The following is a 70,612-nucleotide window of genomic DNA, read 5'->3' on the forward strand; positions in this document are numbered from 1 at the left end:
AGCCAGACATCCTCCAAGGGGAAGGCAGCTTCAGAGAGCACAGCACTCTTCATGCGGACCTGTGCCCTGGGGAGGCTGGTTACCCTGTGGGTTCCCTACAGTCAAGTAAGACCGTAAGTGCCTGGTGTGCTGTTTTATGGGGTGTGAGCACTAGCCAAGTCTCTCCTTCCTACACCGCTACGTGAAACTCATGAACCTTGATGCCTCTGAGACCTCTCTCTTTCTTTCCAGTCTGGCTGAAATTAAACAGGGTTAAAAGATGCAGGAGAGGAGACTGAAAAGTCGATATAACAGAAGAAGACTAATTGCATCATGCTTATTCTGCAGGACACCAGACTAAAAACCCTTGCAATGAGCTATCACCCACGCCTCAGAGGCTGTGAGAGAGGATTTGGGTCCTGCTGGAAAACCTGACCCTGCAGCTGGCCTGGCATGCCGGTGGCCGATACACCCAGCTGTCTGCAGTCCAGCTGTGCTTTGGGAACGTCCCCGGGGGAAGCAGAAAGTGAAATCCCTGGGGGCAGTGACCCAGCAAACGGGCAGTGCCTGGCCCAGCTCCAGCTCACCGGGCAGGGGCGGTGCGGTGGGGCCATGACTGCACCGTAACCTCATAGCCAGGAATACCCAACACGTGCCACGCCTGGCCCCCCCCGTCTGTTCTTGCTCTCCGCTGAGTCTCTTCTGAAGCCCCCGCTGACGCTGCCCCTCAACCTCACCTCATGGCCCGGAAAAACCTGGTGGAAAGGGGAAACTCACAGAGCTCACACTTGAGCCCATAGGACTTCCCAATCTTGTTGACTCGGACCATTGGGGTGCAGCCAATTTTCTTCAGGATGTTGGGCAAGATCTTTGTTTCTTCTGACCTGTATGAAAGGAGAAACAAAAAAAGTCAAATCAGAGCAACTTTTATGCAACATGAACCAAGATAAAACCTGAGTAAGGTTACAGCAAGACCACCAAGAGACTCCTTTTTTCAAGAGAAAAGGTCTCCATTGACAGGTAATGGAGGCAAAAGGAGTTGGTTGTGGTCTTCCATCACCCTTACCATCAGTTATTTATTCCTTTAAGTAAAAAATAATGTAGTTAGTTTTCAGGGCTGTTCTGAAATGCCTTGTTCTACAAGGCCTGAGGCCAGATGTATAATTAAGTGAAGTGAGAACGGCAAACAAGCCTCAGGATCTTACATAGTTGATGAGAAAGCCAGAAGACCATGCACAATACATGCCTCTTCTTTCCTCCATCCAACGCAACACAGCCTGTGCTGTTCATATTTTCATCCAACTCTAAACCAACTTTTTCTTGCCCAGCCAGGAGCTACTTCCCTGCTTGCAAGGATGGCTCCAAGCCATCAGAAAGGCCCAAGCCACTTCAGTGCTCCAAGGCCGTTAGTCACTGACTGACAAGCAAGGGCCTCTCTCAGCAAGGTCTGTTCACCAGCATCAACTGATTGCTGGATTTCAGAGCGTGAATCACCTGGTCTGGCGTTCTGTGCCCTGGAGAAGATACTTGTGATGAATCCTGCCTGAATTTCATGCATGAACCCGGCAACTTTTTCAGCCAAGGACTTGTCACACTCTCGGTGTTTGCCAGCGTGTGCCCACAATACAGAAATGAAACACCAGTCTGGATGCTCGTTTTTGCAGATCTGTGGAACCCAGCTGTGCTCATCCAGGAACTATGTCCGAGGGGACACATCTCAGCTTCACCCGGGGCAAGTTAGCAGTGCGCCTTTGTTTCCAGTGCAGCCTTGTTACACAGCCCAGAGCTTTGCCCCACTCCCATAGGCTGAGTTGTTAATTCTGCCATGAAGCAGAGGACTCTGGATTTTTTTGGCAAATAATTAAACTGAGTTCTTGGATCAGGGCAATTCAGCCTCGTGGTTTTGTTAGTCTCTGTCAGACGCCAGCAGAAGCCAAGAAACACGTCACAGCGATTGCAACTAGAACGAAAAAGACTTGTTTGCCCAACACATGGCTGAACGCATCTTGCCACGCAGACAGGGAACTGGTGTCCTTGAACTTTTTAAAAGAAGGAGGAAGAAGCTTGATGAGGGCCGTGTTTATTGGGGCCACAAATGTATTGCCCCTGGTTGATAGTCAGCATGTCTCTCTCCGAGTGGGGTGACAAACCCCCACCCCCTCGCTGCTCAGCTCCCCTTTGCACGGCTCTCACCCACTATCATCCCTTGAACCTTGAACCCAAGTTATCCTGGTCTGCTATCGCAGCCAAGCAGATGGCTGTCTGCTGACAGAAAGGCCATGTGATGCAGGGGTGCCATGCTGATTTACTTAAAGACACACACACACACCTCCCCTCCGGGTTTTGCGAGAATGGTATAGACACTTCTTGCCCTGCACGAGTACAGGGTGGTGTTTTAGTGCAGATGTTTACTGCCAAAAGGAGCCACTCCTTACATCTCGCGCCCAGAAATGATGGTATATTGCACGTGTGCTCTTACCTCTCCCTCCGTGGAAAGCATTACCGCGCGCATTACAACCTCTACTGAACGCTGGTAAATGCGAGGCAGTAACTCAATAAATGAGCTTTCCCCACAGCTGAGCCATTTTCCATCTGCTCTAAAAGCGGCTGAAATGCTCAGTGGTTTCAGTGGGGCTGAGCCATGGCATGAGGAGACTCGAGCTCCTTCAGGTAGCCTTTAGTTAGGGCCTGCCTTTCAAGAGAGCAACCTGAGCACTACATTAGACATCTAGATTGCAGGAAATCATCTCGAGAGAAGAAAGCAAGGGCATTTATTTACCGTCAGCCAGTAATTGTGGTAAAAGAAATGCCCCTGTGCTGTTTGAACCCCAGCAAGGCATGTTGCATCACAGCGAGGTGCTGCGAGGCTCAGTGATGGAGCATGGTGAAGGGGAGCCAGAAACAGGACTGGTCTTTTGCATTGCTGCCAACCACAGCGAGCACTCCCCCAAAAGAACAGCCTTTCTCTCGCTCCAGGGACAGGCACCAAAATTTCTGCAGTTTCTATCAGATTTCTTTCCTAGTGACTACCATATCTTACTACAAAAATAATGCTAGCGCAGTCAGCTTCATTCCCCAGCTATGTGAACGCTGTGTGGTGAAGGTAGCAGCTCTTTGGATATCAGGATCTGTGGAAAATGGCTTTGGTGCTCCTAAAGGATATGATGGGGATACTCCTGTCTTAAAATGGTTGTTATCAGTTCAGGATAGCAGTGGACAAGAATGTTGTGTTTTTTTTTTCTCTCCAGTGTTTCTGCTTTTACATGTGGCATGTTATTCCATAAGATGTCCAGAGGAAAAGCAGTCCTGGCAAAAAAACATGTAAGTGATCCTTTCTGAGGCTGTAGCAGGTCAGAATTGGTCAAGGACTATCAGAACCACTCTACCTCTGTATCTCTCAGAAAACTTAAATAATTAATGTCCTTAAATAAGATACCACCTTGCCTTCTTTTCCTGGTACTATCCCCTTTTACCTCAAAAAATCAGGTTTCATATGTGAATTGCAGAAAGTAAAAAAAAAAAAAAAAAAGAGAGATTTTTGCCTTATCAGCTGCCATCTATAGTTCACCCAGAGCAGGAAAAACAAACAGTTCCCCTTCCACATGTTTCTGCAAAGTGAAATGGTGATGTCCCAGTGCTGCATGATTCATGTCTATTTTTATCAGTGCAGCAGACTACATTTCAGTCCCTGCCCCAGTGATGCCACATGGGCCCCCTCGGCCTGTTCCCATCCCCAGGGGACAGTCCTGATATCCCCAGTGCCCTGCTGCTGGAGATGCGCTGGTATGGGACCTGCCCTGCTGCACCTCTGGCACCCCGATGCTGAATTACTAAAAACTGCTAAATAACAATGTTATCCTGCTCAGCATGGTAACAGAGAAGAAAAGAGAGTTTGGCTGACCCTGTCCTTAGGTGCTATCTGCAGGGTTTGCCCTGGGTGAGTGACTGGGTGCATGTTTGCTGGGTTAGCGCTGAGCCTGTGGAGCCCACTCCTCCTTCATGGGCCAGACCTGGGGGCTTCTGAGCTTCACAAGTGCTGGTGGGCCATGCTCCAGCTGTGTCCCACCTTGCACGTGGGACAAAACTCCCCACGCCGGCTCGCAACTGGCAGGCATTTACGCAGAGCAGTGCTGCACCTCCACAGTTCCTCGCGTACTGGAGCTGAATTTGTGCTTTACGTCTTTGGCACAGCAGGGACGTGTCCGCAGTTCCCCTGACATTTATAGGACAGCCTTATCTTTAATAGCCTGTCTGCGTTTGGTTTGCAGGGCCATTAAAGCACCTCTTGTCTAGTCGGGGCACTTTGTCAGGCTTGCCTCACCCTGGGAGGAAATCTGCTGCTGTGAGGACAAGAATGGGCTCAGAGCAGCCACCTCGCCTGCACTGCACTCTTGGGTCACTTACACAGTGTGGGCAACCTCTGAGTGTGACATTTCCTCATTACTTGAAAGCCCAGGCCCTGGTAATCAGTTTTTATGAAAGTCTCTGGCCATCGATAAAGACATTGCTAATATTTTGAAATCTTTCTACACGCTGCGTCAGACTGTTTGAATGAACGAGTGTATCTGAACAGCAGGCCTTTGACTGATGATTGTATAGCTGTCACTGACTGTGTTGTACAAAGGAATGGGTGCAACAGCTTTGAGTTGTAAGCATGCAAGGACATTACAGCTGGGAGAGCCATTACCACATCGCCACGCATGCCTAGCAGCTGGGAGCACCTTCACTTCTGCTGTTGAACACCAGATTTCACAGAGTCCATTTTGCAGAAGTGTACAAGTCCGTGGTTGAAATCTACCTCTGAAATATGTTCATCTTAATTCTTCTAAAGCAAGATGCCCCAAACTAGCAGATGCTTTCAAAGGTCTGCTGGAAAACACAGAGTGTAACAATAGTGCTTCATCTTCAGAAGTTGACGTTGAGCTTCCTGCACTCTAAAATAACCGGCATGAAAGAATTACTTACAAGGGTATACAGGAGTGTGGAGACTTGTTGGCAGGCGTTGCAGCTGTCCACGTGCACTTACTGGGCAAGTTGGGAAGAATCCATGAGCTGTCAGCTTTGCTTTCCTGACTTCCCATACAGCTGCCGTTCATGAGCAGGCAGGCCTTGGTCATCTCCTGTGTAGTGGAAATAGAGCCCCACAGTCACCTGGGAGGAAAAGCTTGGTAGGCAGGCACCTGTATAATAATTCCTGTGTAATAATTGTCAAAGGCAAGAAAAGACTTCCACGTTTGGGTGTGAAAACAGGATGGAGAGCCTGCTTGGGGCATCCCTACTGGCTGTTCAAAAACCCAGTTCTACAGATGAATTAAATGGTGGAAATTGCCCTTTTGTCACATGTCCAGCTTTGGTGTACTAAACCTCATATGTAGTAAAACATCTCCTAACCACCATCTCCAGTAAATCATCCCCTGTTCAAATGTACATTGAATCACAGAATCACAGAATGGCTTGGGTTGGAAGTGACCTTAAAGACCATCTGGATCCGACCCCCTGCCATGGGCAGCGATGCCTCCCACCAGACCAGGTTGCCCAAAGCCCCATCCAGCCTGGCCTTGAACACCTCCAGGGATGGGGCACCCACAGCTTCTCTGGGCAGCCTGTGCCAGTGCTTTCCAGTACATTGAAGCACCTCTCCTCCACCACTAGAAAATGTGGTGCTCTGTATTTTGTCATTTGGTCAAGAGCAGGTTTTTTGTTGTTGTTGTTGTGGTTGTTGTTTGTTTGTTTTCATTTTAGCAGTGAAGAAACCATAAATAAGTTGAGAATACTTGTACTGTGGTGTTGGGCCTCAAAGAGACAAAAAGACCCCTCTACTCTGGCATCCAAGAATATTAAAAGTTAAAATGAAAAAAAAAAAAAAGAAAAAAAAAGAATAAATAGAAACAAAAAGTCAAGGAAGGACAACAAAGGTGCTCGGAGGTATAGAACAATTTCCATATGAAAATGGCTTAAAGAGAGCAGGATTCTTCAGACTAGAAGTGAGACAGGTGGCTGTGGTGAGATCAGGCTGTAAATCCTGGTGGATGTGGGGAAGATGACTGAAAAACACTTTCCTGCTTCTCAGCATTGAATAATAGGCAAAAGGAACAGCTATAGGAGCAAAACAGGTAAAAGCGGAAACAGAAAAGGGTTCACAAAGGTGAAGTTCATTAGTGGCTCTTAAACACACTGGCTTTAACGCTACCTGTGCTCTGGGAACACTATATGCAGAGGAAAGGACGAGTCTGGTTTATTCTCAGTGGCTGCTATAGTTTCTGGTATTGTGATCAGTACCAGTAACAGGATAAAGGGTTACGTGGAGCTTTGATGTGACCCTTTATGATGTGAGCTTCTATGGAGCGACCATCTATGCATTTAATCAGCCACCTTCTTTTGCTAAAGAAACTAGCCACATGGAGAAAAGAAACATTTTGGGTAATTCGAACTTTCTTTTCTGGCTTGTCCACAGAACGAATTGGCCCTGATTCAGCTTTCGCTGAATAAAGGGACCTTACAGCTAGGTAGGGTCATGTTTGGAGACTTGCACCCAGGCTGACTGCTGCGCCTACAAAGCCCTGCTGGCTCACAACAGCCAGGCAAGGAGCCAGCACACTGTTATGGCTGGCTCCTGATTATCTAATTAATTTGTAGCTTGACATGTGAGCCCAAGGGCAGCCTTAATTACCATTTCTGCCATCCTCCTGTGCGTGCTTGCTTGCTTCACCCGATTGCAGTCACTTCTTCGAAGTATCCCAGCGGGATTATTTGAGGTCAGAGCTGTGCTTTCCCAGCTGCTTCTCCACCAGCCAGGAGGGTGGGGCTGGGGTTCACTTTTTGTTGGGGTGTCCCTGAAACACAGAAATATAACATTTCAACCAAAGGCGCTAGAACTTCCCTGAAGATAGAGGTTAATAAATGTGTGGTGTTACCTGGCCAAGCCACCCCAGCATGAAAAACAGCACCAGGCATGGTGACACTGACAGTAAAAACAAACTATGGGGCCTGGCAGTAGTGAGGGCCCAGCTTCATACCCTAGGTGTGCCCCTGTGCCTCAGACAATGAGCACTTTGGAGCACTTGAGAGTCCACACGGTCAGTCCGATATGACCCAAGGCCCGAAGCAGGCCTGTCACCTCCTGGTGGGGCAGGCAGACATTGTGCCACCTCGTGTGGAACCAAGTCAGCCAGTTGCAATGCACTGGATATAGACACATGGAGAAAATCTGGGTACAAAGAGCTCACCCTGAGCTGATTTATCCTCTTTTCTCAGAAGAAAAGGCCCCTGGAAGGACCTAGCACCCTGAAGCCATTTCTATTCCTCAGGCAGACAGCTGGCACCTGCTCCAGCCCCACAAGGCAGCAAGGCCCCAGGTGCGCAGGGCAGTCAGGTCAAAATGGCTTGGACCCTGCAGCGGGTCTGATAAAAACAGTCCCTGCAAACTTTGCCTCTCCATGTTGTACCCAACCACCACCAAACCTGTTGCTTCTTGGGAGGGATTAAAGGGGAAAAAAGAAAAAAAAAAAAAGTCGATTTCCTTGCAAGCCAGGATTTGTGTCAGCCTTGAGAATGTCTCCCCAAGCAAATCCTTATTTACCTAATGCATTAACTGGGAAGGAGCAAAAGTCACTTGTGGGTAAAGAAGAGATAAACTGCAATTTATCAGGGGGAGTTGGCATGTTTTCACAACTGAGGCCACTGTTTACCAACTAAAATGTTGGAAATAAGATTTTATTATTATTATTATTATTTACTGAGGACCGAGTATGCCCATCTTCATCTTGTGGTAGGGTCGAAACACGGGAGAGGCTGAAACTTTTAGGTGCTGCAGAACAGCACAAGGTCTGTTTTTTGGATCCTTCCCCTCTTTGTGGGTGCTGATCTCCCTGCCCTGGTGGGTGCTGTCCCCCAGGAGGCTGGGCAGTGGCTGCTGGGCACAATGCAAGCCCCTCTCCCCTCCAACAGGCCCTGAGGCAGGGCCCGGCTGTGCCCTCCTCTCATCAGGCCAAGGCCAGGAGATTTTAGGGTGATGTGTTTATGGGAAGAGCTGGTGGCCATCACTAAGCACTGTCTATGACTCCTGCATCCATTTTCTGGAGCTGGGAGGTCTCCTGGACGTGGCACTGGTGCAAAGCCTCAGCCAGCAGCTGGCGTGTCCTAGCTCTGCATGCCCACTGCTTACACCCCCATCTTTCTCCATGGGACACCTCAGTGCAGCTTTGTGGATGACATGGAGCTGTAGGGATCACTGGAGAGGACCTGGTATCACTGACCCCCTCCATGCAGGGGAATAATCCACGTTTGCACATCCAGTTTAGGTTGGTGGTCCCAGAGACTTCGTGTTTCAGCTGAGCATGTGGGGAGCCACCACTACCCATTTGGCTGTGGGGACAGCAACCTGCTGAGACCCAGGTGAAAGTGGGCAACCTCCCCAGGTGGTCTGCCACCCCCTTGGACCCCAGATTGGGACCTGTAACCTCCAAACACCTTGCCACCATCAAGAAGTGCTGTAAGTCCCAGGGTCACCCCTACCAAGAGCAGCCAAGTCTGCCCTCGAATAGAGTATCAGGGACGGCATGCCATGGTGAGACAGCAAGTGCAAGACTACTGCATGGAGGGAATGGCATTATTGGTTTTCCACTTTTTAAAATAAGATCACATTCTACTCGTTATGTCCAGATCCCTTGCCATCTGATACATGAAAACAGAAAGAACAGGATTTTTCTTTTATTCAGTCACCTGGAGTAGATTCAGACATAGTTTCTAGATGTCCAGAGAACAAAGAAGCAAGACCTGCCCCTTGACTATGTCAGTGTCTACATTCCTTACTGACAGAGGATTTTTCATTTATCTTCTCAAAGTCCGGTTAATTCCCTGTGCAGTGCTGTAGGACTCAACAGATACCCTACCAACCTTGAATCATTCTAAAATCTCTGCACAGCCATGCCCAGGGTCTGGATTTGTATTTAAGATAAGATACATTTAAAGCCACTGCAGTTCTGAAGCAAAACTTAAAAATTGAAGCCTGAGCACAGGAACGCCCAGAAAGTCTATACAAGATTGCAGACAACCTGAAACCATACCAAGAGATCAGCAGAGCCTGACCTTCCCTGTATCTTTCTGAGGCCTTGACACAACACCAGTGAGCCACTCCTCTGCTGATAGATTCAGCGGCCTCATCCTGCTACCATGCTTGCTTGGTGAGAAGCACAGGCAGGAAGGGGGATGGGATCACTGTGGAAAGTCTGACTGCAGCTGGGGGTTGCTGAAAAGAGCAATGTCTAACGCAAACATCTCCCCACACTGCTTCCACTGCAGTTTCAGGTCACCTTACATCACAAAGCAAAGGTATGTCCTCTCCTGATTACCAGAATTCTTACCGATGTCCCAACAGTCCTTCTAACCCCTGCCTGAAGCTTCAGCTATTATTTGATCAGTTGTCAAATACGTCTGACCTGTTGTAGGTATCTTGTAATGGCCCCGTAAGTCTCTTCAGAGTGCAGGACTTCCAATTAGAGAAGCCTGAGACAAGACAGAATGGGGAAAAGATAATGGAAATATCCACTGGAACTGGGAGGCAGTCCAAGAGGCAGGGCATGGTTACATGCAGCTCTGCAGCTGCTGCCACTTACGGAAATTACACGACAAAGAGCACAAGCTAATATTTATGGAGTACTTCACAGATAAGAGATTGTGATTATTAGGTTATCAGACTGTGCTGATAACTTCAATAGGAAGAATGAGACACTTCAAAGCAGGCTAAAGGAAAATAACTGAGCAGAGAGAGAGTTCATGGAAACTTACTCCATTCAAAGCAAAATGCAATTTTCTTGCTTTATTTTAAAGAAATGGTATTGCTCTCACTGAGCGAGACAAATGCAGCATCAGTTCAACAGAATCACAGAGGCACCTTGGGAGGTCCCCGGCCCTGCTCAAAGCTGGGTCAGCGCTGGGCACAGACTCAGCACTTTGTCCTCTTTGGACCTCTTGCAGGCCTCCAGGGATGGAGACTGCACAGGCTCCCCAGACAACCTGGTCCCCTGCCTGACTGACCATGTAGCATAAAGCCAGGCCCTCCCTGGCTTTTAGACTTATTCAGATCTTGCACAGATTCCCTGGATCAGTCAACCTCTGAACAGGCTGAGAAGCAGATGCTACCAGAATCCTCTTCTCAAGCCTTCCTGTGATAACAACGTTACCTGGTTAGTAGGCACGGCTCCCATGTACTTTGCTATTATAAAAGAAGCACGTTCAGTAGTAGATAAGCCATACTCACCGCCTTCAGTGTATTGGCTGAGTGCTTTCGCTGTGCTTCAGCTGTGAGTTTATATGTGCCCTGTGATAGCAAACGCCAATGAGCGGCAGTAGAGCGCTCTGTGGAGATGATGCTGATTGGGTCCTGCCCCGCACCTAATTACACCCAGCATCTGATTGCTCTCTGAGCGTAAATGATTGGGACATTAAACAGATAAGCAATTTATTGTATTTTAATTTATACTTACCTTCAGAAGTGCTCTCAGCCCATCCCCCAGCAATTTTGTGATCGTTTCAGAATGTGGTTTCTGCAATCTCGTTTCGTGCCTCAAACTGTTCAGCTCTAGCCTATACCAGTATGTGCTTTGCTGAATCAGGCATAAGCAATGACAGAAACGACAATCCATGTTAGGTGCTGTCTGATATAGACTCCTCGCGTCCTCCAGGAGCCTGGGGTTAGTCTCCATATAGCCTCCGGACCTAAACCTCTCTTTCTCACCCTAGCTCCAGCTTCTCACCCAACTGCTTTACTCTTAAGTCAGCTGAGAGCAGCAAATGTCTTCCACTCTATGGTGATTCTCAAACACTGTCTGGAGCAATCATGACATTATTTGGGTGCAGAGTTCCTGGAAAAGGGAGAGCCCACAGGAATCCAGGTCCCTCCTCTCCTCTCTCCTGCCCACCGCTGGGCCCTGCTCCCCCTCAACACAGTTGTGAAGGAAGCCTCGCTGCTATTCAGACAGGCGAGCAAGAACAATATTTATTGGAACGTTTATTCTGGAATCAAACCTTTCAAAGAGATGACTATTGTAGGCATTAGCACAAGAATGACATTACCTTTGGTCTTTTTGCAATAAATGAAATCTCTGGAAAACATTGCCAGAGGTAATCCATTGTAGAAAAATCTTGTGGGCTATCTGATGTGACGCAGATCATGCAGATATCTCATAAAGAAGCTGCAAATAACCCTAACCCTGGTAAGAGCTGTGTTTTCTGGGCACTGCAGTTACAGAATAACCCAGCCACCTCTCCCTGGCTACCTCCTGAAGCAGTATATGCTTGAAGTGAAGCCACATTAAAAAATAAAGTTCTTCTCTTTAGTGACCAAACTGAAATAAATGGAGATCTTTCCAGACTAAATTGAAGCAGAGATTTGGATGGGTGTTTGGAGGAAGAGAAGCTAATTTTGAAATAAAATATTTTGCTCGGAGATTTCTTTTTCAATTAAACATTTTCTTCGGAAAAGGTCTAAATGGCAAGTTTGGGGGTTTTGAAAAATCACACACACACACCATCCCCTCCGTATTTTTTTATTTTATTTTATTTTTTTATGTTAAAAGCTATTAGTTAAATCTGATGAGAACTCTCAACTTCACCACCACCATCCCCAGAACTATCGTTTGGACCGACTCCGGTTTTCAGAAAGTCACCTATCTCCAGCCTCCATGTCTGGGTAGGGCATTGGCTCTTCAGCAAACTCCAGGCACATGGCTGGTAGAGCAGGCATGCACCCAGCCCGTTTTGCCCAAGGGAAATTGAGGATGGCAGGTGTTTTGACATGTTTTTAATGCTTTGTCTGCACCTGAGTTAAGAACAGAGGAGGAACTTGTCTACAGAAGGCTGGCTGGGGTCTGCACTGATGTCCCTGTCGTGCTTGCACACTACACAGACAGGCCAGGAACTTGACAGAGTGCACACACAATAAAAAGGTGGCTCGTGGGTATTTAATCTTACCTCGCCGTTCTGTGGTGTTTGTGTTTAAGCATTATCAACTTGAAAAAACGCAAGAGTGCATCACAAACCTGAAGCTGTTTGTGCTACACCAACTTGCACTGCCCTGTGTTTCATCTGAATGGTCACACTGCAGCTTTTGCCCTGCAGGATCCCACTGTCTGGGTACAGAGGAGGGGGGGGGTCTCTGTTTTCAAAGGACCGTCCTCAAGGCTCTTTGCAGAGGTAGTTTCATGGCACTCACCTCAGCAGGGGTGGAAGGGACATCGCACTCAGGTTTTATTTTTGGGTGTTTGGGAGCAGAGAGCTTTTGTGGTCCCAGAGCCTTCCCCCCTGTGGATTTTCTCCTAGAGGAGATGATCTATTTTAAAAGCTTTCCTCATTCTGCTATACTAAGCAGGAAGAAATCCATGTTTTTCCCCATATGTTTTTCCCTCCCAAGTAATATAATAATCAAAATGGCTTTTTCACAGCAGCTAAAGCGCCATGGTGGAGTTTGATATAATGTCAGGAGAAGAAGGGTTAGCAATGTTTTGGGAAGGCCCAGCAGTTAATTCTGGCAGAGGAGCCTTTCCTCCACTCTTGGCTTTCCTTTGGTAGTCAGAGTAAGCCATCCTGCTGTGAGAACATGGGGTCAAAACCACCGCTGGTCAAGCTGAATGGGACTGTGAGGTGGAATACTGCTCATGATAACTGGTATTGACTTATGTAGGTAAACTGAAAAAAAAAAGGAAGATGTTATTTAGTGTTAAATGTATTGCTTACTTGTTAATACGTTTGGTGTAAAAAATCATATTTTAGCACAAAGCAATTCCAACTGAAACATGGCATGTGCCATCTGTCCAGAATACAGATTTTGTGGGGAAAAAAAAATAATCCTCCCTATAACTTATAAGGTATCTTCATCGTGGAGTGGGACACTGGCTGTGAGGTGCACTAGCACGAGCCAGTTGCGGCCAGAAAGGGCTTAGAAAAGTCACACGTGTGTTACTGTGCTGAAGAAGCCATTCCCACCCACCTACTGCGTGAGTTCAGTATGTGCTTCTACAATGCCCACCGGTTTTTAATGCATCTAATGCGTGCCCTTTGCTGGTCCTTCTCCTGCTGGTGGCCATAGGGAGAGCTATGCTCCAGAAACAGGTGGGGGAAGGAGCCGTGCAGTTAGCATGTCTTAGGAGGAGACTGGGGGAAATCACCGGCACAAGCAACTCTAAACGCAGCGGGTGTCCCACCTTTCGCAGGCCATACCACTGTGCTTGCCCACAGGGCCTGATCAGAGCATTCTCAAATACTGATGTGTCCAAAAGGCATCGGTCTTGCTACGAATAGGCATATTGCCTTCGCTTCATTTTCCCCATGGATATGAAGTGCCTGTCCCATGTTACACCATGCATGGACTACCGAGACACAGTACGCACACACACAGGGCCATTTGCCCTGTTTGTTTGGGGGTACGGATCCAGCTGGTTGCCACTAAAAGCGGAGGCTGCTTTCCAAAACCTGAGAGTTGGCAGGTGTGAAAGAAGAACACGCATCTGTTTGCTGAAAGAAGCCGTGAAGTATTGCTAGTTACTGAAAGAGCAGTGCACCCTCCAGCATACACAGCACTTAGCTTTGCTCCTAAATACATGGATTTTTCTTCAGGATAACATGGGTGCACAGGTCACAGCAGGTGAGTCGGCTGCTCTCCTCACGGCCATACCACTGCTCAGGTCCTGCAGACTCCTCTCTCTCACCTCTTACCCTCCCTTACCTCTTCCCCTCCAGCTCCACCACCGAGTGAGTTGAGTACCACGGTGTTAGGCCCTGAGCAGCATGGTGGCCAGACTTGGCCATGACACGTGGCTCTCCTCCCACATCTCCTCCCGACCCTGCTTTGCAGGAGCCACAGTCTGAGCTGGCCCCGAGCCCGGCAGCCAGCCCACAGGCTCTGGGGAGGTACTCAGGCCTGGCACAAAGACAGCCGAATCCCAGGTTATCCCTGAAATGTGACTCGGCCACCTTGCACCGAGAGCCCTGGCTCTGGAGTCACTTATCCAGGGGCTGTAAAATAAAGGCCTCTGTGAACTTGAATTCTCTGTGTTGTTTTGGATCCTGTTATGAAAACTTGACCAGAGGGTGCTTCAGGCTAAAAGCTGTTCCCAGGTCACGGCTGGAGCCTCCTTCGTGCTAACCTTGCTGCTAACACAGCTAGCACAATTTCATGCCTTGAAGCAAGGCCCCTTGCCCTGTGCTGCCCATGCTCCCTGGGGACAGGGCACGGCCTGCATGGCACAGCTGCGGGCGGCACCGGGACCTGTGCCTCTATGTCCTCTTGCCCTTCCCTTGGAAGCAGATGAAGCAGAGAAAGCCTGCCCACGACCTCCCTGTCAGGAGGAACTGGGCTCTCTGGGCTCTGCATCCAGGCACAGCATCCCCAGGTCACCGGGCCAGGTGGCTGCAAGGCGGCAGCACCCTCCTGCAGGCCAGGCTCCTTGCTCACTGGCAGGGGTTTGCTCCTTTGTGCCAAGATCCTCCCCTCCCAAATTTTCTTCATGGCCATCCTGACCCTGTCCTGCTCCTTCTACATGGCCTTGGAACAAGGCCTTGGCACCATCTTCCCTTCACCATCTTCCCTTCCATGTCCTCCATCCCCTCCCTGGCCTCGGAGGGGACAACCTGGGGCAAACAGCTGGGGACAGCAGCACCAGGGGACACTGAGAGCCTGAAGCCTTCTCGCACCTACAGCTTCACCGGCCCTGCAGCATCGGCTGGCTGAGCTAATAACCGACCCCACAGGGCCAGGGCAGCTCCCCGATTCACCCCAGGAGAAGCCCACCTCCTGCTTCCAGCAGAAACGCTGCCCCAGCGCTAACCAGCCTGGCTCCGTTTCGTTATCACTTTGTTTCTCTGGGGAAGGCCAGGAAAAAAAAAGCCTGGAAATCCTCCCACAGCCCTTTTACAGCCACCTCCCTCTCCAACGGCACGCTTCTGGTAAATCATTATAAATACAGAGTGCTCTCAGGAATATTTCATGATCAAAGCTCAGGTGGATCTGGTTTTACCTTGCACTGGCAAAAGGTAGTGGCACCCCCATCAGCAACGCGTATTTTTTTTTTTTTCCCCAAAGGTAATTTATTGCTTTCATAAGGTAGCTTTCTGGACTGAAGTCCTCCGGTTATCTCCAGAGCCAGAACAGCAGATTGTACCCAGTAATTTTCCCTGCATCTGTAATCCATGAGGAGGGGCATCTCAGCAGCTGGGGACGGTTCGCTGCTGGCAGTGCCATTCAGCAGCGCCCCAGCCATCAGGAGATGAGTTCAAAACGCGGGTGTGCACAGTTCCCTTTTGCCTAGCCCTGGCTGTTTCTCTCCAAAACCACACTGCCTCAAACACCTGACCACCTCGAATTTTTCACCTGGCTCAGCTCCCTGCTGGGGGCTGTGGCTGGAGCCGCAGCCCAGAGTGGGGCAGGAATGCCTTTAGCCTACTCCCGAGGTGGAACTTGATCCCGCGAGCTGCTGGCTGCTCTCCGTGCCCCGTTAGCCTTTGGCCTTTCTGCTGGAACGACGCGCCGTGTCTCGCAAAGGTGAGCCTGGGAGCAACGTTGGCCCTGTGCATATCAGACTGCGATATCACAACCCGCTGTGCTCCTCTGTAGACTGCTGAAAGGTGAAGGTAAGGCAACGATCCGCAATCGGTGCGGACAAGGACAGCATTTCGACTAATCATACGAAAGGGATGTGTAAGGAAAGTTTCCTGCATCAGTCACCTGCTGGGTCAGTCACCCCATGCTGCTGGATCAGGAGCAGGAAGATATAGCCAGACATAAAGCACCCTCTGCATGGGAGGAGGCAGATTAACAGTGCCCCCTTAGGAAAACCCATGAGCTAGCGTGGACTTCATCCTGCACTGCCCCAGCACCTGAGGCAGGCCGAGGAGGTCCTCCCTGCCCCTCTCCATCCCTGCCCCTGCAGGTGATGGAATAAGGTGCCAGCAAGACAGGCTGGCTGGGCCCTGAAGCTATTTGTAAGGGACTGAGCAGGGACTGGCCCCACAAGGCAATGGGGACTGCAAACCAAGGCCTAAGAGGTGTACTTGCTTGCCTGACAGCTATAGTGTGCCTTCACCCTGCTTTAACTTGAGCAGTTGCCAAGAGGGAGTGGAGCTGAGCAGCAGCATGCAGACACAGCTCTGAAACAGCCTCGTCAGCCCCACCATTTCCTGTCACAGAGCAACTCCTGCGTGTCACTCGTGTTCATGCACCTATTAACTTTCTAACCTCGCTTCAATTCTCTTCATGTTGCCTTCTCACAGATGCAGGCGAGCCCATAACCCTTTGTATTCATTCGCAGATATCAGTCCAACTGACCGCACAGGCAGCTGCTCCTGTAGAAACTTCAGCGGTGGCATTTCAGATCTACCTCTTCATCTTTCTTATATGATACAGAAAAACCAGGATTGTAATAGAGCCAGCCCTGAGAAGCAGCCCATGGCCTGGCTCACTGAGAGTCCTGCCATACCTGCAGCTCCCTGGGGACAGAAGAAGAGAGCTGCAGTGCTGCAGTCCGTACACGAAGTGGGAGATCATCTGCAGCCGACAGAAACTTCTTCCAGTCTACAGTCTAATATAGCTTCAGCTTGAGCTGCCATTAAAAATAAACTCAGAGTCATTCTGCAATCAGCTTTTATTGGATTCTTTATATTGTATTGTGAACGTTTGTGCAATAAATACAGCACATAGTATTGATTTCTCCCAGCTCCTAAAAGCATAAAAAGACTTCCCTTTGTCACTGTAGCGTGTTGACACTACGCAGTAAGAAGGGCTGCTGTACGATGGCGGCAATGCTTGGCAGCTCCTAACAGTGAGCATGCGGTGTGAAATCCACACCAAAGTTTCCAGAAACCATTTATTGATGAGCTTGGTTGGCAGATGAGACTGGTCTGTCTGCTTAGAGGAACCTCAGCTATACAGTGTTCTGGAGTCAGCCATAGCTTGTGGAAAAAGTGGGAAGTAATATTGGTCATTACAACTTCAAAGTGATCCTTATGTTGTTGCCTGATAACTTCTTGCAAAATATACAGTTTTTACTGGATAATTGACTTCAGGTGAGGAAACAACAGGATTTTCACAGAGCCAACGTTAAAGCAGGAGGACTGATATTCTCTTACAGTGACACACAAACACAGCATAAATTGTTTATATAAATAACCATGTGCAAAATAGTTTTCAGGCTTACGGTCAGCATTTGCTTAACCAGTACAGGTAAACAGAAGATGCAGGCTCCCACTTCAGGAAAAAATAATTTAAAAAAAATGTTCTGTTCAAGCTTTGGACTTGTACTTTGGGTTAAAGACCAAACAAGCAAACACATCTTTCTTGGTCCTCACGGTATTTGAAACAGATGAGCCAAGCATTAATACAGCCCTACAACTCCTCGCTAGGATCAACGTGACAGAACACTTCCAAGTATGCAGAAAAGGATTACACTCGTGAACTTTTGCATCACAGCCCCCTTCTCCTTGCTGTCATCATTCCTACTACAGGCAAGAGCTCTGGAAAGTTTTTCAGTCATTCAGTGACTCCAGCTCTTTCCCCAGTTCCTCTGATCAAACAGCGTTGCTGCTCTCAGTAAGAGCAGCTGGTGACCACCATCTTCTTGGGCCAGTTTAGAATGGGAAACAGCTCCTGCTCCTAACAAAGTACACACGCAGAGCAGTGCAGCGCAGCTGGATTACTTCAGGTTACTCACTTGGATTGCTCTAGTGTCACATCCCTGCTTCCCTGCCGGCTCCAACCAACCCTTCTTTCTTAGGCAGCAATACTACCTGTTTTTCATGACATAGCAGAGATCAATTTATGAACAGTAAACTAAAATAGCAAGCTAAAATTGTCACACTTTTCTGTGTCAAAGGTGAAGCTACCCATTAATCTTCTGCTTCCTCAACCCTGACTTAGTAATCTTACTTCTTGAACTGCTCTTCTGAAAAGAATTTTAGGAATCTCCTTCTACCCTTCTCATATTCCTTGCAATTCAGTTAGGCTGGGACATGGAGTTTTGATAGGGACAAAAAGAAAAGGAAAAAAAAAAAAAGAAGTGTCCCCCTCCCCACAGCCAACATCAGGTGGAAAAATGGGTGGAAAAAATCAGATAAAATGCAAAGCCAACTTTTAAGAGCAACAGTAATGGCAAAATTTAGCAGCAGTGACAGCTAACAACTGTAGCAAACACTTCAGTTAGCAGCATCTAGTGAAGGCAGAATATGTATGAAAATATACCTGACAACAGTATTTGAAATAATTGGGAAAGGAGTTCAGAAGTTTGGCTGAAATAGTAATACCTACAGGGATACAACTGACCATTACACACTGTCTATGCTAAGCAGCAGATGATTCAAGAACTGCTAAAAGCAAGAGCCATGCCCTTAACTGTGCTAAATTATTTATTACCCCTTGGGGAGTAAGCTCAAAAATACAGTTTGAAAGATGACTTCTTACAGCCGTCACTGACAGAGTCTAAGGCAGAGCTGTTCAGCCTGGAAAAGCTAATCCAGATTTGAAAGAAGTATCTTTAACACACACCTAACTGGTACTCACACCAGTTCAGCTTTCCCCAGGCAGAGCACTGAAGCTGGGGTTGCTACTACAGTGAGGAAGAAATTACCACAAAGCATGAGGCTAAAGAAAAAATTCAACCATCCTCTAGAACCAACCATTATTGAGGTGGCACATCTATATATATATTTTAAATGTTACGGCAGTTTATTCCAGAGCCCTAAGAAAAGTTGTCTTAAATCCCAAAGTAGTACATGAATTTAATGGTTAAACCATTGTGTAAGGTAAGTATCTCCTGGTGTAATCCAACCCTTTCCTACAACTGGTGTTCAAGATGAGTCATTTTTGGAAGGTGCCTCCTCTCCCCAGCGAGTCACATTGTTGACTCTTGCTGTATAGCTTCTACAATGAGAATTTGAGAATATTAATCCAGACCCTGACAAAGTCTCAGAAGGTGGAACTAAACCGTTATTTGTTCTTCCTCAGATTCAGCAGCAGCCTGTAGTATTTACTCATGAGGGATAAAGCATCAACCTGTAGGTGCTGGAATTAAAATTGCAAGGGTCATCTGCTTCCATCCAAGCCACAGGCACGAGATGCCTTTGGTGACTCTGCTGCTTCCTTTCTCCCCTCACCTGACAGCAACACAAGACCTCCAATTCCCAAGCGTTTGTTTAGTCTGCCAGTCTCCACCACTCACATCACTTACTTGGGAAAGCAAGTGCTTTTTTAGGAGAGACTGTAGGTCGTGTTACGTCATTACCTACCCTAATCAGAAGGGACAGCCAATGTTTAAGAAAGTAAACTGAATAAGTACAGAATAAATTTAGCATCCATCGACACCGCTTTAAAGAGTTAACAGAAATCAATCTGAGACTTTATTACAAAACTTGTTAACATTCACAAAAGAAAAGCAGCAGCTAGAAGGCCAAACAGCCTGTCACACTCTTGGCAGGCAGACAACACCACTGGTGTCGCCTCTTTGTCTTTGAGCTCTTGTTTCCCTTCGTTTTTCTGCTCTCCTCAAGGCCTGAATCACCCAACATGGAACCACAAAAGGTCGGATTTATGTTTTTGCTCAGCAGTGATGTGGGACAGGGCTCTCTAATGGGAGACAGAGGACACCTCTCTGAGCACGCAGTTCCAACATGTAAAGCAAATTCCATTGCCAAAGGGAGGCCAGGGAGTAGAAAGAAATCAATATATAGCAGGTGGAATGTAGTAAGTGTGATTGTTTTTTTTATTTTGTTTTTAAATAACACCTTTGTTTTCTCTTATCTGATTCATTGCCTTTTTTTTTTTTTTAAACACTTTCTATCTTACCACCGCTAGCCCCAGCCAGCTATAGTATTTTCTTACTGCAGTGGAAAGAGATAAGCTAAGAAGAATGTCACTCTTGCTGATCATAATCTGTATTCTTGGCAAAAGGCCGGTCAGAATACAATGATTAGAGCAATCTTAATTAAGACAAAGAATAGCTACTCTTCTCCTTTAACCATAGAGTGATTCCACCCATCATTACCACTAACAGCAGCTGGAAGATTGAGCAGAGCACTCTGTGCCCGAGCTGCTACTGCCAACAAACTTTGCCATGGCTACACGAGTCAACCTCTACTGAAAAAATCCAGAGGATTATGGAAGTGGTAAACAGTTGTAGCTGTATTCACCTACTGCACATTACATGAAGGTGCTCCAGCTTGGGAGTACTTGAACAGGACTTCAAAAAAAAATTGTTCACAGCTCTTGAGAGATTATCTTTGGCTTTTTTTAAAAACAAAAAAAAGCAGGCACAAACATAGATAAAGAGGAGGGTGGGAGGTGAGGAGAAGGTACTAGTTGGAACAGCATTCTTCAGGCAAGAAGCCCAATCTTACTTTCTAACCTTTCCACCCATGCTTATCAATGTGCAGTTGGAAAAAAGAAGAAAGGTCTATCTTTGCAGTGAAAGCTGTTGTGCTGTGTAGAAGAAAGTCACTATCTTGTCTCTGTCAGTTCATTGTCAGGCCTCCAGTCATGTCAGTTTTGTCTCAGAGGAGCTGGTTGAACTGAACATCAACTCTAGCTCTCACACTTGCCCCCTATTTTACACTGATCTCACTGAAAGGGAAACACTCTCCACACCCTAATACCGTTTTGTCTCTACACTGTATTGTCTAACTTAACACCCTGCACAGAGAAGAACGGAAAATAAAAAAAAGCTTTCCAGAGCTCTCCTGGACCTCTGCTTTAGTAACTCTATTTCAACATGTTTAATGCATCTGAAAATGTTTTTGAAAAGCCATACTTGGAGACAACAGGTAAGGAACACACCAGTTAATTTAGGCAACATTTTTACATACATATATATAGGTATAAAAATAAATTGTCTCAAGAAATATCGTGTAACCTGATTAGTAAACAAATTCCCAGAAGCTGTGCAATACGCTAAAATGCACTGGCTGTATAGCTGACACCAGGATAGCTCATTGCTTATTTCCAGAATTTAAAAAACACACACCTTACGGACAGAGCATTCGACCCAAGAAATAAACCTGATTATTTTTTTGTTGTTGTTGGAGATTGCAAAACATTGTTGAAGAGGCTCCGAGCTGCTCCTTGACTTTAGTTGGACTTTCTTTCCCGTTCTCTCGCGGTTACAAAGTTGAGCAGGTCGATGGCTGTAACAATGCCAAACACCATTTGTCGCTTACTGGAGGAGCCATCGGTGTGATCTACATGGAAACATAAAGAGGGGATTTAGGAGGCACACAGACACACCATCCCACTTGGCTTTAATGGCGTTGTTTGCAAAGCCAGGTGCCCAAGTGATGTCCCCTGTACGTTGAGGGGAGCCCCAACGTCATCTTGACTGACAGTCACACAGGGAATGGCAAGGACTTTCAGTTCAGAAAGGCCCCCTAGTAAAAGGCCTGTAGAAACTGAAGCAGTATAGAAGGAAAAATAAGGGTCCATCATAGTTAATTTCAACATGAAAATTCAAACCAAACCCTTTGTTTTAGAGCATATTTTCCTTATACGTTAGTTTCTGCCACTTTATTTGAAATGGCTGCAAACTGATAATATCCCATTTGAACCAACCATCACTGGAGTAGGAGATGCAACACTACTGTCCTCCTACACCCCTGTCAAATACAGAGTTAGCATAAAATCACAGTGCAGCATCTTCCCATTCATATCTAAAATCTTTATCCACCATCTGAGCATTGTTGCATTGGGAGCACAGGTTCAGGGGATTTTTCATTGTGACCATAAAGCTTTGATCTGGAAATCAAATGATCTGGAAGACCCTGTGGCCCTTTACCTATGGTGTAGAGTACCTCGTCCCTTCAGTCTGGCTGTATTGAGATGCTTCACCTACTTATGCTCAATTTATTCAGCCAGCTGAATGGTCCTGAACTTTTCATTTACTCTTTATATTATTTTTTTTTCAATGAAACAAAATTATTCACATGTAGCAGTGATATACTCAACTCCTGAAGTTTTTTTTTTTTTAGTCATTTCCAGTTCAAAAAGGAAGCGGCGTAAAGGGTTTTGAGATGGATGAAGAAAAGTAGAGTTTTGAGTAAAAAAAAAAAAAGTGTCTAATGAAGGGGAGTAAGTTATTTTAAATGAGATACAGGAGAAAAATATTAAGCTATCTTGAGAAGGTGCACTTCATGAATTTACTGCACTTCATGAAATAGAAGATTTTGCTTTAGAAAGAAAAAAAAATTGTAGTTAACCTGGGACACTCATTGTGATGGAACTGCTGGATGTTGTGTGACAGGAGGAGCAAGATGCAAAAACCAGTTATATTGCAGAAGCTTGTGTCTGTAGCAGCCAGCCAATGGATAAAGTCACTGCACAGCTGGCTAGACTCAGGCATTCAGTTCTGAGCAGTAGTTTGCTTCAAAAGCAGGTGTATTACAGTATTACAGCAAGTATATTACTGTGGGGCTATTAATGGATTCAACGCTTACTCCACAACAGCTGCAGTGATAAGGTCTTGCTAAGTATTAGTAGCACAGTTCACACACACAGAGAGCATTTGGCTATTTGGATGTGCTTCTTATTATCATTCTTAAAAAGATTACATCTTGCAAGGTGCAGCACATCATACTCACACTGAATTTGTTCATGGACCACTAGAGCAAAGTGGTCTATCTCCAGGATATGAGAGAGCTTCCCCAAGTTGTCTTTCAGGTTAATCTGAAGAGAGAGTTACAGAACTTAAATAAAACAGTCCACTATATGTTTATAATTCGCATATACTCCATCTAGTGTTAAAAACAGTATGTCAGCGTTTATATTCTGCTCACATCCTAAGTATTGTAAAACACTAACAAATCAAGGTTGAGTTAAAAGATCAGAGATTTTTTCCTTTTTCTCTAATTTCCAGGAAAGGAAACAAAACACAAAGCAGCACGTGAAATCTTCATTCTGATTCTGAAAACAAAATGAATGTAATGAACAGTTGAAAAAATTTTATGAGGGAGAGGGTAAAAAGTAATCCATGTGTAACAAGAGTGTGTACCATAAAACTCCAGATTATACTCAGTGATTTTACTTTAGCAAGACTGGGAAAGTGAATGAATCAGGCTGCAAATCATTGTAGAAGTGAATAAAATCTGAGAATGCAGCAGGGTAACAGAGAAAAGCCCAAACAAGCCAAAACCAAAAATAAGAGTGAACATTACTTGGCTAACACCCTATTCTGGTATAAATCAAGGAACTGAGAATCAATAATTCCTTTTTAGTGGAACAGTTCAACTTGGCTAAGACTAAACAAGAAAGCACCCCGTGTTGGCTCTACAAAAAAAGAATACAGGTCCTTCTGAAACACTAGGCTAATCACCGTCTGGAAACATCTGAAAGAATGCATAAAGCTGTTCTTCCTCCATGCTCTGAAGTATTTAGCAGCAGCAACACTATCTGTTGTCTATTATCCAGGTGACTCTCCCCAGCTAACAGCAGCAGCCACTATCTGACTGACTTTCATTAAAGGGTATTAAATAAATTTGTAGTAAAGAAAAGTCTTGCACTGAAAATTAAAATAAGCTTTTATTCTGCAACGAACTCGACTTTTGACTGGGAAATAAACACCACTAACAGGAACAGTTGGGCTGAACTGGAACACAGACTGTAAATGAGAAGAGATCAAAAGGAGGATTCCCTGCAGCCTTAATTCCCTGTGTTTAAAAGGACAAGCAGGCTACAGTGCATACCAAAGCACCAATCCTTAAGCTTATGTGTAAGGCAAGGGGTGGGGGGAAATTTGGACTTGCTGCCAAGTCACATTAGCTATCCGTCACCACAAGTGACGAGCAGTTTCGTGCAAACCTAGCTTCAAAGCCTAACTTTTGGCTTTAGGCTCAAAGCTCACCGAGGAGTAGAGCCCCTTGCCATCTTGTTGTATATTACCAACAGGTCTGTCTTCAGGGACTGGATAAGCTAAACGACCAGGACAAGCAGCCCATAGCCAGTACTGGGACAGCTACGAAGACCTAAACATGTTTTTGAAGCGTTTAATGGAAAACTGACAGAAGTCCCACACTGTTTTCACCTATCTCACTGCTGCTTATTTAATCTCCCTAACTATTTCGCTCGTGAGTTTTCCCACATTTGGTCCTTTTTTTTTTTTTAATTATTATTATTTAAAAGCATGCTAAATCCCTATGGCAGTTAGCCTACACACGTGACTGGGGCTGCTTGTCTGGCCCTAAGAGCAAGTGACAAGGCGCTGCTCATGTCCCTGCAACTGAGTTATCTCCTTTCCCAAAAGGAGGCTCTCATCCACTGAGGATGCTGGGGATTAAATGGTTTAGGACACTGACCAAAGTCACCCCAAGGAACATGCTAGCAAACACTAGGTATAGCAAAAGGAAAGTGTCAGAGTCCGCACCCCCAGTCCTCTTTTCTGTTAAAGACAGACAAGAAACCTGCTAAGGCTATGTCTGCACCACACCTAACAGATGTTAGCAGCTGACACAAAGCTATTTATTCTGGGGGGAAGAAGGGGGTAAAAAGACCCCAAAGCACTCGAACTAACACCTGATTCCACAACAATGGTCCTACTCTCCACTGACACATGATAGTTGTTTGCATTTGCAAGTTATCTGTAACTAGTGCTTCAAAGCCGTTGAATGTTATCCTACTGGTATCTCTAAAAAAGGTAGAAGCCTTAATCTTCCATTCTCTCAGAGTAAAGGAAGAAAATAATTCTGTCCATCAAAGAGCTTCCTGCATTGCTAAAAGACAGTTCTGCCTTAGTAGTCACAGGCTAAGTAGACCTCTTTTATTGACACGTGTTGTGGAACAGATCCTAACTGTAGGATATCCTAAGTCATTTCAGCGACACAGATGATCTTTTCTCCCAAATTCATCAGTAAACAAGCCAAATAAGCTTGACTACAGTGGTAAGAAAAGCAAAATCCACAATACTTCTGAGGTTATGTGCATTTAACCACGTTTTTCCATTAAGTCATCAATTCAAATGAAAAATAACCAGTGAACGATGCTTTTAGTTAGCATGTTAGCAGTACCACCACTCGTGTTGCTCCCCTTCCATCCTCCACCAAGAAATGCCAGAGCTGAAAAGAAGTGGTTAAGCTGTTCTTTACTGAAGAAGCATGAGAAAGTTCAAGCTGTCCATGGAAAAAAGCCACAACCTCAGAAGTGCAGAGAATTGGCTACTACGGCTAACACCACTGTAGCTACAGAAGCGATTGCACAACACCAGCCCCAGAAACTCTTAAGGTGTCCAAGTGAGGGAGGACGTGAACTGAAGAGTTTTTTTACGCACCACATTTCCACCTGACGCTTGATTATCTGCCTGGGAAGGAAAAAATACATTTACATTTGATCTATGAAGAACTAGCATTCCCTCTCAGCCTCAGGGACTTGGTAGTTCACAGGCTGAACAGCAGCTTTACACATACTTCCTGAAGACAGCACCTCATCTACTGTGAGACTGTTGAAACTGAAAACCTGGTGGAAGCTAAGTCAAGCATTCCATGTTAAGAAAATCTTTCTCCTGTAAGCAAAGCAAAGAAACAGCAACAGTATTCATATATTTCAGAAGAGCACCCATACAGCTGGGAAGTTGTGGTCTCTTGCTACGCGATATTGGATGGACAGGTGAAACTGGCTAACATCAAATTCACGTATCTTGACAACAACAGCTTTCACCAGCCATCCAGTCCCATTTTAGGAAGGTGTGTGATACAAAAGGAAAACAGTTGCCCACTTACAGTTGATAAAGAAATTATTTAATAAGAGCTGTTTCAACATCTTGCTGTCTTTTCTGCTGGATAGTCAATTGCTCAGCTAAGTGCTGTTTTTTTTGGGAGGGAAAAAAGTACAAGAATGGCAGCAGAAAGCCTGCTGAGTTAATAGAACAGCCCGATATAGAAACACAACACAAGCCTGGGGGCTACTGAGTGACCCAGGACAGAGTTTAAGCAAGTCCCATGTCTGCTCGATAACGGCTGTTCCGTATGGTCTCAGGTAAACCTCACCCAACCCGATGCCATTGCAGTGTTACGACACCCACACTAGTATTTTAAACCAGAGGATTGGAAATTGTTGCTTACCTGTTTGAATTGCTTGTAGATTACTTTGCTGACCTCATCTGAAGGCTGAACTTTTCCAGCAAGCAGCGAAGAAAGCATGTTACCTAGGGTAACCATGCCCAAAATCACCCTGAGAAAGAAGAGAAATAAAATTAGCTAAACAATACAATCGGCTTTGGTGTTCCTGTAGGTAGAAGCACTCGCTTTCAGCCAGCCTGCAGAAGTCAGTTCAACTGTTCCACTGTATAAAGCAACATGACTGATGGTATATAATTGGATTCTATGTCTCTGCAGTAGATACCTGGAGTCCAGTTCTCAGAAGTTCTGGCAACTCGCACAGAAGTCAGCAGGTGCTGTGGGTGGGTGGCTGGCCCTTCTGAGCATCTAGCTCAGAAGAATACCTCTAGCTCTTGCAATCAGAGCTTTTGAAAAGCAGACCTCATTGTTTTATGCTTTCATTTGTCCTTTTTGAAAGGTGTGGCAAGGCCAAAGACAAGCCCTCCTCAATTTTGATCATTCCCCTTCTCCCTGCAAGCATATTAAAAGGACTGTAACAACTAATCCACTGTGTTAACACTGTGACTGGAGAGAAACTGGGCAACTGTTCTTTATTCAGCCTGTCTGACAGGGGACCAGCAGGGTACCAGGGCATACCAGTTTTCTGGGGACAGCCTGGTTTATAGGGATCACTACTTCATTTTGCTGTAGCGCAATGCTCTCAAGAAATTGGGTGAAAGCTGTGGTGACAATGGGTAGGTTTGGCATTGTTTGTTTTAAATAAGAAGTTTTGTTTTGATAAGTTAAGCAGCTGTTGTAAAAAAAACACAAACAAAAACAAAGCCATCCTGCAGAGACATACTGAGTAAGTATACCATAATAATAATTAGTAGCTTATTACATGTAAGGCAGGGAAGTCCCAGCATGACAACATATTAAGCCCACCACTGGTGTGGCAACATATAAAGCAACATTTCTGAACCATGTTACTATAACTGCAAAAAGATGAGAGAAAGCATATTATACTGCTATTCAGCACTTAAGGACCTCCCTTGGGACCTGGTGAGAGAAGTGATACATATGGATTAATAGAGATGTATATGGACATACCCAGATTCATCAACAACTGGTACCTGGTCGAATCCCTTCTCTCGGAGAATTTCAATAGTCTTTGCACAAGTAACAGTGGGAAGCACAGTCAGGGGAGCTGAGAGGCTTAACTCCTGAACACTGATGTTCCACCACCTGGGACAAAAAAAAAATAAAAATAAAGAAAAATGCGAGTTGATCATGTACCATGGAATTCACCACAACAGGAATGACAAAAGGCTGCAAGGAAGAGTCTAGACTCTGCCAGAGCGAGTAAAAGTTTGAAGGCTTTCCAGTTCTTACACCAACACAGGAAAGTTACTCAGGTGTGAGAAGGCTTTAAGACTGAACCAATTTTCCTAGTTCATCTACTTTGTAGGATTACAGACAGCTGGTGAAGACTAGGCTCCCTAGTTTTATTATTTATATCTTACACACACAAAAAAAATCTAGGCTAGCTAGCCATATTTACAGTTATTACAAGTCTACTGAAGATTCTCCCTCAGTTACGTAGTCTTGTAATGCTTTGCCCTCAAGAACTCTGGCTTGGTGGAGTTCTCCAAATACTACTTTTTTCACTTCAGACACAACCCCTTTCATTCAAAAATCGTTAAGTATCAAGTCATCTTCTTTGAGTTGCATAGTAGCAGAAGGAAATTAAGCAATCTAAGCAGGTTTGATTAACATCCGCAGTTATATACCAACACAGTAGCATGAAAGGTTAACTAAAAACCGAAGGAAACAAACCCAAATTGCAGTAAGATTCCATTTAGCAACTGCCACAAAGACAGTTGTTAAACAGAATATAATCACGAAAATCCAGATGTATCTGACGTGCTTACCAAGGTTTTTTGACAAGGTCTTCTTCTTTCATGAACCCTTTCTGAATCATCCATTTGTCACTCAAGAACTTGGACCTGGACAGAATCAGGTAATAAAAACCTCGTTAGCAGGCTGAATATCTAACAGCAATACTAAAAGCACAGAGGTGACTGTTTACAGCTCCCTATCACTAACAGTTAAGGTGTAATTGAAAATACACTGCATTTGCCATCCAAGCTTACCAGCCAGGGACATAGAGAAGAAATACTCATGGGAAGAAAAAGGAATCCCATAGGAAATGAAGCTTCAACTACACCAGTCCCTTGTAATATGATAAAGAGACAGCCTGGAACGGAGAAATCTGTACTCAGTCGAGGTCTTTCTGCAGTTTATAGTCAGCTATCATAGTAGATGACTAGACAATACAACAGCATTGTGCTGGATGCAACAGCAGTCATGCAACACAGCAGAAGACAGCATGTTTCGGTACACGTTTCAATGTGGTGGGAGAGAAATTTCTTCTTGGCACAGCTCAAAACCCTCACACTGCCATCTGTAAACTCTCCCCAACACTGGCCACTGCCACAGCAGTGCTGTGTTCTGCTTTGGACACAGGCAGAGGGAGCTGAGAACATCCTTAAAGAGATTCTTCAAGGAATGGGATAACACAGCAATCCCTAACAAATAAGCTTGAAAGCAAATCTCCATAGAGAGCTTAACCAAACAGTTACGGTTATATACTCGGTCAGACACCAGGAGGAGCTCTGCTTCAGAGGACCCCGTGTCAGACCCTTTCTAGGTACCTCAGAAGTTGTGCCCCAAACGCATCGCTCGCTTTGCTAACTTGGTGCTACGAGAGGGATGCATTCAATTTGCCACTGCTGTAAGAGAATCTGATGGGCTGCCCCATCTTTTTCCCATAGAGAAAATAAGCAGGTTCTTACATGTAGTTCCTGATAGAGTCAGGGAGGATAACAACACAGCGCTGACCTTCCTTCAGCTCTTTGGCTGCCTTCACAGCTGCAGACATTGCACTGCCTGAGCTGCCACCTGCCAAAACACAGATCAGAGGCAAAACTGTCAAACCACAAGTGAAACAAGAAAGAAAGAATGAGAGAGAGGAGGAGAGGCAGTAGAGGAGCCTGGACCGAGGGAAACAGCTTCTGAAGTGTAAGGAGGTCTCCCTGTTCTGCACAAAGCTGTAGCCTCTCATGTATTATTCAGTGAACCCCAAAGGATTCGTATCTGCTCTTACCACACAGCAGTCCTTCCTCTCGGATTAGCATGCGTGCTAACGCAAACGACTCCTCATCGCTGGTCTTGTACCACTGGTCCACTGTCTGGGAGGGGGCAGGAAGACAGAAACAAGGGTCTCTTTAAATGAGGAGGGCTAGGGGAGCTACAGAACTACACTGTACATTCAACCCCATACTCTTTGAGGTAACAACTGTAAGAGCCACATGCTTGGGTTTCCATCCTGCAAATGTCCTTTTTCTTTTTTTTGGCCAAAGTAAGATGACCACATTAGCACAACAGTCACCTTATTGAAATCTTGCTTTGAGAACAGGCTGTTGTGAGACGGCCAGAGAGTATCGACCCGTTTCCTCCCCTCTTGGAGGGCTTCCCAGGGACACAGTCTCTGCTCAGCACTAGACAGTCATGCTACTTTTGAAGGGGAAGGGTTAGATTTCATTTTAATGTTATTTATTGGCCTTTAAAAATAATTATTACATTCTAGGAAAACGTTACCTGTTTCACACCATTTCTCCTAGCACTGCAAAACAAATGTGATCAGTAAAAAAGCCCTCCGAGGACTGATTTTCCTGCTAGGAAAGAACAGGAATAATTCTGCCCGCTAGCTCTCCCCTGTAAGCTCAAAGAAAGACTTTCCCAAGTTTCTCCTTCACCTTCCACCTCACTTCTGCATCCCAACAGACTGCAAAGAGAAGTAAACCAAGAAGCCCAACTTACAGATCTATCCAGCACCGTGGGGACGAAATCATATCCGATTCCCTCCACTTCATACGTCGTCTTGTCAGTCTTGTTCAATTCTTCCGGCTGAGCAAGGATGGAGCCTTCAGGATCAGCACCTATGATCTGGAGAGGCAGTTTCCACTTTGGCTACCGTGACACACCGCTTTTTGAGAGCGCAGCTATTTACTCGTGAGCACTGGCCGCGTTACGGCTGTCGGCGTCACTCTGGCTGCACACGCTGGGCTGCAGACACAGCCAGCTAACAGCAGACTTGGTCTGCTGCTCACCTCCTCCTGGCAGCATTCCCCTCCCTGCAGACAGAAGGCTTTGCTGCTTCTGGCCCCCTGGCAAGCCTGGCTCCTCAGGCTGCGGACACTAAGTGAGATTTTTAACCAGGAGACAGGGTTTCTAAGCCAAACCTGGCCTCACTCACATGTCAGGCATCATTAGAGTCAATACATTTTGTGCCAACTGTAGGCACATAAGCTTTACTTTGTTTTCCCTCCCCCTCCCTGAATATATAGGAAAATATTCGTGATTGAAACAGGATTCCAACTTCCGCGAGGAAATCTAAAACTACACCCTGGTACACACACAGGTTGGTGTGCTCAGAGAAAGTTTCACTTGGTAAAATACTCAGCCCCTCCAGAAAGCTAACCAGGGCATGGTCAGAGAGGGAACATGTGGCTGCTGTACACACCAGCAGAGAAGTAAGTTTCTGGAACTCCCCATGAAAGAATCTGAGGGCCAGTTGTCACCTGCTAAGCCAAACCTGAACACTAGTCACCAGCAAGACCAGCGCGTGATGATTTCAGATGGAATCTGAAAGCCTTTCTTTGCCGCTCAGAACCACCTTCACACTGAAAAGCTCCAAGAGCTTCTCTGGGAGACCCAGGGCAGGCTTGCAAGGAATAATGCAAACCAAGAAGCAGAGCTGTCTGAGGCTCTCACAACTGCAGAGACATGCTTTAGACTTGCCACTTACTTTGCAACCTGGACACTTCTCCTTCAGCTTTCTGGAAATGCCAGTGATGGTACCTCCTGTGCCAGCTGTAGCCACCAGCATGTCTATTTTTCCTGTTTCAGGGTGAGAGAGGGAAGACAGTTGTGACACCTCCCTGAGGATGATGGATTAAAAATCGACTTGCAGTTAAGTGTGGACTCGCTTTAACAAAAACACAGGAATTGGCAGCAAAGGGGCAAGATAAGACTCTTTGCTTCCCAAGAGCTGTATGAGACCTACAATGAGACTATCCTGCTCAGTACCCATTTACTTCAAAAAATCATTTTAAAATGTCCTTCAGTGGTTTGGCAAGGTGTCCATTTGCAGGGCTTTGGGCAGAGCTGAGAGTCCACAGACTCAACGCCCATAGTTTTCCTGTTACTGTATTTGCTGATACAGAATAATTCACCCTTTAACACAGAAAAAGCAGCCCATTATTATTACTGAACGAGTGCCAAGAGCATGGGATAGGTGCCCATTGAGAGAACCCTTAACACAGCTCTCTCATTTTCATGGGAAGAAAAACGCTGTTTTGGTCACGAGCACCCAGCAGAGCTAACGTAGGTATGACAATTCATTCTTCTGTCAGCCCCTACGGTTTCCCTGGCGCATCCACTTCACAGCTTGGTGAGTAAAACGCATTTTAAAAGGGCAATTCGTATACAAAAAATTAGTGCTTTCAAGTCAACAGAACAACACTGCACCAGGAAGGTTCAATTCAGAGCAAGACTTCTGCAAGACCAGTAATAATGACAACTGAACAGTATCCAAGCTATGAGGGAAAATAAACTGAAAAAGGACAGTAATGAAGCCTACAGCTAGAACTCGTCCACACTCTCAGCTTGTGGGATTGCACTTTGTTCAAGTATACTCATTTTAACTCAAGCTTTCTCAAAGTTTGCCACAGAAATGCACATTAAGTCCTCTGAACAGTCAGTGTTATTCTGGGCAGAAGAAGGGGAGCCCTTTGAATGGTCCTCACCCCAATTAGAAGAAATTTAATAGCTGATTTTCTTATTGCAATGGCCAGGGTCTTATCAGAAAAAGTTTAATTGTACTTTTTCACAGGGCAGGCCAGCCTTTCCTATATGTTTTTTTTCCTACCACCTGTGGCAAATACCTACATGGTAGGCTGCAGCATCACAGCTCCTAGATTCCTCACCTGGGTGAGTTAGCCCAGCTGAAGCTCTCTGCTGCCACAGCTCAGTCATTTCTGGTACTCCAACTGCCTAGAGCTAACGTGGAAATGACCCCAGCAGAGTAAACTGGTCTTACTGGTGACAACAGTAACACAAAGCAGTTTGTACTCCCGAGGTCTCCTATTTTAAGGAAACTTTGAGTATAACGGAGTATATGTGTGGATGTGAAAAATGTGAAAATACCTATTTCCATATCTGTGATCAGAAAAAAGTGACCCATTCTTTCATGCCACTCTAGGTAAGGCTTTTGTAAACAATTTAAACATCACTTAATGGAAAAATAGTTTAACTAAGACTACAAAAATAAGGCAGTTCTCTAATGACACACAGCATACGTATAGGTTCTGCTGTATCAAAATCCATGCAATTCTCAACCACCTCAGGTCCCAGTCTCCAAGCACATAACCACAGGAAATACAAAGGACTGGTTAAAGAAGAAGCCAGCAGTAGAGCACAGACGTACCTTCGCATTGCTGCAGGATCTCCTCAGCTGTGGTGTCGTAGTGTGTCAGGGGGTTGCTGGCATTGCGGTACTGCATTGAAAGACAGGACAGCCAGTAAGCAGACCAGAAAGACAACAACACTCACGTTGTGAGGCATCACAAGAATATGACAAACACTTCTCAAGCCCCACAACTGCTACAAATACGCTTTCCAAACTGTTTCCTTATCTGTTACCTGGTTCTAGGCAGAACACCTGAGGGGAGGTACAACCTCCCTGGATGACCTAATTTAAGGGTATTTCTAAGGTGCCAGACATCTCCAACACCGAGATCAGTCCTGGCTGCGGGACAGTTTCTTTTAAGAACATGACCCTTGTACCCGTTCTTCCGCACAGGACTGCCAATTCGGTGGAGAAAGCCACCCGTACTTTTTGCCGTTTCTGCAGACATAGGCTCATTGCTGCCCTCTTATGATTACAAAAGCTTCCTACCCTAACAGCACGGTGACTGCTCAACAGCTCCATCCCTGGGGGGCACATTTTTCATCCAGGGACACCCCTACGCTGTTGAACATTCGGCCATGGACATTAAGCAACAAAGCTGCAATACCTTCTGCTGTGCTACACCTGCACCTGTGACACCTTGCTCTTACCTGATCTAGGATATGTGCATTGGGGATTTCATTTTTCAGTCTCCATGCTACTCCCACGTGAGATTCAGGAGAATCAAATCTGGCAGTAGTCGGGGTTCTCACAATCTCAGCACCCAGAGCCCTCAGAACATCCACCTGCAAGAAACAGAGACTGTCAGAAAACCCAAAAGCACCCTCTCAGCACAGAGACCTCATTACAATGTAGGGGAAGGAAACCTCTTCCCTTTCGCCTGGCCTGAAACAGCCTACCCGCAGCTCTCCTACATCCCAGCCTCACGGCATCACTGAGCCACGTTATTTGGTCTAAACTCAGCTTTACTTTGGAGCTAGATGTCAAATGCCTGTTTCCATTCTGGACCTTTGGGGCTACCACTCCATGCTGAGAGCCCTCATTCAGGCAGAACTCAGTACCCTCTTGTGCTGGCTCTGCTCTCTAACAGTGCTGTAATATATATATATATATATATAAAAATAAAATACATATATGGACTAAAGTCTAAGAGCAAACTATGTATATTTAGATGCAGGCAGCAAAGGAGATCCCTACGTACCACTCGACTGCTATGAGGGCAAGAAATTTTGTGCCACTCAGCCAGGGCAAGGCCTGTTTTCAGAGGGTGCTGTGTGGAGCACGGCGATGGCCTTGTGCTACCTCTCCCTCCAGGGCAGCGAAGAGCTAGTAACAGGCACAGGCCTTCAGGGGACATTGCTCACAGCTGCCTTCACTTGCGCCATTGAGATCAGTGGTTTTGCTGACACACATTTCTAGCACCTTTGTTGCTAAAGCCGCAGCACTCATTTGCAGCAGGAACTCTGCAAGTGCAAGCATGCTTAGTTTTTTAAACTCTTGAAAATAAAAGCAGATCTGACCTTCTCCATACTCATTTTCTCTGGCATCACAATGATACAGCGGTAACCCTTCACTGCTGCAGCCAAGGCCAGCCCAATTCCTGGAAGCAAGCAAAGACACGCAGAGCATACAGTGAGGTGCAACAAAACCCAAACCTACCACGCTAGCTTTGGCATGCCCTTGCTTTAATTAGATTTTCACCAGTGGCTTGAGTACAGTGTCTCTAGAAGGGGCGGCAAAGGGAACATTTCTGGCTTCTGGGGAGAAAGATTGATTTACAGACACTGCTGGTTCTTTGAAGATCAGAGCCAACAGAAAGTTTAGACAAGGATGGGAAAAAAATAGATATCTATCTCGACATGTGCAGACCACTGGCTTTACCATATGCACATCATTTTCCTTCTGTCTCCTCCCCATCTCATCACCCATTTTTACAAAAGCAGTTTGGGAAAGGAACGAATTTTAAGCTGAAGAGGACTAGAGCAATCACTTTTACATCCCCTACTGTTCTTCTGCATTACTCAGTCTGCATTAAATGCCTAAACTAAGCAATGTGCCTAAACTAAGTCCTTTTTTAAGGAGAAGATTTAGGTGCTTTGTGTGATTGTGGCTCTAATGGATCACGTCAATTTGTTACAAGTGAACTACCTAAACTGTTAGACACCTCACTTCCAGTTTAAAAACCTGCACTTCCAGTCTGATTTCTGCTTTTTCAGCATGTCTTCAACTGCCCACCTGTGGGGCTAAGCTCAGAAATATCTTCCCAATTGAGAGGCTTACAGCTGTCATCCAGTCACCTCCCTGCTGGATAAAGAAACAGATCATGTCAGCCAATACGCGTCTGAGGGAGGGCTGCACGACACCTCTTGTGCTGTTTTGGGTACCAAGCACAGTATCAACATGTGCCCGTGACAATGCCTCACAGACAATTTACCTTACACAGAAGCTTGCTTGTTCAAAGTTGCCTCTGTTTGTTCTTGGTTCAGGATTGTATAGGAGTGAAAAAATCTTTAACTGTTCCTCTGAGAAGCATAACTCACACCTCAGGTAACTCAAGTTCTTTAAATTCTATTTTATTTTTTAAAGCAAATCTGGAAAGAAGCTGGAAGAAGCAAATCTTCTTCCAGTGCATTACAGATAAATACAGATACCAGAACCAAATAAAACAAAACAGCACTGGCTTTACTAGTGCCAAAGAGTAAAGAGAAGCCACGCAGCATCCTTCCCTATGGTCTGTGATGAAGAAAGCATTCTGAGACCTAAACTAACACCTTGTGCTTTCTGGTACTGACCTGGAAGCACAACATCAAAACAGGACTCTGGCTGAGGGAAAAGTGGGATGCAGAGAAGACAAAAGTCTAATGTATTAGTATCTCTGAGCAGTGGCCTAGGGCCAAAGCCAGTTTACTCACTCTACTGTCTGCCCTGGCCTTTGCCTTTGAATGAACCAAGACAACTTTCTAAAGTAATCGACTTGTACCTCCTTTGCCTCTGCTTTCATTTTTTTTTTCAGGTTCCAAGCAAAGGAGAGCTATTTATCAGGCACTGCCTCAAATGTCGTAGTATGAACTCAGATACTGGAAAACACAATATATGGGTATTTTCTGAAACATGCCATTGCTCAGGCAACAGCTATGGCCACAATCAAAAGGGGCTCTACTTCTAAGGCAACCCCCGCAAAGTACCTCCTAAGCAAATGGCAACAGGTATGACTACTCGGTTTTCTGTTAGAGAATATATATATTTCTATTCATAGATCAGCTCAGTCATCTCAGTACCTCCATTAACAAGAACTGGACTGAAGCAAAAGATCAAAAGAAAGGTCTGACTGGCCTAGTAAACCAGTGTGTTTCAAAAGGCAACAGGTGATGCCCAGAAAATAGTTTAAGAAGAAGACAGGACATCCAGGGACACCTCTCCAGAACACATCACATGGGTGAGTAGTTTGTAGCACATCTGAGGGACCTCAGAAGACGCAGGGTATTTATATTTAACTAGCTTAGTGGGGAGTATTCCTGATGTCTACTCTCCTCCATTAGAGCAGCTTAATATAAGGGCAACAGCTTTGATGCAGGAACACAGTTAACTCCAGCCTGCTCAGATCATCAGATGCTCTTCCCTGACCCCTGACTAGTGGGACTGTTCCTTCCCACAACCCTCCAGAGAGAAGATGCTGCCACAAGGGAAACCTGTTGAAGATCTAGATGCAAGGACTGTGTCAGCAAACAGTGCTGCAGGGATGCAGCCTGTCTCCCATCTCAAATGCACCGCTGTGGGAAAAGACAATTCTCAGGCCAGGCCAACCTCACCTGGCAGAGTGCAGGACCAAGGACCACGGGACTTGCCAACGAGAAGATCAGATTCACACCAGTCTCTTGTTGCTTAATTTTCAACAATTTCAGTTGAACTCAGTAGGACCTAGAGACCCTAGTGAATCTGGTCTAACACTTCCTTCTTCTGAAAGCAAAAAGCCCCTGCTAATTTAGAAGACATCCTTCCTACCCGTTCTGATCAGCACAGCACATTGCATAATTGCTGCTTATGTGAGACAGAAGAGGCGCTGCTCCCAGCACCATGCAGGTGGGAAGGGATCCCCTTCCTCCCTTGCACAGGCAGCCTCCACGCTCCAGTCTCAGGTTTGCCTTCTCCAGGAACACCACCAGAATGTTTTTCCCACGCTTTGCTCGGATCTTCCCACCTCCTACCTGTGTTTCCAGAGGTTGGCTCTATGATTGTGTCTCCAGGCTTCAAGATCCCAGCTTTCTCAGCATCCTCCACCATCCTCAGGCTGATGCGGTCCTTCACGCTGCCCCCGGCATTGAAGTACTCGCATTTTACCACTGGAAACAAAGAAACCAAGCAGAGTTCTTAAACAGCAGTCACTTGCCAACGGGCTGCTGATCCTATCACGCCTTCCAGAGCAACTCTTAACACGTCTGGCCCAATTCACCTCCCTCCTTACAGCAGCAGAGATGAGGATTCACTGCGCTGCATTTCCACTGTTACGGGTCACAGCACAGCAAGTTTGGTACCTTATGTAGGCCACAAAAGCCAGGAAACCCCCCCGAAGTCAGTCTTTTCATAAAACGCTGACTTCTTTCATCTTGCTTCATTGTTAGTCCAGTCAAGAGGATAAAAAGCCCTAGGGCTCCTCCAATGCAAAAGCAGAAGGAAAGAGCTCTACCCATGCTTTACCAACACGCCCTCCCTCTTCCTTGCTATGTTCTCCAGCCAAAGAGAATCTGATCAAACTACAAGTTTCTCCCCTTCAGCCTGCACTTTCACCAGCGCAGTACTCCCAGACGAATCCCTTTAATCGTGTTAAACATCACCTTTCAGGACTCTGATCAGAGCCTCCAGATATCTCCAGTATGGCTGGGTTTAAAGAAAGGTTTCACTGACGCACTTCCAGCCCATTTATCACTTTCTTTGACCTTTAATGGCAACTTGTGGAATCTGCACTTTGCACTAGTGAAAATTATGAATACAAGAAGCAGTTAAAAGCTTTGTATAATTTGTAAATCCTTTTCAACAAAGTAGAAAAATTGCAGGGAGAGTCCTCGTATGAAATACAAATTGGAAGATGTGTCAGATGACCAAAAATTAAAAACCTGGAAATCTGCCAAATTAAAAAAAAAGGAACGTTGATTCTGTTTTCTAAGGGGTTCCTGCACTCCTCTTATGCTCAGGTTCCACAACACTACTAACCAGAACTCCCCAGCATTTCTCATTTCTGTCTCCTGCCTGCAGTAGTACTCACAGAGTTCACACTTCAGGCCGAAGTGTTTCCCGATCTTGTTGATTCGCACCAAAGGTGTATTGCCAACTTTATTCAGGATGTTCGGCAGGATGTTTGGAGGCTCTGGCCTGGCACATAGACAAAGTCAGAAGAGACCATGGGCAGGTCACGCAGTAACAACACACAGCAATTCTGATGCTTTATTTTACCCAGCTTTCTCCCTTTTCTAGCAGACTTGGAGATTCTCTTAAATCAAAATATCTATTTGATAGAAATTTGTAAAACAAGTCCCTGATCCGGAACTCAGGGATTAATCAGACATCCAGCTGAGTGCTGAAGCAAGAACGATGTGCTCTGCGCTTCTTCCTGGCACCAAGCAGCACAGCAGACTGTGAGCAGTGCTAAGCTATAAGCAGCCAGCATTAACAGCGCAATCATTCATCTAGTCAGGGAACAGTTTGCTGGATTATTTAAAATAGTTCCAGTCCATGCAGTTTCATGCAACTTCTTTTGCGCAAGACCCCTTGTACACTTAATCTGGGTTCTTAGTTTTGTTTATGCATTGAAATTTAAGAAGCACCAGCACATCTACATGCAGAGCAGCATCAGTTTAAACCAGTCACCTTTTGTTTAACCCACACGGCTCTGAAAGGAACCAGGACAAGTCCTGTGCTGAAAACCAGCAAACAAAGAAGAGCAATACTTACAGAGTGACATGACGATGGGGGGAGGCAGAGATGGGTTTCCCAAGCTTCCACGTGCATTTGCTAGGTGTATCAGGACGGATCCACTTCCTCTCCTTATCGTTAGCCTTACAGTCCTCTTGGTCTGTCCCTCCAGAGAGGAAGTATTTGCCAGCAGCATGAGGGCATGAGTTTGTCTCTGGCTTCAGCTGGGTAGGAAGTGAAGGCATTTCATCCTTGGAGAGAAAAAGATAAGAGTCTGCTGTAACTCATATGCCCTGCTGTAATGAGGCCAGAGTATCTATGAGTATCTACGTCCCGGTCTTGTTATTCCCTTCAGGGAAAAAGGTCACGCAATAAATGTGTATTTTAATGCTCAGCTGATGTCTCCATTTTATTGTGAAGACGGAAAGCGTTTTAGCATAATTTTGATTTGCCAAATACTTCTCAAATTGTGAATCTTGCACTGCTATGCCGAGTGCAAAGCTCAAGACAGCACCCTTAGTGACAAGATAACTTAAACTCACTAAAACACGCTTACTGCAACAAACCTCCACGAATATCAAGACCACATGTTGTGGGAGACAGCCCTCTCACACAAAAAGATAGCCCTTGGAGATAAAGCTTCTCCCTTCCAAGCAGATAAACAGAGTAAGACTACTCAGTGGCTAATTAGAAAGTGGTGCCAAAAGACTCTGCAGCTTCTTACGATCTTGAAAACTCTTTCAAGCAGCTCACTAGTTTCAATAGCACCTGCCTTAGGAGAATTCCAACCCCCACCCAAGAGATCTAGAAATCCCTCTGAAAGCAGATAGAGCTTTCCCAAATTCTGATGACAACAAGGCAAATAGTATTCCCCAAAGACCAATGTATACCTTAGACATCGGAATAGGTCTCTCTGACATCAGCTTCTCCATTTTCTTAGGCAAAGGCACAGTAGACTGGACTTTCTTCAGCAGAAAGAGTACAGTGGGTCACAGGACTGGAATCTTCTTCAAAGCTGCAGATCATGCAAGTTAAACAAACAAAACACCATCAGGAAACAGTTTACCCTAGGGAGAAGACAGTCATCCCACTTTTATGGGGAAAAAAGCCACAAAAAGAAGCAAAGATGATTTGTATAGGCAGGATTTAAAAAGTCATGCAGCGGAGGTGTCACACAAAAAAATCAGCTTAGTGTCATCTGACACTGTTGGACTGTCTGTGTTTCCATAAACTTGACAGCCACAAAAAGTAAAAGAAAATACTTCAGCCCACAGCATATATGCTTCTAGAGACATCAAGGGTAAAAGGGCTGTATGAGGCCATCAACAAAAGACCCTTTATCCATTTTAGGCAAAGGCTCTGAACAGGAACATTTGCAGAGTTCTCTCCACCCTTGAGGAGACCAAACTTACAAGTTCCTCCCAACACCAAATCAGTGCTTTACATGTAGCTGCAACGATGCTGGATGTAGCGCACACAAACACTCCAACCACAAGGATGCCCAGCAGGCTTTTTATGTTTCAGAAGTTAGCGAATAACAAATGGAAGCAGTAAGTTCATTTCTCCTATTCCAGCCAGCTTCGTTTCTACTAAAGGCAAAACTCTGGCTGGAGTCTTAGAAAATGCATTTTCTCTCAAATATTTGTTTTTCTCATCACTATTTTGCAGCAGGATTCACAGTTCTTTTCATTACTGAATTGTGCTAGGCCTGGAAATGTTCTCATCCCCACAGTTACACCAAATGGATGCAAAACAGATACAACTCAGATCAGGTAGCACTGACGGTCTGCTGGCAGACTGGAAAACAACTGAATCACAGGATCAGTGAACTTTAGCATTTGATTCTGCAAGTTAACATGCACCACTAACCACTACTGTTTTATATGCACCTATTCCTTTCTCATGTGTTGATTTGACGAAAATGCTTATGGCATTTAAACTGCCCCTCTTTAGGAAAGAAGACTCTGAAAGTGCCAACCTTCAAGACTTGAAATAATTCATCTTCTGGATGTAAAAGCTTCCACGTCACCAAAATGATACTTTTTGCTTTATTTGGGTTAATACGTGCCCAAGAGCCAACATAGGCTGCATCCTGTACTAGGCTACTGATGAGGTCTAGACCGCAAGGCACCAGTCCAAGAGAGCTGCTATAGCATAAACATATGCAACTTAACACCACGCATCTTTGCTAGCAGAAAGAAAAGTTTACTTCTAGCTCCAAAGCAAGACCCAGCCTTCATTTCTATTTCTAGAAGGTGCCTTGTTCATAGTTCAGAGTATCACCTTTTTTTTTTCCTAAAGCAAAAGTATTGGGGAAGTTTCAAGGTTTCCTGCAAGCCACTTCTACAAGCTCCTTCAGACAGCTGATGCAATACTGGACATTGGCTGCCTTGGCTCAAGACTGATGACAGACAATATTTACCAAGCTCATCTAATAAGAATACCTTGCTGCCAAAGGATCAAACCATTTCAATACACAAGAAGAAAGCAGTAAGGGATTATAGACAAGAAGCAGGATTTTTTTTTCTGCTTCTAGGTTCTCATAAAATAGGGGGTGAAAAAACAGACTTTAAATCACCAAGCCTCAGTTTCCTGCAAGAGGGTCCAAAATTGCAGAGAAAGGGAGAGAAAATTTGTGGCAGTAAAACTTTCAAAGGTCTGAAGTAAGTAAGTACTTGTTGTTTGTACTGCCTGCAGGAAAGAATTGAACCTGGCTGCCTTCGTAAGTTGCCTTTTGGATGCCTCCCTCAAAACTGGGCAAGACAATGCCATTTCATTTCCTCTATTATAAGGCAATAAAATGAAATAAAATCCACCACCAGCAACATCCATCACCTCTTGAGCCAGAAACAGCAGAAGCTAAGGAAAAACTGTATTTATTGCCTTCAACTAAGAAGCAAGATTCTCACACATCTTTAGAGGAACGGCAATACTTTGATGTTTCATCAAAGCTTCAATCATGGGGCTAGAACTTGGAACAAAAATGAGGCTAGAGAGGAAAAAAAAATAACCATAAGCACTGCCAGCAAAATTCCTGTCACCAAATACCAATCTTAAGCGCATCATTCATTGGAATGAACACAAGCTCCTGTTTAAAAAATCCATTCAAAATGCTTTATTAGGCATGACTTTAAATAACCCCACACCCACTCACCCCAAAGTATATAGGTATGCACATATGCACTTAGGAAGCCAAACTCTAACCACGTGCTAGCAGAGAATCAGTCCCAGCTATGGTCAACCTGGTACCTTAGATTCTGAAGAAGGACAAAATCCCAGAACAAACCTGGGAATTTTAAAGGGAATTCTTACCACAGAGCTCAGTGAAGACTTAGGAGCAGCAGCAATGGCTTGTTGCAATATATGTGAAACAGGTCAGGAGCCCAGTGTGGCTGGTTGTGTCCAGAACCAGCAGGGAGACCTCAGATCTTCGAGCTCCTGCAGTATTACCGATGAGCCCTAACTTCTTCACATGCCGCCCCAAACACCCAGCTGGCACTTCTAGGCCTAGCTAATGCAACCCCAGCTAAACATGGCGCAGATGTGACCAGTCTAGGACACCCAAATTCACCCAAAGACGTAAGACCCTGTCTGCAGGCCCAAACCAGGACACATGGAGCTTGTGTGTCTTTCTAGTTGCGGACATCTCTGAGGGATGAAGGAAAGGGGATGAGCAGAAATCACCAAAACGAAAGACACTAGCAACTTCTTCACCAGCCTGACCCCTCTTCTCAGCCTTTCTTTTAGGAATCAGACAGGAGAACAGCAGCTGAGCACAGCTCGGAAGAGCCTGAGGGAGGCGAGCTGCAGGAAAGGTTCCTTGTCTTCAGGAGAGAAGTTTTGCCAGCCTGAGCCTCGGTTTGCTGGAAAAGCGAGCACTCCCATAACTAGCTGGGGGTGTGGGCAGGGCCTGACTAGAAAAGCCTGACTAACTTCCACCATTATACCTGCAGAGCACACGTGGCAGTAAAATCAGAGGGAATTTACACAGTCACTCAAACCTGAGCCTTGGAGGAGCCTGGGAGGCAGGCAGAGATAGGAGATCCAGAAAGCCTCATGGACACACCTCTGCATCAATCTCCACAGGGAATCCAAGATCTAAGCTATTTCTCAACTCCTAAGTAAGGAGTTTACAGAACAGGATTGAAGGCCAGCGAGTGAAATTAATCCCCAGACAACCTGGGCTGAACTTGCTCCACAGATATGTTAGGAGCTACAGTTCCTAAGGCTGTTCACAGTACATGATGTCAGCACTAATGCAGACATGTAGAGAGTATCATGTGTGCGAGAACATAATTAACTTGGGTCGTGTCTAAAGCAGAAATTAAGCTGTCTAAAAGGCAGGTTTACAAGGAGGATCACAGGGAGATGCCCTGAGGGCTGACTGCTCAGCAGGAGATGAGATACAGGATTCCATTACGCTGCGGCCTGAGAACGGCAGACTTTGAGGCTGAGCAGGTCCACGAACGAGTAAACCACTAAAAACCAGTTGTTCTGCTTGCCCTGTGGTATCGCAGGGTCTCAGAGAGCTTTGGGATCTTCACGGGCTACCAGATGTAGCAGTGCGCACACAGCTTCGGAAGCTGTTCGGAAACTCCACAGCTGTAAGTGGCTCAGGAGACAATCAGCCAGCCATTTTTGGTTTGTTTGGGGCTTTTTTAGCAATTTTTTGGTCATTTCTGTTTTGGTTTTCCCCCCTCCCAACTTTGATACTTCCTCAGTAGCAGACAGTCATCTATTCTGTGTCAGGAGACACCAAGGGACCTGCAGTAACTGAGCTATGAACTAAGAATACCGTGGCTCTCGCCTCTCTGCTTTCCTCTGCAGAGCAGAGAGCACACGTGCATCCTCTCAGCGAGGACTCTTCCTTTCAGGGCTGGACTGCCATACACACAGCCTCCCGACATGAAAGATGCAGGTTGTTCATGCCCCTGACTCTCTAACGTTGCAAAGACATTACAACTTCAACAGCAGAGCAGCACCCACAACTGCTGTGCTTAAAAACAGTGAAAACATGGAAGTGTTCAGTCTTCCCTCCCCACACAGAAGGAAAACTGTGTGTGCAGCCCTGAAGGTGGTGTGCTGTCTGACGTTTCCTCGTTTTTTCAGTTCTCCCCAACCCTGCCTGGACTCACCTGATAAGACATGCATCTTCATTCGGAAGACCCAAGGAGCAAAATAGCTCTAGAGGAAAGGCTGCAGAATGAATGCCTCATCTGCATTTCTACCTGCTGTGGTCACCGGCTTTCATTGTTTCTTCCCCTGCTTTCAGTTTCCTCTCCGCAGCCAGGGTGCACAGAGGGGCCACCACTACAGCCTGAGCAGTGCTCACCGAGTGCAGGCAGGGTACGTAACCTGCCTCTGCACAGGTAGTGCAGCAGAGCCTCAGAAATTAATCGGCTTGCCCAGCACAATACAAAGAGGGAACTGGAGCTCGGTCTCGAAAACCTGGTCAGGATTTATAATGGGGCAGTCACAGCTTCTCTTCTTAGGATTACGTGTCCTCCTTGAGGCATCGTATCTTTTGTCAGCACAGGACCTCTGATAAAGACTGGCAGAGAAACGCGGATCCCCGCTGCCTGGGCAGGAAGCCACCGCTTTGGCCAAGGCATGTTTTGTGGGAAGGACCAGGTGCCACCCACTCTGGCTCCACCGGCAGAGCTTTTGGCAGGCATCCCCCTATCTGCCTCGCTCCTACGCATCTCACGGGCAGACAGCAGGCACCTGCCAATACTCAGGGGCCAGCCCGTCCAAACCTCCCCGGCAGCCCGCTAACGCTGCCAGCGCCAGATTAATGATGTACCTGAGCTGTGCTCCGGGACACGTGCCCCTGCAACCCTTGCCACCAAATACAGATTTTACAAGTGCTGCTTTGGCTTCCAGAAAGCAGTCAGAGGAGTTGTGATGGGACAGCAAAGAGCTGCCAACCAGTCTCGGGAAGGACTACCTGCCCAAATGCTCCCCCTAACACAGCACCTGAGCCTTATTTGTTAACAGTGACCCCAAGAAACACCGGGTCCTGAGCAGGTACTGGCTGCAGAGGTTGCACCTTCCTCCTCTGGCACAAAACGCCCAGGTTTTGCCCATCTCCGTACCCCGAGTTTCTCCTGCTTTCTGCAGCACGAGCTTACCAGAACATGGAGCACACGTCTCGGCTTATCAGACGGGCTTGTTTGATGGGTAAACACGCGCTGGGGTGGCTTTGCCGGATCGGGGCCAACACGCTTCCCAACCTCCATCGTCAAAGGCTTTGGGATTAGGGGGACAGGCGGGAGACAGGCGAGGAACCCCTCACCTGCCGAGCGACGGCCGGTCCTGCAGCCAGCCTTACGGGACCTGCTCTCCAAGGGGCTCTCAGCCAAGCCCAGGCTTCCCCAAAAAAATGGGGAAGGGATGGGGGGGCTGCATTGGGAGACCCTCTGGGAGCCCAGGAGAGGTGTGGGGGGCGAGGAGGAATGGAGCCCTTGAGGAAGGCAGATCCCAGCCTCCTCCTCCTTCATTCCCCTCCTCCTCCTCCTCCCCCAGCCCAGCCGAGGCTGCCGGGAGCATCCCCTCCAGCCCCCTCTACGCGCAGGCTCCCCGACACCAAAAACCTACCCCCCCCCCTTTTTTTTTTTTTTTTTTACCCCGGGTCGCACCGAAACCGCACCAAAATAGATGAAAATATAATTAAAAAAATAAATAAATTTCAAAAAAAAATTTTTTAAAGGTTTAAAACAGCACAGCGCGGCACCGAGCAGCCCCCCCAACCCCCCCAGGCACCCAGGGATGATGCAAGGGGCGCCCCCTTACCGGGCGCGGCGGGGGCGCGGATGGCGGCGGCGGGAGCGCGGACGGCGGCGGCGGGGCCGCGGGGTTAAGAAGGGCCGCGGGCCCCCCGCCCTCGCCCCCGAGGCCACGCCCACCCGGCGAGGAGGGGGCGGCACGGCGCGCGGCCATTGGCCGAGGCGGGGGCGTCGGCGGGAGGCGGGCAGCCAATGGGCGGGCGGCGGGGGGCTGCCCGCCGCAAGATGTCGGCCGGCCCCGCGGCGGCGCGAAGACGGGGCGGGGGGCGGGGCGCGTGCGTGGGGTCGGTGTGAAAACGTCAATAAAGAGAAACGCAATTAAAGGGGGTTTGTCTTACCGCGTGGTTCGCCCCCGTGTGTCGCACGTGGTCCCCGTGACCGAAGGAAATAGCCCTGCGCCTCCGCGTGCAGATGCTGTGCAAACAGGCGTGCTGCGGGGTATGGGGTGCTGTATAAAAATAAAGGGTAAGGGGCAGGGTGGTTCGGGCAATGGTAAAAGAAAAAGGAGCGTGTGACTGGATGTGACCGGTCTGAAGCTGAATGGGCAGCCTTGGGGTTACGGAGAGGCCTCCCTGGTAAGGAAATGGACCGTGAGTAGAACATGGGGTGAAAAAAACACCCCCAAACAAACAAGACCCCAAACAAACAGACAAGACCCCAAACAAACAAAAAAAAAAAAAAGGAAAATCACTGATAAACTCCAAACAAATCAAGAGAAAGGTAAGTAAAATAAACAAACAGCAACACTGAGACAGCCGTTCCGCTACATACACTAAAAATGCAAACTCAGTTCGCAAAAAAAAAATTTAAAAAAATTGAAGAATACATTGAAGAATAAACACGTTGCTTTTTCCCCTACCTCCATCTGGACCAAAATAGATGTAAAACCTACGTTGAATTCTACATTGTTATCCTCATTTTCCTAAAGAAAGGCTTACTAGAAAATACAGTTGTTAAACAGGGCGATTATTTACTTTAAACCGCAGCTCACCTAGCTAGTTATGTCTGAAATATGCATGTAAAGTTTGGTTTGCACAGGTAACCATTAGCACCGCTGGGAAAACACCCATTGGAAAAGCACGTGGGAGCAGCCCCTGGCTTGCATTTGATGCTGCTAAATTACAGAATGGCACAACTGGAATGCAGAGCGTCGCAAAGCACAGAAGAAAAAAACATGAATCCTTGGGCCTGAAACACGGTTACAACTTCCAGAGAATGGGTGCAAATCTTTGAAAACTGAAGGCAGATCCACTGAGCCCAAGGAGGGATAAACCACACCTTTTTTCTTTATGCCTTTCAGGAAGGACTGAGGGAAGAGGCACTGAGTCAGCTCTTCTGTCTCAAGAACTGCCAGCCTTGCAGCAGCCACTGCAAGTTCAGGCAGACGGGCGTTGAGATACGGAAGCGGCAGCACAGATGGGTTTGCCAGATCCTTCAAACTGTGAAAGAGATACCTCAGAGAAGACTTGTAAGACCAAGTGACAGCACTAGGCATGTTGGAAACTATCTGAACGTAATGTGTGATGCTAACGAGCGTGCCATCTGTAATGGCACCACAGCTCTCTACTCAACAGTTGATCTCCTTCACTGTGCAGCAGCCAGGTGAAGGTAAGCTCGCAATACTTAAAGAAAATGGGAGTTTTGTCTTGCCATTGCTTAGTAGCATTAAAATCAGTCACAGTGGCTGGAAATGAATATGCAAAGCTTTTCTGACCCTACTGCATCCTAATTAGACCAGTACGACTGAGCCCAATCAGTGGGGCACTTAGATTAATCTTCAAACCAGCCTTGTGAATAACTCCCATAAACCAGCAATTTGCTACCAGCGTCATAAGTGGAGCCACTTAAACCATTTCCTGAGATTCAGGAGCATCTGCCAATACTTCTCACCTAAGGAAAAAGGAGTTGCTGAAAGGGTTGGTGTATAACAAAAATTGTTGTTTGATCTGCATAGCAGTGATGTGATGCTGACCAAAATATTAAACAGCTTGCTTAGAAATGGCAAAAAAAATAAACTCTTGTTTCTCATACCAGCAATGAATACACTTACTGAAGACTGAAAGGTAAAGGAGAAAGATGCCTGTTAGACATCTGCAATCAGTGACCGAAGGGTAAATGCTGTTGTGGTAGAATCCCCAAGGGAGGAAGATCAGGTAGAGGAAGTTCTTTTTGTGAGCGAATAATAAAGTGATCCAAAGAACCACTGTGCAGTGGCCGTACCCAAAACCTCTTTGGGAAGGAAGTGCACAAGGCAATCCCATGAGCTCAAGGAAATATTTTTATATAGAGGGAGGAAAAAGCAGCCAAAGAGGAGCCACCCCAGATTTTATTTTAACTGAGTGGGAGAGGCTGCAAACAATACGGAGGACAATCATAGTTCAGAACAATCTTTGACAGACTGGAGAAATGAGGTGGCAAAGTAAAATAGGACGTTGGCCAATAAGGACACATGCAAAATTTTACAGCTAGGCAGGAGCAATGAGCTGCTGGAGCAACCACTATCTGGACAGCAATTGTGCAGAATGGAATGTATGATTATAGTGTCATGCAAACTCAATGCAAGTCAACAATGCCCCACTGTTGTGCAAAAAGCAAACATCATACAGGGTTATGCAAACAGGAATATAGTTTGCAGGACACATGGCACCCGGCGCTGGTGTGCTTAGTTGAGGTACCATATTCAATCTGGTGCGCTGAATTTCGGAAAAGATATGGTCAATGTGAGACATGGTTTGTAGTGCACAACAAGAAGTTGTAGAGGGAAACATGACTCAAGAGGAAACACCGAAGAACAGAAAACTGAAGAGGGGCAGAACTGTCTCCAGTTAGCTAAAGGGCAATAAGGAAGGGGATAAACCATTTTTAAAGTTCCTTCAGAACAGGAGGAAAGTGGAAAAGGTCAAAGTTGCAGCACTGAGGATTTAGGCTGGCCATCAGAATGACAAAATTACTCGGGTTGGAAGGGACCTGAGGAGGTCTGCAGTCCAGCCTGCTGCCCAAAGCACGGTCGGTCCAGAGATCAACCCAGGTTGCTCAAGCTTTGAACAGTTGGGTCTCGAAAGCCTCCAAGGACAGGGCCTGCACAGTCAGTCCAGTGCCTGGCTGTCCTCACAGGGAAAATGTTTTCCCTGCACCCAGCTGGAACCTCCCCTTTCAGTTGATGACCTCAGTAAAGATCATGGCTTCTCTTCTGCCCACAGGCACAAGGAGGCAGCTGCAAGGTTCCCCAGTCATCCCTTCCCTTGACTGGGCAACCCCACAGGGCCACTGCTCCAGCCCCTAACTGTCTCAGAGCATCCCCCCCAGTAACTCCAATTTATTGATAACTTTTCCATATCGGGGGCCCAAAACAGTAGGCAGTATCTACATTTGACCTAACAAGTGCTGAGCAGAGGGGAGTAGTCACTTCCCCCCCCAGTCAGTTGGCTGCCCCTGTTCATACTGCTGAGGACGCAGTTGGATCTCTTCGCTGCTAGGGCATGCTGCGGCCTCATGTCCAGCTTGTTGCTCTCTGCCACCCCCAGGGCCTTTCCCGCAGAGCTATCCCCCAACCAGGCACTCCCCAGCCTGTGACCTGTCAGGGACTTGCTCCACCCAAGGGCAGGACTTTGAGTCTGTCCTTGTTCAATTTTGAGGAGGTTTCTGCTGGCCCATCCCTCCACCCCATCCAGGTGCCTGTGGAGGACTGTCTTGCCCTCTGTTGCGCCAGGCACACCACCCTGGTTTGGTGTCATCCACAAACCTGGTGAGGACACACTCATTTTCTCCTCTAAGTCACTGATAAACAAAATGTTACGATGGGACAGTTACCAGGACAGACAGACCCCTATGGCGCTACACTTGTAACTTGTATGACCCTCCAAGCCCAGTGACCCAGTCAGTTTTCACTCATCTGACAAGTCACCTATCCAGACTTTAAAAACATAGCTTGGATGGAGTGTGAGAGTGTCAGAAGCCTTGCTCAAGTCATCTCCTAGTCCTACAGGAAGGACGTCAACCATCGCTCTCCCCTCACCTACAGATCTGTGCCCTTTGCTGAAGATGTTCTTTCTGTGAAGTGTTAAAGTTGCCACCGTGCGTGTGTTTGAGACTCACAGAGCTGGCTGAAGACCAAAGGCTTGCTTCTATGGAAGGTAAAAAAGAAGGGCAATTAAACGTCTCTTTGTTGTGGTCAACATGGTCATGTGAAAGGGTCAAAAATCACGAGTCAAACCCCTCCAGAACAAAAAGACTGGTCCAGACATTAATGAGGCTACTAGTTGGTTAGATTTTGGCCTGTCTTAGATTTTGGAATTTGCCTTGCCCATCCCCAGCCCAGCAACAATTAATGTGATCTTAAAGTCAGTAAGGCAGTCTGCTCACTTTCCATTTGTGCTTTGTCCAGCCTCAGAGTCCCTCTATCAAATTTCATCCTCCTGCAGCTGCAGAACATTTTTTTCTCCACCAACACAAGAAGAAGAAGAGTGGAGGCATCTTCCATGTTCACTAAAGAGAAAGGAGGAAGAGGAAGTGATGGAAGACGCAGGACTGTTCTGATCTGCGCAGCTTTATCAACTTTCTCTCAAACAAAAAATGGTATTAAATGGTATTAGCTCTCAAGGGGAAACAGGGGTGGGCAGGAAAGGGAGAGCAGTCGCTCCCCTGGCTCTTCCTGCAGCCCTCAGGCCCAAGAGGCATGCTGGTGCACTGGGCTGCAATGGCAGCAGCTGCCTCCCTCCTTTCTCCTGGCTGGAATCCCAGACAGCTCCAGGAAGAAAGGGAGAATGAATGGTCTGAAATACAGCCAAAATTCAGCTGCATAGGTGGCAACATTTGAAGTAAGTCAGGCACTGGCAAAAGCACAGCAGGCCTAAACCTGGCAGACTACAGGGTTTTCTGTGAAAAACTGAGGGGCAGGGAGACTGGCTCAATTGCTGTGTGCTGCCTTTCTCCCACCTTGCCTTGTAGCCACTAAAACCAGAGCAGAAACTTTTTTATATTTCCTCCAGACCTAACTAAAAGAGCAGCTTTGGAAACTGTGACAGCTGGAAGCAAGTCAATGACCTCCAGCACACTGATGGCGCAGTGCTCAGGAAAATTGCACTCTGCATGCCTTCTTCAAAACTGAATGAGTTTGTCCCAAAGGAATACCTGAACCATTAACTTCTCTTGCCAGTGGGGACAGCTGTTAAGAGCTCCAAATATTTTAAAGGTACTTGGATCAAAGGGGCAACCATACTCACACACACTGTTCCACAGGGCTCCAGCTCGCCCGAGAAGTCGCTGCCCACCATTTCACCAGGAGTTATCACCTTTTCTGCTCTGCTGATGTACGAATGCATGTAACTTGTCTTTGGTCCTGTCAAAATAACCGAGTTAGAAAGCAAACACCAAAACCACAGCTACAAGAAAAGTGCTGAACCCAATGATCACTGGAGCACTACAGAGTCGTTTGCGCCTCAACAGATAGAGTTGAGGTAAGCACCACATTTCCCTTTCCCACTTTGTGTATGTTGAAAGAAAAACACCGGCTACCAGAGCATTTGTTGGCATACCAGGTTTGTTAGCTCTCACCATTCAACCCATTCTCATAAATCTGATTTACAGTTGAAACAGAGCAATTGAATCGACACCTTTTTGGCAGTAACCTCCAGCAGGAAGATGGAGGACAAAAAGGAACCTTCTGAAATGGTTCTGTTGCTGCTGAAACAACGGGTGAAGATAGTAGTCACTATTGGCTCTTCTTGCTGGAGGTTACAATTTTACAAGAAATTAAACATGGCATGCATTACCAGATTAGATATTTATGACTGATGAGCATATTGCTGACAAGGAAGAATCATCTGTGTAGTTCAGGACACGTGCTGTTTCCCCATACATGTGGATTTAACAAATCGAAAATTGCAAAGAAAAAAACTGAAGACATTTGTAAATAAATATGATAAATAAAATTGGCTAATTGAATGAATTCAGAAATACTCATGGCAGTTCTAGAAAGCATGTGTCAATTCAAGATTGAGATGTACTGATAATTCTACAGATATTTGGCTGCAATTTTGATTTCTTTTCAAATGGAAATTCATGCATTCCAAGGTAAAGTTATGCAGTATAGTAATACAGCTCAGCTTCATCCTTGCACTGAATAGTAAATTAGCACAGCTATAAATATTCTTTTCTGTGACAGCCTTACCTACTAGGTATTACTTCCTTACCAGCTGAAGTGAGCGCACACCAACTTGGCTCCTATTTTCAGCTCTGACTTTTCCTGAACAGGACATTTTTTCAGACCACTCATAAATACTGCAGCCACTGGCAGTTACCAGTGCTTGGAGAACCAAGTGATTAACATTCCCCCCATCTGCTATGAAAGCGGTTTCTGTTCTAGTATGTTAAAGATGTCATATTCAGCTTAAGCTGGAATTGTAAAAGTAAGACAGTGGGAGTTAATGATTGTTATCCATTGCCAAAGTTTTGCAGCTTGAGCCATGCAACATTAGAAAAAATCATCTTTAATAAACTATGTCCTCTCTGTTACTAATTTCATTAATTAAACATGTTTTCTGTCAAAAATGAGCATTCTCAATCTCTGTAGACCACCACAATAGAAACTTACAGGATTACTCAACCAGAGCCCTTAACAATTAAAAAGCAAGCAAAACAAAGCACAAAACCCAAAATAAATAATAAAAAAAACAACCCACCAACTCCAAGTTGTACTCTTTTGATACTTCAACCTTATCAAGGATATAGTTATTTTTGTTTGTTTCGAATTAAAGACATGCTCCACCAGCCCTAAAAAACAAGTCAAAGAATCACTTGAAAAAGTAGCTCAAGCCAGCAGCTAAGAATTTGAAACTTATAGTCTATGTCCTCATCAGTCATTTAAAGAGCAGCATCCCATCTAAAGGAAAGGGATAATTTTTGTCAGATTCTTATAAAAAAAGGCTTTATTTTGAACAAATTTTCTCCATTTGGTTTTACAGTCTCAACATACATCATATTCATGGACAAGCAGCATTTTCACAGAATAAGAGCCAAATACAAATAAGAGGAAGCCATTTGGGATTAACAGTTTCAACCTAATTGACTCAGACTTCAGAAAATACTGTATGCTGTCACTTATTTGAGGTAAAGGAATTCCATAAATTAAGATCCACTGTTTAACAGAAGAGCCAACAATGAAATACCTGTATGACATCGGTACCTTTTGGGCAGAGGGGAAATCTTACTCTAAGACAATGGGGTCAACAACAGAGTAAGTAAGTAGGATGATTTCCTACCTTCGTATTGGCAAACCAATCCAATTTGGACTACCACATTAGTTTAACCAAATTTGTGCAGTGTAAAATTTGAAATTTGATGAATTTTACTGGTAGGTTCACCTGTAAGGCTGTGTACTAACCAAAGCTTTGTCACGAGCTTGGTTTATGTGCTGAATGCTGTCACTAGCCAGACTATCAGGTAACAACCAATGTACAAGTTGCATTTTTTTTTCCCCTTCGAGTATTCGGTAAAATCCATTGCTTTCTTGCTTTTAGTGCCCTTTCTGACATATTCCAGTTATGTGGTGAATTTTTGGGTAGCAATCAGACCATAAAAGGAAGCATTTGGTGGAATTCAAGACTGCTTTCTTAATAAAAAAAAGTAAGGTGGGGTTAGAAATTGGTTTTCTGCTATTTGTTCACACAAAAAAGCACCTGCTATTTAGCAGTGTTTAGATAAACGGATGAAAGCCATTACAAGGACACATTTAAATTAACTTGTTTAAAGAGCACATTAGCTTTTGTTGACAATCCATATAAAAAAGCTCTTGAGCAATTGTAAATAGGAATGACATTATACTAGATACTGTGTTAAAAAACAATGGCTCTTCTCACCTTTTTGAGCTTGAGATTTAAATTAGCTCACTAATAATCCTAAATCTCACTGAAGAAGAAATGGAATTGGATTAATATCCTGCAAACAAGAACTGAGTTAGAAACGTTCAGTTCCTAATACCTAGCAAAAATACCACAGGTTTCAGTTCAGCCATCTATTCTAGGCACTGTTCAATTTCTTACAGTGAAAAAGAAATGATAATTTGATTTATGTATTTGCAACAAAATGTAAACAGTGAAGCAACCTTCATGTAGAGATGAATTTCTTTTAAAAAGATACTGGCAGAATAAAATTCCACGATCTGTTTGGTTAAACCATCCAGTACAAAGAAAATAAATTCAAATGGAATTGGTGCAAGAATGTAGTTCCAAGAGGTAAAATATATATATTTTTTAGACAAGCCCACTTTTCATTATCATTTGGTTTGCCAACTCCAAGTTTCTTTGAGAAAAATGGTTTTGTACTTATTTTGGCGACAGAGACGCTGCTTTGGACACTTCCATATCCTTTATATTCCTTTTTTTTTTTTTTTTTTAATAATCAAGAAGATCTATCACTTAGCAAGTTATTAGACTGAGAGTTAAAGAAGCACTAGTAAATTCTCTCACATTGGAAAACTATATTGTATTAGGTAGTTTCATGTATGTAAAGTGTACCTTGCAGAAATATGACCAAAATTTCATGCAATGTCACAAACTGAATAAAAGCAGACATGAATGAATTTAAACTGCAAGTCAGCCATTGTACAAACAGTCTCTAGAGATGTTTCAGCAACATTTCAATTACAGCTTTAACTCCTTAAGGGATACACAGCCTATGATATATAGCTATTGTGCAATTCAATGGAAGAAGTCTTTTTTTTTTCTCTGAGGAAACTGCCATCTGTCCATTATCTTTTATCATACTTCAGACCTCATGAAAAATAAAGCTAGAAAAAAATATTTTCCACTAGCATGATAGTTTGCAATCATCTCGCACACTAGTGAAATGCTTTTCGTTAAACAGCTAGGAAAACAGAGAATGAAAAAAATTCAGTCTGTTAAGCAATTAGGTCCCCATATTTAGGACCTTGTATTTCCTTCAATAGCTTCAATGTAACCTGTTGCATGGAACATGAGTTTTTAAGAAAGAAAAACACTTGGCCTGTTAGGAATCACTGCAATAAAAACATTTTGTTGTTGTTTTTTCCCCCCCAACACACGCTGCACTAGGTAACTTTCTAGCCAAGACAAGTAATTTACTCAAGAATCATAAAAAAAACCCTGAACTATCAACTCTGTCACTGCCAGGAGTAGCAACTCAACTACTCCAGAGCGCTTAGAAAATAGGCTTTAGATTTTACACCAAGAAACTGGATTTATTGTAAATGCCACAGTCACATTGATAGACAGAGCACAGACTTCTGGTAACAAACAAACATACATTTTTGTAACTAAGCATATCTACTTGGTAAATAAATGCACTTCGCACAGCCTTCCTTTTAAATGTGCCTAAACTAACCTAAATAAGCAGACAGCATAGCAGAAAAGGGAAACTTATGTAACTGTTTCTTAAGCAGTATATTATTTTTTACTATGTATATAATATTTTATATTATATACACACACATTTTCATCAACAGTTCAAATCATACCCAAATAAAAAATAAAAATAAAAAACCAAAAAACTGGCGCTCCTCCAATACATTTACCACCTTTCCCTCAGGCATAGTATTAATCCAGGTATTTGTCAAGATAGAGGAATGACAGTTAAAAAGACTCCCCCCACAAGAAACAAGTTACACAAAGAATACTGTATCACTACAAATTTTTATTCAGAAGCCCATCTTTAAAAAAAATCTCATTATGAACTTGTTTGGTCAAACTACAACACTTTCTAGCAGACATACAGTAAAAATGGCATGGCTCAGAATCGACCGGATCTTTCACGATCTCTTGACCGCCTCCTATCACGTTCGCGTCCTCCTCCTCCACCACCACCACCTCCACGACCACGATCTCTGGATCTAGACCGACGTTCACGGGACCTCGACCTGGATCTATGCCTTCAAAGAAAGTTTGAACATTTTATTGTTTCACCACGTTCAGTCACTCACTCGCAGCGCTATGCAGTGGAACATTTGAGGATGAAAGTAACGGCAGAGAAGAAAGACAATAGGGGATTACAAGTACTGGTAAATTGGCACTCAGACTGTGAAACCACGTATTTCCGTACTGAACAAATGTAACACCGAGGAGGCAACACACATTTTGAAAAGACTCAACTGTTCACTGCCAGTCATCCATTGTAATCGATGTACAAAACTTAAGGAAAGGCATGCAGAGGAACCAAATGCACTTTTGTGCAGCTGCTAATTGAAGCAGCAAGAAAAGGGGACACCTGCTCTCGCAGTTATGAATAGCTCTTAACTACACACAGGGTAAGCCTACAGCTGCTTACAAGTCCAGTTCTATTAAATCAACTGCATTAACTAGCAGTTCAACATTAAGTTCTCTTTTGTTTGTTTGTTTTCCCCCTCCACTTCCAGAAGCCATCAATGTTTGCAGATAATCTTCTCTGCCTCTAGGGTTGATGACTTAAATTCAGGAAGAAAGCTAAAACCACACAGACAGAATGTACTGCTAGTACAGCTACTCTGATGGATTTATATGTTATATAGCACTCGCCAAAGAAAAGTGTTTTGAATGGTTTTAAGCATTTTAGAAAAGTCAATTCTGTAACAGAAAAAACAAGTAAACACTACAATTTTCAATAGCTGTAGAAATAAATAGCTGCAGAGCTAAAAAGATCATGGAAACAAATGCTCCAAGTCTAGGTTTACAAAATACTGTTCCAAACCAAGCTGTTTTGGGATGGGAGTATAAATGGGGACAAACTTTACTGTAACATGGAGACACACACAAAACTCTTGAATAGTAATTCTAAAGCTCAGTGGTAAATTAACCTATTTTTCAGAAGTTCCAGTATACCCTTCCTTTTTCTACGTGAAACTTCGATGCATGTCATTCCATGTAGCATTGTTTTCAGGCCATTTTAGTCTATACAACCTACCTGCAAAGCCCAACTGATGCAAGAACTTTTTTTTTAAATATCAAACTTTTACTGATAGCATGTGACACTTTCAGCTTCATAAAGAATTTAAACAGGGCCAATAAAGACCAAACTGCATGGAGGACTCAAGTATTGTATTTGTTTTACCACAGACTGAAATTGGGCTATGGGTAAAACAATCATATTCCAAAGCCAAACATGCAAGTCTGATCTTTCTTGCAATAAAAGATTGATGCACTAATACCTTACTAGCTCACAGAGATCTAGATTCAGATTCTGAAGAGTGACCAAAATGTTAAGATAAGCATATTTTGTCTCTCTCCCCCCCAGTCATTCAAGCACCCTAAGAGCTTACATTTATACTTAAATCAGTATTATATTGTGGTATTTCAGGAAAGTATTTAGGCATGAATACATGTGCCTAAGCAATTTAATCTGAATTTCCGAAGTTAAATTTGTCCTCACAGATTCTAAGATACTGCCAATTAGAGACATTCATATGAAAAAACATTTTCATAATCCCAGGCTCCCTCTGTGATTGAAAGGCAAAGTTGTGCTCTACCTAAAAGCAAACCCAACAATTTTATTTGCTTAATCTAAACAAATTCCAAAAAATAAGGAGTTTCAATCCAGCTCAAAGTGAGCCATCCATAAAAAAGATGTCACAGTAACAGCAGTGGCATAAGCTTTTCTACATGGTGCCTTAATAAATATGTAAGGTGCTATTAATATTAACCTCCTGTTACTCAGAAACAAATATTGGCTAGAAAAGCCAGGCATTAACTCTTAAATCAGAGTAGGAGAAATAGTAAAAACACACCAGGTCCTGAATTCATCCACAGATATGCCCGATAGAACCATAACTTCAGCTGTTTTACAGACTCATTCCTTTGTTCTAAGTTGGTCACTTGATGCCCTTCACTGGTATAAGCCAGAAAAAGCAAGAGAGGATTCAAGTTTAAAGGTTTGTCTCCAAAATGTTCAGCAACTGATCGATAGTTTATGTATTTTGTGTTTAAAAGCAAACTCACTTTTTACGACGACGCCCATACAACTCGCGTCTCAACTCTCGAGAAATGGGCTTCAAATGCATGAAGTTGCAGAAACCTCCTCGTGTACACTCCCTGAAACAGAATACAAGAGATAGTTAAAATTCTCAGCTCTACACCAAATCAGTTTGCCCTAAGCCCTACCTAGTAGACCTCCAGCCATTTAAAAGTTAATCACCTCTCATATTAAGCACAGTAAATCACAATCATTTACTGAAACTGACTAGCTCCTAGATCAAAATGCAGAAGATAGCAAACATCAAAATGCTGACTGCAGGTCCTCCTGGTAACAGGAGGACATTGATATAATGTTACCTGAAGCCTTTTTTTTTTCCTTCCTACCCTAAGCTACACATAAAACCCACACCCAAGCAACCACCTTGTCTGTGCAGGCATTTCACAGGTAGGCCAACAGGAAGTCACTTTTTACCCCATTTCATATTGACGGCAACAGGCCTCTCTGAAGTCGGTCACAGGTGAAAGCTCAGCATGAATGGGCTGTCCATTAAACCAGCGATTGTTCAGGTCAATCACAGCCTTTTCTGCATCTTCTTCACGGCGAAACTAAGGGCAAAATTAACATTTTCTCATGTTACAGAGAAGCAACAGAAGTAGATCAAAGATTCCTGTCAAATCAGTTTCGTGGTATCTGTGGCCTAAGGCTAGCAATCAAACTAGAAGCTACTTAAGAGCTCCTGGGACAGTCCATCAAATCAAAGGTAAAAAAAGCTAGCTTTTCACTGAACAGGATTTGGAGCTAATTACAACACCAATAGTATGTTCTTTGTTATGTTCTATTTGGTCTTTTTAGTTTTGCAGCTTGCATTACAAAATATGAGAACATTGTGTCTTCTTAGTACAACTTTAAGCAAAGACGAATGCTTTGGAGTACCCTCCTATATTGCCAATGCTCCAAACGTAATGGCACTTTTTCAAGCATTTAAGAGAAATCAGCACGAGAACTGCTCATTCATTTAAATTGACTTCAAAAACTTGATCCCATTTTAGAATGAAGATAAATTCAAAATCCTTTTTCAGAGTCCACCATCTGCAAAATTTTAAAAGCAACTTTTATTTCCAATTATTATAGCCTACACAGACAAGAATTTTAGGCCTCAAAATACTTTCCGGTTAAGGGAACGTACACTAAAAATATTCAATCTCACTCACCCTACCCTGCTTTAAGGTCAGTTTGGACCTTAAACCAGCTAGCTACTGCCAAATGTAAACTGGTTACAAGAGGTTTTGTTTAACTGGGAAGTCAGAAATAAATGTACCTGTTGAAAATGAACACACCTGTTGAAAATAAACCCCTGCTCATAGTGAAATGCTTTAACAGCAGCATGATGGGAAGAAAGACCCAAAATTAATCTTGGCAAACTAAGCAGTCCATCAGTGGAGACTGTGTTGATTCTACTATTTTCACTTTTCAATTTATATTGAGAAGTTGGAGAGAAGTTTAGAACCTGAAAACCTTCACAAAAATTACATGATTACAGCACCAGTAAATACTATTCAATACATAATAAACATTTCTTTTTATCCTACCTTTACGTATACGTTTCCAACTAGATGGTCTCCAAGGTTATCACAAACGTTCATCTCTTCAACCTCGCCGTATTTTTCTTCCATTTCTGTGAAGACCTCCTGAACACAAACCAAACAATTAAAAAAGAAAATTAAAATTTTGGGGCACATTAGTTGACATACAGAGGTAATACATTTGACTGATAACAAGTACAAAAGAAAGTTGTTCTTAAAAAAAGTCTTCACATTTCTGATTTTAATATTGGTACTTGCTTGGCCTGTTCTGTGTCCATCTCTAAGCACAGCGCTAACAGGATACAATAAGTAGCTATGGAAAACATTAAGCATACGGTATTTAGGGAACACAGAACATGCACTGAAAATACTGAATATAAGTCTCGCGGCTATGGTATTCCTTAGGTTTATTTCTATACAAAGAATTATGAATTTTTTGAATTTACAGAAGAGAAGGGGATTACAGAAACCAAATGCTACATGGCTTAGGTTGATGATTTTTAAACAAAGCCTACTACTCACAGTAAAGGCAAACTAACTGTAGGTTATACCAGCAAATACTTAGTATTGAAAGTTTAAAGTTTTTACAGACACCTAAGGAAACAAGTCCTTTTCTCTGAATCCATTTACTTCTGATATATACTGAACCTAACTTGTTTGCTTCTAAAAATTTGAGAATACTTTGATACACTTTGAACACTGCTTTTTTCACATACCTCAAAGAATTCATCATAATGTTCCTGCATCTCAACATCGCTCACAGCACCTGTAAAAATCAAGAGTCATATCGATTAGAGCCCATAGTTAAGGAAGGAGAGATTCTGATTATACTACAAAACATAATCTAGAGATGCCGTCTGGAGCATAAAGGACACCATATAGCATTTCGCTAACTAATAGGAATATTAAAAAAATAAGTATGTGTGAACAGTTTTAAGTCCCCCAAAGTATTAATGTCAAAACATTATATTGACACGATCAAACCAAAACAAGTTTTAAATCGGAACCAAACTTGTATGCCACAAATTTCAAGGGAGGAAGGGGACAGGAATTGCTTTGAAATATCATTTCAATTTTATGTCCAATCCCACTATCTACCAACAGTTTTACCTAAACAGAAGGCAAGTGCTTTGTCTGCGTATTTCTAAGTATGATCACAATTTAGTGTTTCTCTTCCTATATGTAGAATTGCATTTTAACAAGTCCACCTCTCCATCTCCAGCACATAACACCAGAATTTGGGAGTTCGCAATGTAACACAGCCCAGAATTTCTTTATTTTATTTATTTATATTTAAAGAATTTGCTCAGAAGAGTTACTAAAATGAGTTTCCTCAGTGGTCTCAAAGAAGGGTACCACAATGCTTTGCGACATAAAGCAATTTTTTTGAGTATCACTTAGTTTTTCTATAGTCCTGCAAAAAAATAATAATTTAGTGCAAGGTAAGCCAGCCATATAGTCAGGTTAGATTATTTTCATGCTCCAAGCTGGATTTCACAAATAAGTGCTGCTTGCCTGCTGCTATAAGAAACAACATAAGTTTGGCTGATTTTTCAGAGGATTAAGAAATAAAAAATGAGTTTCATTTATTTCTGTCAGTCTACAGCATTTTATGGTAAATTAAGCTGTATACATTAAAGCCTAATGCATTAGCTCTTCAGCAGCTAAGTGGTTTATTAAGATCAAGCGGAGGAGTTCTAAAATGAACCCTGCATTTTATGCTAGAAAAATATTCTAGCCTTTAAATTACAAACACTGCTGGTTTAGTTTCACAGAATGTGAAAGAAACTGAGCCAACAAAGCAAAGTTTATTCAGTTCGGGCTGCTATGAAAAAACAGATGCTTTGAGCTCAGGCATTTTTGGCTAACGGTACCACTTGGAAGAACATGACATTTTTTCTTCAAAGTCACTAATAGTAACCAGCCACACTCTGGAACTGCCATTATTTTTCTTCCACCCAGCTGCCTCCTGAAGAAGGCTACAGGAGGCTTGTCATGTAGTTCGGGCTAACAGTGTTTCTGGATTTGAAACATGTTTGCTTTTCAGAGCTTTCTTCTTCCCCACCACTTTGTCATGGTTATACAGCAAATTAAGGAAATACCAAACATTAAACCAGTACTTCTAGACAGTTAATACTTAACTATATTCCCAAGGTGGTGCCAACACCACTTGTAACAGCTTACTAATATCTAAGGATTTATTCATTATTTTTAAGATATCAGATAGGGCTCCAAGAGCCAGACAGGGAATAATTGATTTTTACCAAATGGACAAGTGCTAGAAGCTTGTAAGGAGATTGATTCCATTGTTAAATTAAGAGATCATAAGCAACAGTTAGTTAACGACTACATGAAGGTCCTTCTAAGTGGGAAGCATACATATGCACAGGCTTTACAAACGTTCATATCCCAGGGCCACCGGTATCTGAACCTTGAGCAGCCCAACTGCTATTTAATATACTCAGAAAAACTATTACTGTTCAAAACTAAGGTTAATCCTCTATGACGGCAATAGAAAGGAAGACAGTTAAGCAACAACAAAACGCATTAAACAGCTACCCAAGTTATTCATTTAAAATACATGCAGTACTTAAGTAGGGACAAAAAAAATTGGAAAAAAAAAACAGCAAACAGGTAGCTGGGAGTTTCAGAAAACCTACTGATAACAGAGCTCCAGCTCTACCACACGAGGTATACTTAGGCTCTGTTAAATAACTGCCCAGTCATCAAGGCAAACTAAAGTTGGATACCAGTATTTAGAAGACTAGAGAACCTGTTCATGTCAGGACTCTTGCAGCTGTACAATCGAAACAGCTCCACAGACCAAATTGCTGTAACTGTACAAATTAGTTACCAGCGCACTGAGAATTTAGGGACAGTGGAAATACCCAACTGGATATTTTTGGTTTACCGAACCAGCGTTGACTACTAAGCAGCTGCAACAAGAGGGCCTACGAACCAATAAAACTGTTTAGGCATCTAGACAAACTTACACAGCTCATTACACATCTAGCTTGACTGTGTCACATAAAACAAGCACGAGTTACTTAATCAGGCCATTATTACTTTCAGAAGCAGAAGACACGCTGTTGACTTTTAAGGTAGTGGCTGATTTCACCAAGCACGTCTAATTAAATGCTGGTAACTAATCTGAACTAGTCTATAATCCAACAATCAGAAAAGGAATAGCCAAACAAAGCTTTATTACCACACAATCAATATTCACTTCAACAAGAAATATTAGTTAAAATATAACACCGATCCTTTTTTGATACTAGAGCTTTTAAAATTTAATTTTATTCTAATATGATGATTCAATCACAACAATAGATAAGTAATTGTAGATAAACAATCTTGTTCATTTAACTTCTGCCAGTCTTAGAGTAGGTGTTTCCTCTTTTGTCCATTCCTACCTCATGAGGAGTCATTAAATTAGTTCATGACCATACCCAAATGGCTTCCCCTCCTTAGAAGAAATTTTAAAGATATTTTTTCCTACATAAATATGCAACTTGGTTCTGGAATTTGAATTTTCAAAGCATGGAGGGAATTTTAACCATGCACCTATCCAAAAGGGAAGCGTTTGTCAGTCAAAGCGTATTCTTCCAAAGTAGACTCTACATGAAAGCTGCATTAACCTAGGACAAATTTCTGCATGCAGTCTGAAGAGTTTCAAATTCAAGTTCTCGTAAGTTACAGAGCAGGAAATTTGTTGGATGAAGTCAACATGTCATTGTCCCACTCTTTTAGTCAGTGGAACCGAACGGATAGCATAAAACATACAGAAAAGCATTCCTAGGATGCAAGCAACTGGCAGGGAGAAAGGAGGGGGGAACAAAAGCAGTGCATTGAGACTGCTTTACAGGGGAAATACAATTTCAATTCCTTTCGATTTAACAGATGGTATTCAGATTCCCCTCATAGCTTTCAGAGTAGGAAAGAAGGCGAGTGGGACAAAAAAGTTTGGGTCTTTTTTTTTTTTTTGGACACATTTAATGAAATGTGGTCAGTTTGATCTGTTAAACTAATATGGTAGACCAGCTTAAGTCGACACTGAGCTCTGACAATCAAGCCCAGGGAACCAGTGAAGGAACTTGTATGAACTTACAGCGCAAACCGTCAGCAGACTGGGAAGAGTTTTGAGGGTTACGGTAAATGTTCAAGAGGGCAATGGTCTGAAATACAAAACGCAACAACTTTATATTATAGAAAATAATTTTAACAAGAAACTGGTTTCCTTTAGGGTCGCTCTAGCCGAGTCTGTGCTGAAAAAGAGGTGGTTATTCTCTCCCAAGAAGGAGAACTTTCACTTAGCTGGTGACCTTTCTGAATCAGCCTAACACTGTAAAGTAATAGAGATCTCATGATACTCCAGTATTGTATTCTTTTTAAGTTATTTTACTGACCAATACTACAATGGAGGGGTTTGCGTGACTTCAGGCAGATATGTAACAGATATCATCCAAACGCAGCATTCAAACTATAGTCATAATTATTTGCTTGAATTTAGTCTTCCTGAATGGTTTTACAGTAGCAAAGCCCCAGGAACAGAAGTAATACAATATCAGAGCATAACATGAAATCTCCATTTTCCTAAAAAAGTTAAGATGAAAGAAAACCCATAGTTTTGGGAAACTTACCGTGCATCACCAATATACCTATTTTATTTTTTATTTTTTGGTTAGATCAAGAATTTGAGAAATGCCTGCAGTTGAACCCTTTAAAAGGGATGCAGTGTTACCAAGCAAACATTTTTCTTTCCAGTGCAAAAGAGAAACTGCACCTGGTCCGATTTCTGAAATCATGTTCTGCATTCTGAATTGCACACATTTGACAAGTTCTTGATTTATGCGCAAGAAGAGTTCCATCACTTGTCCTGTTTGCAACAGCTTTATGTCAGCAGCTCAGAAGCCAACATTATTTTCTCATAATTAGGAGTGGGCTCTTTAACACCATTCTTTAAAAAAATTTCTCCAACTGTGGGACTTACAGTGTGAGCCGTCAGCCGTCTGTGCACTGTTTTGGGGGTTACGATAGATGTTTTGAATCAAGATGGTCTGCGGGGAAAAAAAATAAAAAGGGGAATTCTACTGGCTGCTGTGCATATAATAGACAATTGCAAAGAGACAACTTGTTTGCAAACATCTAAAAGTAATATTTTATTCTTAAGGCTTCCTTTTGAATTTGCAGAATATCTTCCAAAATTGCATCCAGACCATCATATTATGAAAACAGTTTTAATTAACCACCAAGAAAGAGCTGCGTTTGTCTCAACAGCTATCCTCAAAACGGGAGTTGTGAGGCACAGTAACCTAAAACATCAAGCTACGTGGTATTACGGATATGCCTAGCTTTATCGTATTTTCAAGACCGGATTCATTACTGTAAGTCTAGGGGAAAAAAAAAGATAGTGTTATGTGCACAGCATACAATACATAATGCCACAGAGTCTAAAATGTTACACCAGACAACAAAGTTTTTTAGGCATGAGCTACGTCTTGTTTTGTGCATCAGGAATTTCTTGGTGGAATTTCTGTTTAAATAATATAATAGCATCATAGGTTCACATGTTTCCGATCCTTCAAATAAGGACAATATCCTTTTAGCCCTTCTGCTTTTTACTTGAAGAATTAGCCCAGGCAGACTTGAAACCTTACATTTGTACCGTTCTTCTTAAAATCAAGTTGTCTGAAAAAACAAACCATGTTTAAGTTAGTAAACTAATATTACAAAAAAAATCCAAATGTCCATATCACTGTAAGCAGCTCAAAAATTGAGATTTGATTACTTAAATACAAGCTCAACGTTAGTTAGTATGAATCGCAGTCCCCAAATAATTTTAGCTTACACATTAATATTAGTAGCCACATTAAGAACTCAGAGCTTAAAGAAATCACAAGGACCAGCAATGTCATACCTACATACGCTGCCCACTTAACATGTACAGAATCTGTAATATCACATTTGTATCACACACGCTTGTTTTTTTATCATGGCTATGGTCATACCAACCAAAGCTTTGTGCTTCCATGGCCCAGGTTTAAAATAACTATGTTTTAGCCTACAATTGGAGAGAGCCAGAAGCATGCATATAGTTACAGTGTTTCTGCTGATTGGTGGTAATTTGATCACTCTGGATTGCATGACCTTTCCTAACACAGCCCTCCAACAAGGGCTGCACCAGCAATAGCAAGGGAAGATAAAAATGCGGTGGCAGTAACTTCCCATTAATAACACACTCGGTCTTCTGTTTTCTATCACAGCTGATTACCTATCGGCATACAAATAAAGATTTCTGTAATGGATCCTACACGACTGCCAGGTACATCACAGATGTTACAATACAGCCAGGCAGCCAAGCACAGCGCTGTAGTGATTCCAGCACGTCCCGCTGACCCACTTCAGGTGGTATTTCTATCTGCAGTTTCTACAGCAAAACTAAAGACAGCAGGGACAGTGGAAACTGTTGTTTCTTACAAAAAGCTGGGTGCAAAGATGTAGCTTTTCTTTTTAACATTAAAACAACCACTGTGGAAGCTGTCAAGTTCAAAGTATTTTCTAGCAGCTAACGATTTAAACTCAAGCCTCTACCCTATCACATTTCAGCATGCTGTCCGTGTATGTCAGTAACACGGAGCAGTTTGGAAAATGGTCAATGTTCTGATAAATATTATTTATATTAAAAATTAGTGAGTTCCCATAAGTGGAAAAACTGTTTTTGTGGATGAAGTACCAGCAGCGGTGCCCACAGAGCAGCAACCCAGACAGGCCACCCAGAGCCCTCCCAGCCCACTTACACACGTATGAGGTTTAACTCGATGAGCGCCATCGCTCTAAACTCCAGTCTTGTAGATGTTACTTGCCTCCCTCGTGCTCCCCAGACCAACACCAGCCCAGAGGACCCCACTAACTTTACCCTTATAGTAAAACTACTTATAATTCAATGACATCTACAAGTGCTACTAATACAAAGCAGTCCCAAAGAAATCTATTTACCTGCATACCTTGACAATCAGCAGTGATAGAAAACGGCAAAGCATACAGCTCTCCAGGTAAGTTTTCTGAAAACTGTAGAGCTCATAATAATAACAGCATCCCTATCATCCACTGCACCATTTTTTAAGTACGTGTGCAGTCACATCTCTCGTCTCTAGTAATATTTAGATAGCAAAAAAGTAAATAATCTGTCAAGTTAACCGATGCGTATACCCTCAGCAACCAGGCAAGTTGCTTTCAAGAAACAATTCTTTCACTTTCAAAGGAAGCGTGTAAGTTACTCTTGAAACTTAAGAGCCTGGTCAGAGAGCAGAGGTAATGACAGAAAAGTCACTTTTATTATCATTTTTTTTTCCTCTTATATGCATAAAAGACTTAAGTTCACACCTCTGAGATGGGCGGAACGTGCTGCCACTGTTTGTGATAATGAAAAAAATCTGGGACGGTTTAAGTGCCTAAACATCACTGAGAAGGCACACTCACCTGAAAGTTAGCACTGGTTGGTCTCTACTACAGGCAAGCTTACAACAGCATCGCTTCCTGCAGCCATTAAGGGTGACAGGAGATAATTAGAAATGCTGGGAGAAGTAAATGGAATACCCCCAAAAAAGCAAAACCCCATATAAACTGGGGCCAAAAGTGAACTAGTTAAATCTGGAGCTCTGTAATTATTCACTTGTATCTGAGAATCTATGTTTTAAAGTAAGAATATACTTCCACAAAGAAAAAAAAAAGAAAAAGAAAAGAAAAACAAAAGGAAAACAAACCTGGCTAAATGTTGGTTTGTTGTGCAACCGAGAACATCTGTCTCCATGACGACAAGCTCCAATTTTGAAATAAAATGAACAGTTGACTCTGCAAGTAAAAAAGCCAAAGTAGTTACACACTGGAAAAGAAAGCCGTTAATATGCACTTCCTATAAAACACATGCCCCAAATGCCTTTATCTTGATGTGGAAAAAGTAACGTAGACAAAAATAGGAAAGCATTATAGCAAATCTGTTCATAATCATTCCTCTTTACCCCTAATTTACAGCAAGTTACCTAATAAATTTCACCTAATACTCAAACCCCAAATACATTAATAACACCACAACTGATAAAAGCGATCCCAGCTGTTCTACCCTTCCAATCCTCCCTTCTTGTCTTTATGCCAGTTTCATGGTGTGACAGGATGGGAAATAAAGTGAAAAACAGTGAAAAGTTACGCTGTGAGCTACAGAGTTGCGTCCTAGTTCACGCAACCCCCAGGTCCAGACAAAAAAAATGTACTTTAAAAAATGATACAGTTGTACCTCTGCATGTTTTAAAAACCCACCACTTTAAAGTTATCTATTAATGGTACTCTAAAGGAGCACTGCCAACATAATATTGGAAGTAGTTCAGGTAAGAGGAGAAAACATGTTAGATAAACGAAGAAGTTACTTTGCTCATGTATATTCCCTAACTAAGCCATTTCCACCAACTAATTATTTCGAAATAAAGCTTTATTCATTTATTTTTACATCAAGGTAATTGTATCTTTTCTTCAATCAATGATTATCTAGCAACAGCTTCAAAACCATGCTGGTTTAAGAATGCCGGTAAAACTCTCACATATATTAGTATAATTCGTGTGGAATGATGAAAGGAAGAGCCATTAAAAGTGTAGTTACCTTGACTGGGAAAACCGAACGCAAAATTCCAGAGGGCAAGAGAACTATTACAGGCTAGACATGTGTGAAGTGAAATATGCGAATTCTCCTGGAAGAAAGATTACTACTCCCATGTTCATAGTTAATACCACCAGTTCTTTCCTCAGTCCGTGGGGGGGATAAATACGAATGTGCAAAGCATATCTGATCTCTAGCAAAAGGCTCTACCGTGAATTGTAATGTGCTTACTATTCAACACATTCTTGAAAATGCGTTCTTAGCGTTACGCTATACTTACTGTTTTTTCTGAACATTATGCTGAAATAATAATAATAACAAAAACTATAAAGCTTTGATATTTGGAGTTGGTGCTCTTGAAAGCCTTTGCAAAGACAAACGATTGCCTGGTTTCCAATAAGGCTTCGAAGTCCAGCACTTTGTGGAGAGTTCTGCTCGCCTTTTGGACACAAAGCGAGACCGGCGCAGGACTTCCACGCCGAGCGACACACGGCTAACGCTGCCGAGCTGCCGCGCGTTTCGCCAGGAAGGCCGCTACGGCGACAGGGCCCACGCGGGGCTGAACGGACCGGGCCTGCCGCGCGGCACCACAAAGCACCGGGGCGAGAGAGAAAGAGAGAGAGGGAAGCCTGCGGGCAGCCGGAAGCCACCCGAGGCGCCCAGGCGGGGGCGGGCGAGCGGCGGGGCCGGCGTCCTTGCGGCGGGCGGGGAGGGGAACAAAAGGGGCCGGGGCCGGGGCCGGCCACGAGGCGCGGAGGAAGGCGAAGGGGAACGGGAAGGGAAGGGAAGGGAAGGGGGGGGGGAGCGGCGCTGCAACGCGCATGGGCGGGGCCGCCGGGCGCGCGCGCGGCTGCAGCGGGAGCGCGCCCCCTCCCTCAGCGTGGCGGCGCGCGCACGCGCGCTCCGGGGTGGGGGGTGGGGAGGAGGGAGGGAGGGAGCGCGCCCGCCTCGTCTGCCCCCTCTCCCCCCCTCACCGCGTCCCCGGGGATTGTGGGGGGGGGGAGCCCGGGCCCGCCTCGGGGAGAGGCGGCGGGGCCGCGGCTGGGGAGCGGGGCCCGTCCGTGAGGTAACGGGGGCCCGCCCCTGAGGGACGGCGCCGCTCGGGGAGCCGCCGCCCGCTTCCCTCCCTCCCGCCGCCCCCAGCCCCGCGGGGAGGGTCGGGCGGCACTCACTTGTCCTTCTCGGTGCCGAAGATGGAGGCCAGGTACTCCGCCATCTCCCACCGCCCGCCCGCCCGCCGGACAGCCCGGCGCCCACCGCACGCGTCACAGCCGCCGCGACGGAAGCGCGGCCCCGCGGCGCCCGCTCCCCTCCCCTCGCGCCCCGCGGGGGGCAGTGCGCATGCGCGTCCCGCCGCCGGTCCTTCATTGGCGCGCCCTCTCCCTTCCCCCCCCCCGCCTCTCCGGCTGCGCGGGTGCCGCTCGCGCCACGCGGTGCCGGTGGTGCGCGTGCGCGCGCGGCCGCCATTATGGTGCCTCCCCTCAGAGTTAGTGAGGTGTGGGGTGCCCAAATGTCATCGCTGTGGCGCCCTGCAGGGTGCCGTACACACGAGCCTGTGAGGCAATTTCAATGTCCCTGCAGTTAAATGCAGAGCAACTTCATTAGAAGGGGCAAGGGGAGAGCGCAAGGTGTGCCTGATGTAGCGCCTCCTGAGCGTCCCCCTAAAGATCCAGTGAACATCCCAATTGAAACACCAGTTCTTGCCCCAGCTGCTTCTAAGGGTACGGTTGTGGGCAGCAGGCGCTCACTTCTGCACATACTCAGAGTACGTGGTCACTCTCAGGTCCAGTCAGGAAGACCTGTGATCTCTTGACACATACTGTGAGAACAAGCTAACAAACCAGGCTGAAAAAAAAAACACACTGAAGTCAGACATCAAAAGCACAAGCACCAAAAAACATTAGAACCATACAATTTTGGCACTAATCCTGAAGCAGAAGACGGTCCTATTACTTGCCAGAGTGGTACCCTATTCTAAAGTGCTCTCGTTTGACGAGGTAATTCTGGAGCTACCATCACGTTTTGAGATCTAAAAAGAACATATTTACATAAAAACTAACAACATTCATTAGCCAGGGGATCAAGGAAACTGTGAAGCCTCTGATGGATACTGAAGCATATAATTAAGGGGCTTGACAAAAAGTTTCTATGATTACAGAGAGGATAGCAGTGCTGCTTAGAAGCTAAAGGGTCTTTCTGCAGTTAGGCATCAGTACAAAGGATGCAGACAAGAAATCTGAGTTAGACCTTTGTTATCACATCCTCAAGGGCTGGAATAGTGATTGATTGAAGGTGGGAAGGTGCAGGTTCTGAAGGAGATTAAACAAAAATGAATGAGCTGCAAATAAAAATGCCATTTTCATAGAATCATTAAGGTTGGAAAAGACCTCCAGGATCATCTGGTCCAACCATCCCTCTACTACCAATGTCACCCACTAAACCATGTCCCTAAGCACCACGTCCAACCTTTCCTTGAACACCCCCAGGGACAGTGATACCACCACCTCCCTGGGCAACCCGTCCCAATGCCTGACTGCTCTTTCTGAGAAGAAATGTCTCCTAACTTCTAACCTGAACCTCCCCTGGCACAACTCGAGGCCATTCCCTCTAATCCTGTCACTAGTTATCTGTGAGAAGAGGCCGACCCCCAGCTCCCCACAATTTCCTTTCGGGTAGCTGTAGAGAGCAATAAGGTCTCCCTTGAGCCTCCTCCTCTCCAGACACAACAACCCCAGTTCCCTCAGCCGCTCCTCACAGGACTTGTGCTCCAGGCCCTTCACCAGCTTCGTAGCCCTTCTCTGGACATGCTCCGGGGCCTCGATGTCCTTGTAGTGAGGGGCCCAAAACTGAACACAGTACTCAAGGCGCAGCCTCACCAGAGCAGAGTACAGGGGGACGATCACCTCCCTGGCCCTGCTGGCTACACTATTCCTGACACAAGCCAGGATGCTGTTGGCCTTCTTGGCCACCTGGGCACACTGCCAGCTCACGTTCAGGCAAGCATCAGTCAGCACCCCCAGATCCTTTTCCTCTGCACAGCTTTCCAGTCACTCTCCCCCAAGCCTGTAGCACTGCATGGGGTTGTTGCGGCCAAAGTGCAGGACCCGGCACTTAGCCATGTTGAACCTCATCCCACTGACCTCTGCCCATCGACCCAGCCTGTCTAGGTCCCTCTGCAGGGCTTTCCTATCCTCCTGTATCGACACTTCCCCCC

The 70,612-nt window shown here is 44.7% G+C and overlaps 3 protein-coding genes and 1 long non-coding RNA gene across 15 annotated transcripts in view; 1 reads left to right on the top strand and 3 right to left on the bottom strand.

Moving 5' to 3' along the window:
- LOC310900387 (cystathionine beta-synthase-like) overlaps window positions 1-10,718 on the bottom strand; it is a 25,565-nt gene extending 14,847 nt beyond the window's left edge. Inside the window, exons 1-4 of one of the 4 annotated variants that reach the window (XM_083838318.1) lie at window positions 10,238-10,718; window positions 6,650-6,812; window positions 4,945-5,099; window positions 757-863 (exon numbers count right to left, since the gene is read on the bottom strand). In XM_083838318.1, the coding sequence (XP_083694444.1) occupies window positions 757-863; window positions 4,945-5,099; window positions 6,650-6,661 (274 nt within the window). In that variant the 5' untranslated portion in view covers window positions 6,662-6,812; window positions 10,238-10,718. Of the gene's footprint in view, window positions 1-756; window positions 864-1,473; window positions 2,564-4,944; window positions 5,100-6,649; window positions 6,813-9,341; window positions 9,718-10,237 lie in introns of those variants that run through there. The other 3 variants (XM_083838317.1, XM_083838319.1, XM_083838320.1) reach the window with 3 other exon arrangements.
- Window positions 10,719-14,111: 3,393 nt separating this feature from the next.
- LOC310900433 lies at window positions 14,112-17,079 on the top strand. Its single transcript, XR_014585125.1, has 2 exons — window positions 14,112-15,514; window positions 16,243-17,079. It is a non-coding gene; the product is annotated as an uncharacterized lncRNA (long non-coding RNA).
- LOC310900402 (cystathionine beta-synthase-like) lies at window positions 16,596-46,233 on the bottom strand. Of its 4 annotated transcripts, none has more exons than XM_083838355.1 (18): window positions 45,591-46,233; window positions 39,358-39,482; window positions 38,507-38,718; window positions 37,821-37,927; window positions 36,766-36,900; window positions 34,081-34,160; window positions 33,211-33,345; window positions 32,579-32,648; window positions 30,899-30,990; window positions 29,911-30,036; window positions 29,195-29,279; window positions 28,884-28,989; window positions 27,960-28,034; window positions 27,139-27,273; window positions 26,053-26,161; window positions 25,263-25,292; window positions 22,585-22,669; window positions 16,596-21,192 (listed from the first exon to the last, which is right to left on the bottom strand). In XM_083838355.1, exons 2-18 carry the CDS (start codon window positions 39,397-39,399, stop codon window positions 21,083-21,085), a joined length of 1,734 nt encoding a protein of 577 aa, XP_083694481.1. In that variant the 5' UTR covers window positions 39,400-39,482; window positions 45,591-46,233; the 3' UTR covers window positions 16,596-21,082. The 4 variants fall into 4 exon arrangements, with proteins under 4 accessions (XP_083694481.1, XP_083694479.1, XP_083694480.1 ...); XM_083838353.1 differs by lacking the exon at window positions 45,591-46,233 and adding an exon at window positions 45,260-45,394; XM_083838354.1 differs by lacking the exon at window positions 45,591-46,233 and adding an exon at window positions 44,599-44,970.
- Window positions 46,234-52,149: 5,916 nt separating this feature from the next.
- U2AF1 (U2 small nuclear RNA auxiliary factor 1) lies at window positions 52,150-68,716 on the bottom strand. 6 transcript variants are annotated; one of them, XM_083838389.1, is made up of 8 exons: window positions 68,571-68,716; window positions 66,515-66,602; window positions 62,860-62,926; window positions 59,468-59,517; window positions 58,758-58,856; window positions 57,640-57,773; window positions 57,192-57,284; window positions 52,150-55,153 (listed from the first exon to the last, which is right to left on the bottom strand). In XM_083838389.1, exons 1-8 carry the CDS (start codon window positions 68,612-68,614, stop codon window positions 55,015-55,017), a joined length of 714 nt encoding a protein of 237 aa, XP_083694515.1. In that variant the 5' UTR covers window positions 68,615-68,716; the 3' UTR covers window positions 52,150-55,014. The 6 variants fall into 6 exon arrangements, with proteins under 6 accessions (XP_083694515.1, XP_083694516.1, XP_083694519.1 ...); XM_083838390.1 differs by lacking the exon at window positions 62,860-62,926 and adding an exon at window positions 63,742-63,808; XM_083838391.1 differs by lacking the exon at window positions 52,150-55,153 and adding an exon at window positions 55,170-57,081.
- Between the last annotated feature and the right edge of the window lie 1,896 nt (window positions 68,717-70,612).

This window comes from Anser anser, assembly GCF_964211835.1.
Source record: "Anser anser genome assembly, chromosome: 1".
NCBI classification, from domain to species: domain Eukaryota; kingdom Metazoa; phylum Chordata; class Aves; order Anseriformes; family Anatidae; genus Anser; species Anser anser.

Coding starts and splice junctions, on each gene's coding strand:
- U2AF1 (XM_083838389.1), bottom strand. CDS start 68,614: ATGGCGGAGTACCTGGCCTCCATCTTCGGCACCGAGAAGGACAA. Junction 66,603..68,570: donor TTCGGCACCGAGAAGGACAA/GTGAGTGCCGCC, acceptor TTTTACTTGCAG/AGTCAACTGTTCATTTTATT. Junction 57,774..58,757: donor TTGGAAACGTATACGTAAAG/GTAGGATAAAAA, acceptor TTTTGCCCTTAG/TTTCGCCGTGAAGAAGATGC.
- LOC310900402 (XM_083838355.1), bottom strand. CDS start 39,399: ATGGAGAAGCTGATGTCAGAGAGACCTATTCCGATGTCTAAG. Junction 38,719..39,357: donor GACCTATTCCGATGTCTAAG/GTATACATTGGT, acceptor TTTCTCTCCAAG/GATGAAATGCCTTCACTTCC. Junction 37,928..38,506: donor CCCCATCGTCATGTCACTCT/GTAAGTATTGCT, acceptor TCTATGTGCCAG/GCCAGAGCCTCCAAACATCC.